This window comes from Impatiens glandulifera, unplaced genomic scaffold, assembly GCF_907164915.1.
Source record: "Impatiens glandulifera unplaced genomic scaffold, dImpGla2.1, whole genome shotgun sequence".
Lineage (NCBI taxonomy): Eukaryota > Viridiplantae > Streptophyta > Magnoliopsida > Ericales > Balsaminaceae > Impatiens > Impatiens glandulifera.
The window spans coordinates 1-53046 of record NW_025919055.1 but is presented as its reverse complement, the minus strand read 5'-3'; the positions used below and the strand labels follow the sequence as shown (position 1 = coordinate 53046).

Below are 53046 nucleotides of genomic sequence, written 5' to 3'. Positions count from 1 at the left end.
TTTTTTAGGTATTTTAGAAAAATAAATAAATAAATAAATATCACCATAGTTTGTCAGAAATCTATTGGCCGACAAGTCGCCAACAAAACCACTAGTAGAGCCCATTGGTAGAGCTCTAACAGGTGGTCAATGGACCAATACTGTACTCAAAGTACGCAAGACGAGCCCAAGCGCAGAACTCAGGCTCGGGCCATGTGGAAGGGAGAGTAGGCTCGGGTGCGGTCCAACCAAGTATGATCCATGATCAAGAGGAACTGGACCTAGGTGTAGAACCTAGACTCAAGTAAGGTCGGTCAACGAACCACATGCATAAGAAAAATCGCGTATGACCTAGGCCCATGCAAGGAGCCTAGACCTATGGCCCATGCAAGGAGCCTAGACCTATGGCCCATGCAAGGAGCATAGACATATGCCTACATGTGATCAGTCAATACACGGACGCCTAGAAGAGGTCAGACCCATGCAAGATGCGACCTATCATGCGACCTAGATAGATGCGTCTTCAACGGTTCTTCCATCTTCTTCGCGGACAACAATAACCATGCTTCTTCATTTCCTTTGATTTTGGAATCGACAATGTCTCCCTCAATACTTCATTTGATTTAGCTCTTATATTAATGGATTTTAAGATTAAGTCACATGAGTATTTTATTGAACAAGTATAATGCAAGAATGAAAAAATAGAAGAAAAAAATTAAGCATTTCATGGTATAGTTGAAGTTTAAGGATGAAAATAACTAAGTAATACAAATATATAAATTCACGAAACTATAAATTCAATTAAATATACATAAAATCAATTATATACCTAATTAAGTTGACAATTAAATTGACTATTATATCAAAGAATTATAAATGAAAATTAAGAATGAGGGGATCTTTAATACTTTAATTGTTTAGGAATTAGAAAAAAATTATAATATAAATTTAAATAAAAATAATTAGATAAAAAAGAATTAATTAATTAGAATAAAAATTATAGTAAGGTAGTGGTGATGGAAGATTTAGACCCACCAAAGTAGCCTAATGGTATGAATCGACTTAAGAGACCAGAATGGTCACATATTCAATTCCAATTGTAAGCGTTTTGAATAGAAGGAAGATGTCATTACTGTGGGTGTTATGCTAGTTCTTCTTAATTAAAAAAAGATTTTGAGTCAGTAGACGGATTTAACTTTTTTTTCGATGAGAAATCTTTTCAGCTGTTGTGAAAAAATATTAAAATCGTTTCAGCTGTTGTGAAAAAAATATTAAAATGACAATCCACGAGATTAAAAGAGTTGTGCCATTTTTTCTGCTGGAAACAATGACTAAATGAAATTAGAGATAAGTCCTCCTGGGCAGTGTATAGGTTTCTACCTTGGGAAGTGTATAAGTTTCTCTTTGGGTAGTGTATTGGTCCTTTATATTCTTGTATAAATAGTCCCACTTGTAAAACCAACAGACATATCAATACATCTCACTTTCTCAACATTGTATCAGAGCAGTTAATCTCGGCCTAATTTTTTCTTTTATGCCAACACTACTTACTTGTTGTGAACATTTTAAGCTTAGAAGATCTCTATTTTTCTAAAGCCGGCGATGTCTACTCTCGGGAGCAACTTTGCTGATAGCTACTCAACTAGGAAGATCACCTCGATTCTTTTGAACGAAAAGAACTACATCTATTGGGAACGATAAACAACTATATTCCTCAAAGGGAGGCTCAAATTTGGTCACATTTCTGGAATATCAACCAAACCAACTATCATAGAGAAATCCATTAAGGATAATCTAAAAAAAGACAAGGAATGGGAAGCTCATGATTATCAAATCATGAGTTGGCTTCTAAACTTTATGGAGCCGAGAATTTCCGATTTTTTCTTGGAAAAGAATTCAACATGGGAAATATGGATTCAGTCAAGAAAAGATATGGAAATACTCAAAATTATGCGTACATATATCAATTGAAGTTTAAAATTCAGTCCCTAAAAAAGGGTCAAAGTTAGTTACCGAAGTCGTTGGTGAGCTCACTAGAAAAAGAGAAGACATTATCTTGTACTTACCTCCGACCAACGATGAGAATATCTTGCAAGAACGACAAGAACAAGAAATGATATATTAGTTGTTTTCTTCCTTAGATCTGAGTTGGGATGTCATCCACGCTCAGATCCTTATGTCGCCTAATCTTCCATCTTTCAATGATGTGGTCTCAAGGTTTAAACAAGAGGAGACACAAAGGAGCACTATGGGAGGCGAGGAGCAAGTAACATGTGAAATTCAAGCTATTTTTGGTAACAAATCGCAGAACTTTCAACGATATAGCAATCTCTTTTGTAATCACTATAAGAAACAAAGTCATGTGAAGGAATTTTGCTTCATACTCTATCTTCATCTTCGTACGACGAAAAGAAATGGTGAAGAACGAGGAAGAGTTTCCAAAGGAAGAAACCCGAAGGATTTTTTCGCTCAAACCAACGAAGAAGAGGGAAAATCTCAAATAGACTGGAGTAATGGACCAACAAATGGATAGTCCAACTTTAATATGTTAATTGAGTCAAATGATCAACCCAATTTCAATAGTCGTTTTGATTAGTTCACCAAATTTATGCAAACTCAAGAGGCTTGGTACACTTCAAAGGTGGACCCATGTATTTTTATAAGTATTTTACATTTTTTTACAATAACCCTAATTATTTGGTAGTTGATTTAGGAGCTTATGATCATATGAGTGGAAACAAAAATATTTTTTCGGATATTTCTATTAAAAATTAACAACAAAATGTTAAAACTGTTAATCATTCAAATAGGAAAAAAACTCACTTAGATGTATGTAATTATACAACTAGCTCATTTAGACGTATATACTAATACAAAATTATTTAAATATACGTATTATCAAAAATAGACTCATTCTCAATTAGTAAACATAGTTAATTTTTATTTTTTAATTTAAATATTTTTTAATTAAATATTAATATATTTTCTCTCTCCTTCTTTTTTATTAATTAACCATTTAAATTTATCTCATTCTTAAATTTTTTATTATTTTTATATTAGTTTCTCTTTATTTCATTTTCTCTTCTTTTTTTTTTTATCTATTTTTATTTCTCTTAATTCTCAAATTCTCATTTTTGAAGAGATTTTAACAATTTATTTATGAATTTTATTCTACTGTAATATGTGAATGATTTCTTTTTTATTTAATTTATTATGAACAAAAATAAAATTAATAACTTTTATTCATAATTTATAATAGTAGCTTTTGAGAGACTCTAAACATAACTAGTTAGAACCTTAGGACCATGTTTGATAAGATCATCTCTATAACAATCATCCTCCAAAAATAACCTCTCAAAAGCTTTCTCATACATCAACCCCACACTCAACATCAAATAAGTAGAATTCCATCTTGTTGGGACATCCAAACACAATGATTTGTTACAATCACATTTTTTAAATCTACAAATCTCATAAAATTTTTTAATCTAGATAGTGATTGCCTCACATATTTAATTGCTTCCCTAACTCTTTCAACATAGTCATTAGCTTCTTTAAAGCCATCTTGTAAAATTAAATTTATGATATGGGCAATACATCTAACATGCAACCATTTGACTTGTAAAACACAAAGTACCCCCCCCCAACTAGAACATTTTGTTTTTAAATATTCAATTGCAACATCATTAGAGCTTGCATTATCAACTGTAACAGTAAACAAATTGCGTAAACCCCAATCAACCAAGCATAATTCGATAATTATTCCAATATCTTGACCCTTATGACTTGACATATGATGAAAATTTAACACCTTTTTATGCAATTTCCAATCATTATCAATAAAATGTGCAGTGAGATACATGTAATTAATATTTTGCAAAGATGTCCAAGTATCCGTCGTCAAACTAACTCTAAGAGTTGTCTGTTTAAGTTGAGCCTTAAGTTTAGCCTTTTCATCCATAAATAGTTGATAACAATCCCTAGTCACAGTACTTCTAGATGGCACAACAAGTGAAGGCTAGTCACAATACTTTTAGATGGCACAACAAGTGAAGGCTGACAAGTTTTCATACATCGTCTACAACCAGTATTTTCAACAAACTTAAATGGAAGTTCATCAATAATAATCATCTCAACTATAGACTTCCTAGCAGTTTGTTGATCAAACTTCCAAGACAATAAATTAACATTTTCTTCCCCAGTCTCTCCATTTATTGAAGTATTTAATGTTAAATGTCTTTGGGTTGAAGTTTTATTCATAGGATTTAGTGGACAAGATTTCATATGGGTTAACAAAGTAGAAGTCCCACATGATTTAGATGCACAATTGTACTCTTTGTTATAATAATTGCACTTGCACTTTTTTTTACCTTCACTATCAACAAATTCTAAAAAATGTTGTCAAACCACTGACCTTTTGTTATATTCTTTACGCGGTAGAGAAACTTTCTCTAATAGATTCTTGACCTTCTCCTAAACCTTCACTTTCGTTTTGTTCAGACATTTGATTTACCTAAACAATGAAAATATACAAATAGAAATATAAAATATACAACAACATAAGAATATCATTAAAATAACAATATAACAGATTTAGATTTAGTAGATGCACAAAACAAAAACATATGTTAATTAGTATATTTGTAAAGTTGAAGGAATAATTTGTAGAATTACCTTAGAAAGATTATTTTGATTTGGTAACTTCAACTTGTAGTGTTTGAAAGAGTAGATCAAGCAAGTTGCATGAAAAGGGAAAGAATGAAATAGATGAGAGATGGAGGTGTCAGCTGATGTGTAGGGTTTATTTGATTAGTGAGGGAGGTGGGCCAGAAAAAATAAAAGATTATTTGATTGGGTTAAAAGATTAAAAAGAGGATTAGGTTTAGAGAACTTGCGAGTGGCTGGTTGAAAAGAATAAAAAAGTTGATTAGGATAAAAGAATAAAAAGAGGATTTAGGTTTAGAATTACGTTTAGAGAACTGACGGCTTAAAAAAATAAAAAGTGGTTGATTTGAAAGAATAAAAAGAGGTTGATTTGATTAGATGATTAGGTTAACAAAGTAGAAGTCCCACATGATTTAGATGCACAATTGTACTCTTTGTTATAATAATTGCACTTGCACTTTTTTTTACCTTCACTATCAACAAATTCTAAAAAATGTTGTCAAACCACTGACCTTTTGTTATATTCTTTACGCGGTAGAGAAACTTTCTCTAGTAGATTTTTGACCTTCTCCTAAACCTTCACTTTCGTTTTGTTCAGACATTTGATTTACCTAAACAATGAAAATATAAAAATAGAAATATAAAATATAAAATATACAACAACATAAGAATATCATTAAAATAACAATATAACAGATTTAGATTTAGTAGATGCACAAAACAAAAACATATGTTAATTAGTATATTTGTAAAGTTGAAGCAATAATTTATAGAATTACCTTAGAAAGATTATTTTGATTTGGTAACTTCAACTTGTAGTGTTTGAAAGAGTAGATCAAGCAAGTTGCATGAAAAGGGAAAGAATGAAATAGATGAGAGATGGAGGTGGCAGCTGATGTGTAGGGTTTATTTGATTAGCGAGGGAGGTGGGCCGGAAAAAATAAAAGATTATTTGATTGGGTTAAAAGATTAAAAAGAGGATTAGGTTTAGAGAACTTGCGAGTGGTTGGTTGAAAAGAATAAAAAAGTTGATTAGGATAAAAGAATAAAAAGAGGATTTAGGTTTAGAATTAGGTTTAGAGAACTGATGGCTTAAAAGAATAAAAAGAGGTTGATTTGAAAGAATAAAAAGAGGTTGATTTGATTAGATGATTAGGTTAACAAAGTAGAAGTCCCACATGATTTAGATGCACAATTGTACTCTTTTGTTATAATAATTGCTCTTGCACTTTTTTTTACCTTCACTATCAACAAATTCTAAAAAATGTTGTCAAACCATTGACCTTTTGTTATATTCTTTACGCGGTAGAGAAACTTTCTCTAGTAGATTCTTGACCTTCTCCTAAACCTTCACTTTCGTTTTGTTCAGACATTTGATTTACCTAAACAATGAAAATATACAAATAGAAATATAAAATATACAACAACATAAGAATATCATTAAAATAACAATATAACAGATTTAGATTTAGTAGATGCACAAAACAAAAACATATGTTAATTAGTATATTTGTAAAGTTGAAGGAATAATTTGTAGAATTACCTTAGAAAGATTATTTTGATTTGGTAACTTCAACTTGTAGTGTTTGAAAGAGTAGATTAGGCAAGTTGCATGAAAAGGGAAAGAATGAAATAGATGAGAGATGGAGGTGGCAGCTGATGTGTAGGGTTTATTTGATTAGTGAGGGAGGTGGGCCGGAAAAAATAAAAGATTATTTGATTGGGTTAAAAGATTAAAAAGAGGATTAGGTTTAGAGAACTTGCAAGTGGCTGAAAAGAATAAAAAAGTTGATTAGGATAAAAGAATAAAAAGAGGATTTAGGTTTAGAATTAGGTTTAGAGAACTTACGGCTTAAAAGAATAAAAAGAGGTTGATTTGAAAGAATAAAAAGAGGTTGATTTGATTAGGTGATTAGGTTAAAAGAATAAAAAGAGTGATTAGATTTAGAGAAATGAGCTGAGAAAAATTAGGTTTAGAGAATAAAAATAGGAGATGATATTTATATATTATATAAATATATTATTTATTATAAATTATATAATATATAATAAAATAAAAAATAAATTCGGTTTTCGGTTTGGTTTTCGAATTGAAACCTGAACTCGAAAACCAATTTGAAAACCATATTTGAATTCAAATTGGTTTGAAATTCGATTTGAAAACCGAAAATAAAATTTGAATTCGGTTTATTCAAATTCGGTCGGATATTGAATATCCCTAAAATTTGATTATTACTCTTTTGTTGTTTGATGAATAAGTTATTATTATTTTTATTATTATTTATTTATTTATTTATTTATTAATTTTTGTGTTGGAGGATTTTTGTTGTTGAATGAATAAGAGCATCTCCAGCGCATGACATGTGCCCGCATGTACAGCGTGGAAAAGGGCGTCATTGATTTTTTTCATTTTTTGCATTGGAGATAAAAGCAAAAAAAGGGCAGTGCCCTCTATGCCGGTCATGTCATCTTCTAACTTTTTCATAATTATATAATATAATATATTATATAATATAGGAATATTAGTTATATATTTAATTATAATATTTTTTCCTACTATTTCTATTTTTAAGTAACATTATTATAATAACGATTAAATAAATATATATTATAAAGTTTTACTAAGATAGGAATATTAATTATATATTAAATTATAATAATATTAATTATATATTTAATTATTAAAATATTATAATATATTTTAAATTATAAAAATATTTTATATTTTATTATAATATAGAAATATTAATTATATATTCTCAAATTTTCCTATAATATAGGAATATATGTTATATATTCTCAAATTTATTCTTGTAATTGTAAATTAATATATTTTTTTATTAATTATATTAATATGTTTTATATCGTTATAAATTATATCCGTTATAAAATATTTTTTATTAATTATATTAATATGTTTTAAGGGTGAAATTTTCAAATTCTCCTATAATATATATAATACAGTAATATTACTTATATATTTAATTAATAAATATATATTTTAAATAAATTAATATATTTTTTATTAATTATATTAATACGTGAGTTTAAAATCTCAAATTTTCCTATAATATAGGAATATTAGTATAATATTCCTATATTATAAATTAGTTATTTATTTAAAATAGTATAAATAAAATTTATTATTTAGATAAGAGGGCGAGCGGTGGCCAAGTACAATGTGTGTGGTTTCTGCTGATGTGGAATATTGATTTTACAAAATAAGAGGGCAAAGGTATTCTGCTGATGCTCTAAGTCATTGTTATATCACTAAACAATTTTAAAATAATTAATAATCATTGTTAATATTAGAAAAAAAATATAAAAAAAGAAGAATAAATATAAAGTTAAAATAATTAATGATAAATGCTTTTCATATATATATATATATATATATATAAAAGATAAAATTAAAATAATTAATAAGAAATATACGAATAATAAGAAATTTATGAAAAAAATAAAAATAGAGAGTCAAATAATTAATGAGAAAGGAGGGAGGAAACATATTAATATTTAATTAATAAATATATAAATTAAAAAGTAAAAATTAACTATGAGGCAAAATGAGCCTATTTTTGATTGTATGTATGTTTAAATGATCTTTTATTAGTATATACGTCTAAATGAACTAGTTGTACAAGTACATACGTCTAAATGAGCTTTTTCCATTCAAATATGTCCATCTTAGGAATAGGGTCTATCAAAGTATTTTTAAAAAAGATTGACAATGTTCTTTATGTTATGCAATTATCCCAAAATTTATTATTTGTTAGTATGTTTACTAAAGATCTTAAATGTCGTGTTTCAGGACAAGTTGACAGGAATGAAGATTAGTGAAGGACAACTTGTTAACGATATTTAAAATTTTATTTTTTCTAAATGTGTTTTAAATGCATATCTTTGTTCTTAGTACGATTTATGGCATCAAAGGTTAGGGCATCCGTCTAATAAAGTATTGAAACAAAAATTTCAAATAGATAATTATTGCTCAAATTGTGATATTTTTCCATTTTCAAAACAAACAAAACTTTATTTTCCCATCTCTACTAATAAAACTAAAGGTCCTCTCGAATTGATACATTTAGATGTCTAGGGTCCTATCGATTCATATAATAATTTTCAATATTATGTTAGCTTCATTGATGATTTCTCACGTACAACTTTGATTTATCTTCTAACCTCATAGGTAGAGGTTTATGAGAAATTTCTTGAATTTAATTCATTTACTGAAAATCATTTTAATGAAATAATTAAAAACTTTCAACCTGATAATGGAACTGAATACATTAACTCAAAATTCTTAATTTTTTCAAATCAAAGAGCATAGTTCATAGAAAAACATGTCCTCTTACACCGACCCAGAATGGTGTTGTCGAACGAAAAATAGACATCTTCTCGAGGTCACTCAATCTTTACATTTCCAATCTAATGTTCTTAAGAGATTTTGCTCTTCTCACAACCGTTCAACTTATAAACAGACTTCCTACATCTGTATTGAATTGAAAAGCTTTACTCAATATTTTAAATAACAAAGAAATCTCTTATGAATATTTGCGTGTCTTCGGTTACACATGTTTTGTCCACATTAATCACACTGATAAACTTAGTGCATCTTCTGTCAAAGCCTTGTTTCTTGGAAATTCCAAAACTCAAAAGGGTACAAGTGTTATGATCCTGATACTAACAAAATTTACTTTTCTAAAAATGTTACATTTAAAGAACACAAGCCATTTTTCAAAGAAAAAACGATGATTATGAATTTTTAATGATTTTTTCCTACTTCTGAATCTAGTACCATCTCATGAGGAGAATTCTCAAGAGGAAATCACGAGCCGCATGGATCGGAAAATCCATCGAAACAAGAACGCTAGCCTATTTCAAAAGGAGATCATAAAACAAATGAGTTAGAAAATTTATTAAAACAAGAAGGTGTAAGAAGATTCTTGCCTTCTAGCCGACCACCTACAAAACTTGATGACTATGTTACTTATAAGGTATCCTACCATATTTAACAATTTTTTTCTTTAGGAAAACAACTTAGTGCCATTTCATTACAAAAACCCAAAAGAGGAAAAAAAATACAAAGCTTAAGATCATATCTAGACAATTTCTAGATTTGACAATGAAACAATAATTGAATTACAGACAACAACAAAAATCAATTATCGCCTATAACATTTTTACTTTGATTCTACTTGTGACTTTCTCAAACGAAATATCCCATATCAGGCAAAGCTTTATATTCTCTTCATTCCTTTAGATTCCTCTCCAAGATTGAATGAGTGCATTTCCATCTGAAGTTATATCTCCACAAATATCTTCAACAGTTCTACTTCTTCCACTGTGAGTTCTTCAAAAATTTTCTTTCTAAATATTGTAGATTACTTCTCCATAGTAGCATTTCAGCATACTTACATAAAATGATCTTCCTTTTGCTTTATTCTTCATCCACTCTTGGATTTCTTCTCATGTTCCTGGAAATTTGATGTTGTTCATGTTTACAACATACCTCCTCCAGATTTGTATTACAAAAGAGCATTCCCCAAATAAATAGTTTATGCTTTCCTCAACTCCTGAACATAGGACACAGTTGATATTAGAGATATTTATGTATTTTCGAATTTTGTCTTTTATTTCCAAACTTTTCCTGTATACCAGCCAAAGAATAAATTGGTGACGAGGAATAATCTTTGGAGACCATACCACATTATGTCAATTTACCTCATGTCCTCTTATTCTAACCATTTTTCATGTCTTTCTTGTAATGAACTTCTCATTGCTTTCTGTTTTCCAGTATATTTCATCATTTCTTTCATTGCGTTACTTCTGCCTCATTAGATTTAGGATTCTATTACCTTCTGGAATACACCTCAGAAGTGAATCACATTTACCTTCATAGACGTCTCTTAATGATTTCTTGATGTATTCTCTTCTAACTTTGCTTCCTTGCATTTCTTCTTTGAATATAATGAGAATATTATTCAGCCAATGATCATGCCAGAATAGTACCCCTCTTCCATTTCCAATTGTGGTTTGCACCATTTGAAAGAAATCTTTTTTGTTTTTATGATCTTCTTCAATGACCATGCCATTATTTCATTGATGCTTCGTGTCCAAATACCTTGTTCTTCTTTCATAAATCTTGTATGCACCCATTTGACCCATAGGGAGTCTTCTTTCTGCTCCAACTCCCATAAGCTCCTGATGGTGAGGGCTTTGTTCCATTCAACACAACTTTTTATTCCTAGTCCGTCTTCTTCTATGGGAGTGCAAACATCTTCTCATGATTCTATCGAGTTCAACCATTACTTTCTTTGGGATGACTATCTGTTGTGCCTAGTAGACAATAATTTCAAAGATGACTCTTTTAACGAGCTCGATTCTACCTACATAAGACAGTTTTTTCGTAACCCAACCAAAGACAGAATTTCTAATATTTTTTACTAGTTGTCTGAAGCGATTATATCAGAGTTGTTTTGATGATAGGGGTACTCCAAGGTATTTCACTGGTAGTTCACCTTCATTAATTACCATAATATTGAATATGTTTTCCTTCATTTCTTCATCAACCTTTCCATAGAAAGCCTGACTTTTGTCCTCATTGATGTATAAACCTATAATACTCGAAAATATTGTTAGAGCTTCTTTGATTATACTAACAGATTCAACATCCGCATAAGCCACAAAAAATAGATCATCTGCAAAACATATATGGGTTATTACTTCTTCTTTGGAGTACGGGTAAAATTTGAAATGATGACTTTTCAGAAGCATTTTAAAAATGCAGTCAAGAATTTCTATTATTAAGACGAATAGGTAAGGAGATATAGGGTCTCCTTTCCTTACTCCCCTTTCATCCTTGAAAAAACCTCTATGAATACCATTCATGCTCACAACAAAGTGAGGAGTGGAAACACATTGCACAATCCAATCAATGAAAATGATTGGAAAACCTGCAGCAAGAAGGAATTCGTGGATTCATCACATCTGATCGAGTCAAAAGCTTTTCTAATGTCAATTTTGAAAGTCAAACGTGGCGATATGTTTTTCTTGCCATATTCATTCAATAAGCTCTACATGAGTAGGATGTTATGGGAAATAGAGCGTTTAAGAATAAATGTCGACTGCCATAATTCTACAAGCTTATCATAACTGTTTTTAAAAGTTGCGAAAGAATTTTTGAAATAATTTTGTAAATAACATTGCAGCATGAAATAGGAAGAAAGTCCTGAATTTTTTCTAGAATTGAATTCTTAAGAATCAAATTCAACATTGTGACGTTCCATTGCTTTAACATTTTCCTATTTTGGAAGAATTCCAAAACCCCTTCTCTTACATCTTTACCCACTATTTCCCAGTTTTCTTTGAAGAAGATCGTGTTAAAACCATCTAGCCATGGGCTTTTATCCCCTTTCATCGAAAACACTACTTTTCTGACTTCTTCCATGTTGACTCTTGTAATTAATTGGTTACCACTTTCTTCATTGATTTTCCTTTGCACATTCTATTGAAGCAATCTTCGGTTGTCCTCTATTATTGTTCTCGTTTCTGTTCCAATCATCTCTTTGTAGAAATTTATTGTTTCCTCATGAACTGCCCTTTGTCCCTGTAAAACATCTCTATTTGAGTTTGTGAGCCTTAGGATCTAATTTGTGAAATTCCTTGATGAACATTTTTTATAGAAGAAATAAGTATTATTGTCAACAAATGAAAGTCAATTTTCTCTAGATTTTTTCTTAGCAAAGCTTTCCTCTTTAAAACAGAGGTCTCTAAATCGCGTAAGAGCCTCTTTTCATCTTCACTGTTATAAGGTAGATTTGGGGCTCTTAGTGCCTTACTTTATATTTCCTTTAGATTCATTTTAGCTTACTCTACTCTTTTAGAAATCCCACTATATTTTTTCCGGTCTAAGTTATTTAGCTTCCCTTCTAGTAATCTTAGTTTCTCACAAACTCTGAACATCTTTGTTCCATTAATTCTGATGTTCCAAGTTTCATTAAGGATTTCATTAAATTCTTCATCTTTCATCTATAAGTTGAAGAACTTAAATGGTATTTTCTATTTTTTCTCCCTCTCCTAAAAGAATTTCATAGGGCGGTGGTCAGAGATACCTAATTACAAAACCTGGATTTAGCTTCTTGGGTAAAACTCCACTCTATTTTCATTCACTAGGCCTCTATAAATTCTGCTCTTTCTCATGTTATTCGCCTCTCTTGAAATTGACCATGAAAATAAATTACTTAAGGAAGACGATTCAATGCAACTTATGTCTTGAATGCATTCATTGAAATCATGCATGTCTTGTGTTATGTCTGTCTCAGACTCTCTTTTATTCATGAATCTTGTAACGTTAAACTCTCCCATAATAACCAACGATTCGTCGTTCGTAATGCTTCTTCTCAAATCATTCCAAAGTGTCTTCCTCTCTGTCCCAAAGTTGCTTGCATAGACTACTGCAAAAAAGATTTTTACCCTTGTCACCAAATTATAACCTCTGTCAAAATAACTTGCTTGTTTTCAAAAAAAAATCTTGACTTCAACCCTTCTTTTATCCCATCCTACCCAAATTTTGCTTTTAACCCCATCAGAGTTATGAATAAATTCTCATTCTTCTTTGAAGCAACCTTGGGCAACGTTCTCTATTTTACTTTGTTTGACTTTTGTTTCAATAATTCCAAATACTAATATTCCATGTCATTAAGTTCATTAATGAGAAGAAAATGTTCCAACTTTACTTCCCCTTCCTTTACCTTTTCTTCCTTTATGTTTTTTCATATAGTAGGGCTATAAGGAATTGTATTTTCCTTAATTTGTTTACCTTGCTATTTTGGGATTTTTGCGTTTCTCTGGTCAACCTTCTTCTGAATTGGAGATTGCACAATTTCACCTAATTCAGATGCCTCTACTTTATCTTTCCCATTTCCTTCACCCCACTTCCCCTTTCTTTCTTTCTCCCACGTTTTCCCTTTCCACAGCCTCTTTGGTATTGATTCTTGCTTCCGGGTCAAGTTTCTTTGTTACCTATTCATTCTCAGCCTTTGATTCTGAATCTCTTATCACTCTATCTTCCTTTCCCTATTCTTCAAAATCCTATTCTAAATTTCCTTCCTTATCTTGATCCTTCTGCTTACTCAATACTAATTCTTTAGTAACCTTTTTATGCCTTTCATTCTCAACCTTTTCTTTTTCCAACCTTTCATATTCTTCTTTCTATTTCTTTTCTGTCTCTTGCTCGATCTTATTCTTCCTTTCTTCTTCAATCATTTTCGGGCACTTGTAATAGACATGTTCGAATGTGTTACAATTAAAGCATCTTCTCGACCTCCACTCATATAAGATTCTCATAATTGTGGGTTCTCTTTTTCTGTCTGTTAACGTCAATTGGTATGGAAGATTTAATCTCGGGTGTATCTCAATGCACATCCTAGCATAAATTATATGCTCACCTTTTTCTGTAGTTGGGTCCATGTAGAGTGAACTCCCCAATAGACTCACAAAGTGACTTAATGCTTCAGAGTTATACATGTGGGGAGGGATGTTGTGCAATTGGAACCAGATTTGCGAAGTTTCTTTGAGCTTGCTGAAGAGGTTCATACCTTCTGCCCCTTTTTCGAGTTTCATGTAGTTTTTCCCAACAAATGTGTGTTCGTTGATCAAAATACTTTCAAGATCTAATCCTTCTTTGAATTTGAGAAAGTACAAGTTTGATGTTACCTTTTCTATACCATTTTCCATCCATTGTTCTATTAGGGTTTTTTTGGTTACTAGAAATGACATCTTGTTTCTTCCGATAAAGTTTCCCACTATGAAATTCTTCCATGACTTTACACAGTTTCCTCAACTTCTTAGGGTAGTTTGAATTCAAACGGGAAACTGGTAATTTCAACATTTGGCTTAAATGTTCCAAGGAAAATCTTTCCCCTTTCTTGAACTGAGTTGTAAAATTTTGTTTCCCCTTTGTACTTTTGTCATGCATTCTGTTTCTGTTGTTCATTTTGCTCGTTACTCTAGTTTTGTCTTGTTTTTTTTATCTTTACTCTGCTTTTGCTCTATTTTCTGATCCATCCCTTTAGTTTTGCTCTGTTCTTCAGCTTTCTTCTAGACCTAGTCTACATTCCAATTAGAATTGTTCTATATGAAGTAGACTCTGGTTTGGGGGCATTTACAGAGCTCTCTCAAAGTTTCAACAGACCAGCTCACAATAGTATCGTACTCCTCTTTTTTTAGGAGATTCCAGTCTTGCAGGTATTACAGGTTGAGTTGCTCTGTGTACTGTTGACTTTTTCTCTTTGCTTAAAATGATTTGGTCTTTCTTTTCCAGTATCAATAATTTTGTTATCTAATTTCTAAGTCCTTTCAGGTTGGCCCTTTCATTAAAACCGACCCTCCATTTCCTCGGGTATGTTTCTTTACCCAATGCTTTCGCTGTCGTTCTCTACGTTTTTCCTGTTTCATCCAGATTTTCTACATTAATTTTTTCTCTTTTCAATACTTTCTAGATTACTTTCTCTGCTTCTTCGTCTAAGTCAGGCATCTCAATAGTCTCAAGTTGAATTTGATTCTCATTGGAATCCGAGTTAATAACATGTGCATTTTTATTTCCTAGACTATTTTCCAGAACTACTCCATCTTTTCCTAGAGCATGTCTAGGCTATCACAATCTAGGCTATCAGCATGTATTCCACTAACAGTTCTATTATCATTTACAATAATCTCATGAGTGTTATTGGGAATGGTAGAAAACATACATGGTGTGTTGACTGCAAAATCTTTATTTCTACTCTTGCTCACGTCAATTTGATCTCCACCCTTTCCTCATGACTTTGGAGATCCATGATTTTCAAAGAGGATATTCGTGAGATTCTCTCTTGAGCCTTTTTGGAGGTTAGTTGCAATCGAATTTTCTGTCTTAGGATTAGGGGAGCAGGTGTTGGATTCACCCATTGCCCGATTAAGAGAGTTGGTTGGGCTTGTACCAACTGTTGACAAAGAGGGAATTGCCCGTACTGCTGAAACTACGATATTTGCAAAAGTCATATTTAAAATGGCCGACACAGACAGATTCGTGTCAGTGAAGCTTTTAAAAAATTTATAGTACACATAGGTTTGAAATTTGTAGAATTTCAAGGAAATTGATTTCCTAATGTACTCTAGTCTTGACCGAGAATGGTATCAATTGTCAATCGAGAGAGATCGACGAGGAGATTTAGTAAATTTCTGTGAAAAGACGACCCTTCCGACCGAGAGATGATATTGCGACGCACACGACACACGAATTGCACATATGGAATAATTCGCACGACAACGAACGATGTGTGATTTCTTTGCGACTGCAACCGAGGGTCTCTTCCACGACGATTACGACCGCAACAATATTATCGACATATCGCGGCGCACACAGCACACTAATCGCACAGTTCGCACTTCACTTAGATATTCAACCATTCTTATCTTATGAACAAATATATCCATCACATTATAACTTCTTAACTGATATAAATAATATCGAGCCTAACAATTTTCAAGAAGCTCTTTTTAACCCTCTATGGCAATAAGTTATGTGTGAGGAGCTAGAAGCACTTGAAAAATAAATCATACTTGGGACATTGTTGTAACCACTATAGAAGAAAAAAACGTGTTGGTTGCAAATGGTATATAAAATAAAACATGATTATAATGAAAAATAGTTAGATACAAAGCTCGTCTTGTAGCAAAAGGATATACTCAAACATATGGTATAAATTACGAGGAAACATTTGCTCCTGTAACTAAAATGGACACGGTTCGAATTCTCTTATCAATTGCTGCTAATAAAAATTGGAACCTTTTTCAAATGGATATAAAAATGTTTTTCTATAGGGTGATTTAGAGGAGGAAGTGTATATAGCTCTTCCTCCATGTTACAAAGAGAACTTGAGTTCTAATTGTGTTTGTAAACTTAATAAAGCTATATATGGACTAAAACAATCTTCCCGAGCTTGGTACTTTAAATTAAGTAATGCTCTTCAAAATGATTTCATAAAAAATACGACAGATTCCTCCTAGTTTATTAAAAACTCGTCTCTTTTTATTCTTATATATGTAGATGATATTATAATTACTAGAAATGATTATGAAGAAATAAAAAAAAAGTTAAAATATACTTACAAAGAAATTTTGATATCAAAGACTTATGTATTCTTAAGTATTTTCTTGGGTGGAGATAGCCCATTCACAAAAAAAGGTTGTTCTTGTCTCATAGAAAATATACCCTGGATTTATTAAATGAAACAGGGAAGTTAGGATTAAAACCAACTTATACTCCTATGGACACCTCTACTAAACTTAACTTACCAGATATTGACATGTATCAAAGATTAGTTGCTAAACTATAATCTTTAACTATCACTCGACCATATATCACTTTTTCTGTTAGCGCAGTAGGTCATTACATGCATGCTCCAGGAACAATCCACCTCAAAGTAGTTGAAAGAATACTTTAGTATCTCAAGGCTACTCCGGGACAAGGAATATGGATTAAAAGAAATCATTCCTCAAATATTATTGGATACTCAGATGCAAACTCGGTAGGAAGTAATGATCAAAAATCAATCACCGGATTCCGTACATTTATTGTTGGGAATTTAGTCATTTGGCGTAGCAAGAAGAAAAATGTGGTTGCAAGATCCAGCGCTAAAGTGGAATACTGGGCTATGGCTACTACAACTAGCGAACTTATCTGGATTAAGCATCTACTCCAAGATATGGGAATATCTCACAATGAACCTATTAAAATGTATTGCGACAATCAAGTAGCACGTCATATTGCATCTAATCCCGTTTTTCATGAACGAACCAAACATATTGAAGTTGATTGTCTCTTTATACGAGAGAAAGTACAGTCTGGCCAAATTGAATCACCTTACATGATGAGCAAGAACCAATTGACCAACATCTTCACGAAGTCACTAGATAGAACTTCCTTCAACCGCATTCTTCGCAAGTTAAGAGTTTTTAATCTATTCACTTCTAATGTGAGAGGGAGTGTTGAAAACAATGATTAAATTAAATTAGAGATAAGTCCTCCTTGGGCAGTGTATAGGTTTCTACCTAGGGAAGTGTATAAGTTTCTCCTTGGGTTGTGTATTGCTCTTTTATATCCTTGTATAAATAGGCCCACTTGTAAAACCAACAAACATATCAATACATTTCACTTTCTCAACACTTTCGCACATAATCAAGTCAATACTTTACCAAACGTGAAAATTGATTGGATTCATGCAACATATAACCAATATTCGACTCTACGTGAGAACATTTCTTATTTAGGTCATTTATAACTAATTATAGGATTCACTTTTCTTATTCCCTTTCTCTCTTTAGAAAATAAACTCCAAAGAAGTTGATATATCACATTTTTTTTGGCCTCTCTAGTGACTTTTTTAGCATCGGGGAGTGCCTTGTTTTTATTTTCATCACTCAGTTTTTAGTTTATGTTGCGTTTTATTCGGTGCGGCATCCTATTTAGTTGGATCGGTTTTTTTTTGTCTCAGATTTATATAGTCCGAATAATACTCTCAATCGTCGGGGGTTGTTTGCTGCTTATACCCTCCGATTGTGTTGAATAATACTCTCAATCGTCGGGGGTTATTTGCTGCTTATACCCTCCGATTGTGTTGATGACCATTTTTCGAGTCCGTCCCCATCTTAGCATCAAAGAAGACGAAATAATTAGATCTTGAGTTATTTTTCATTTTTTAAATAAAAAGTTATTTGATTTAATCTTTTATATAAATGACCTCTTATATGTATCCTCCCATGATTTGCATGAATTTCTCACTATTTCGGCCAAATATATAGATGGTCCATTTTCATTTGGCAGGTCTTTTTTCGGCGCTGTTTACTAACCATCGGCTAAGAATAATATTAACTGTCGCTCAGAGTCTTTGATAGAGATTCTTCCGACACTGCTTTATTAGTTCGTTCAACTTGTTTTACTATAACGATCATCGTTCAAAAACTCAAATGAATTCGTCTTTAAAGAAATCCTAAACAAATCGCATAATAATTAGATCATTTATAATTAGAGTTTTATTTTTGTTTATGCAATTTAATATCTAAATCATTCATTATTGATTGATTTTGTAAACGTTATCTTGTATTATTTACTAATTAATTACTCATACGTAAATCTAATTTGAATTTAATAAGAATTAACTCTTTATAAAAAAAATAAAAAATCCTTTATAACTTTCTAAATTAAACATTCTAGCCTAGTTTGAACTAAAATTAATTAATTTTAAGTAAAAACTTCTCATCTCAAATTAAACAAAAATGTCATTTTTCAGGTTAAGTGATAAATTTGTGTTATCTGAAAACAAATTTTTAAATCCCCTTTACAAAGAAATTAGTACACTTTCACGCAAAATTATGAATCCCCTTATAAAGAAATTAGGACACTTGCACATTATAAAGGAAAAATCTAACCTAATAAGAAGGTCAACCCTATTGATCCTTCTTTAGTTTTGATGCAGAAGAAGCAGAACATGTAATATTTTCATTTGTTCTTATGATGAAAAGAAGAGTTTCCACAAGCATGCCACCAACCAATCCAAGGATTCCCCCTGCTGTGTTCTGAAAAAGAAAAATTTAAAGTAAACCATCGATGATTATTTCAATTTAAACTATTTTCAAAAAGGGTAATTGTTTGTATGGGGAGAAGAAACTGTTTCAAATGGAAATCTAGAGATGTTTTACCATAACAGGATTATGGCTAAACAATGCTCGGAATGCTGCATAACCAACCAAATAGCCTGTGAACATTACTACCACAACATGAAGTCCTGCAGGGAAAGAATGTACTCAGTTAAGACTCGAAGTGAACAAATTTCTTTCTTTTTTTTCTTTTTAAACGTCGATTTTTATATCAAGGAAATGCATGAACACCAATCGCATTTCACAGGTTACAACCTAAATTCACCTTTATAATTGACACCTCTTTTTATACGTTGAAGAGGTGAAACCTTTAATTTCCGTAAGTTTCTGAAGGCTAATCTACATGAATTTTGTTTTTGGATCAAGAAACATAAAAGTTTGGAAACTAAACTTAATCAAGAGACATTCAAAATTTTATTACAGAAACAACTTTAAAATTTGTTTCTAAAGGAGGCTAGAATCTCTTACCACAGGATTCATGTTTTGCGTAGAAAACAGAGAATCCACAATATATTGAGCCTTTTAAAATTCTAGTTAATTGGAGAATTTCAACACCAACTTGTATTTCCGCTACAATAGTCAAACCCTCTGTAGTGTTTTGCATGTCATATTTTATGTACAATGAAGTTAACATTAATCATCATCTGTAAAGGATAGATATTGAGAAGTTGGGGAATTTTCTTCATATGAAAAGCCCATTGATATAATCATATTCATCAAGAATAGACTTTGAGATATCATGAACATGTTCTCTTTACATGATGATTGGAAGTTGGAACATATACATACATCATGATCAAGATTATATATAAATTTGTATTTATTTTCTTGATCCAGATTATTGTTTGGACCATGTTAAGTATTATTTTTATATATAATTGTGATTTTTGATAAACATTAACAAATGTAAACTTTTTCCGAATCCTTGCCAGATAAAAAAGAAAAGCTTATCCCCTCTTATAGCCAAGTGGCAACAAGAGGTGGATATCCCGAGGCCTCCATGAGGTCTTGGGTTCGAGCCCGTCAGGCGGCAAGTTCTGCGCCTGGTTAATTGGTTAAGTATGTTTGCGGGCTATTTACTTAACCCGCGGGGATTAGTCGCACTCCATAAGAGTAGCGGAATCCAGCGTTCTCAAAAAAAAAAAAGTTTTACATTTCTCATTAACCAAGCACAATGTTGTATTGCACATCAGAATCAGATGCTTAAATATGTGGATAAAAGACTAACCAAATCCCAGTTGATCTTTATAGGAAGAAAATGGCTCATTAGTGCTTTTCTTGGGGGCAATATCCTTCACAAGCTCTTCATACTCTTTTCTCTCAGCCACTTCAGTTAGCTTCTTTAGTCTTGCCTTGAGTTCCTCACTCTATAGACCAACACAGAATCAAATAGCAGTAATGTTAAAATTAGGTTCTGGATACATAACAATATGGGTATTGCACATCAAAGTAAATAATGCAATTTCAACAGAGTTGGACTCAAATACTGAGAGGAAGATAAGTGCTATTTGGTCTAACCTTCTCCCTTGGCTTGGGGCTGTTGAGAAGGAAGCCGGAACCAGACAGAAGCAGAGTAAGGCCGGGTCGAGTAGAGGGGTTGGACGAAAGCCAGATTGACCGAAGAGATCTGTAAGGTACGGAAACATGAAGAGAGGAAGTTGAGGCCGTTTGCCGGATGTCCTGAGGAAGGGTTGGATCAACGGCGGCAGATATGAGAAACGCGTGGATCGCATATGTTTTAGATATGACGAGCCCTACTGTTGGCTGGAGGACGGAAGAAGTAGCTTCGTCTCCGGGCATTGTCATGGCTGTTGTTGGAGGATGTGCAATCAGCAATTTATTAAAGTTAATTATATCTCATTTATTCATTTCTTTATTTAACAATATTTATTTTAACTTACTAATTATATTCTTAGATGTATATAAATGGACATTTAACCTAAAAAGAGACCAATATTAATAATATAAAACTAACCTATTCAAAATTAATTTAAATAATGAGAATTTATAAATATTATATGATTTTCATATAGAAATATAATATATTATAACTAATATAAACAATTATATAATATTTGTTTAGTTGAATAAATGTGAATAAAATTTTCATACCATCACCTGTATAAATATGAAAATTTATTTCTAAATTAAGTAATAAAACACAATATTAATGTTAAATTTAGAAGTATAGGAGATTGAAATCGAAAGTTGAAGGGGGCGCTAGTCAAGTATCAAGACACCGATCAAAAATTACAAGTTCGATGGGCTATTCCGGAGTTTACCATATAATGAATGTTTTATATCATTGAGACTGTGGTTGAGGCGAAGAAATAAAAAATTATGTGCTCAACACTACTGGTGGAATGATATAATTGTAAAATTTTGTCACTTTGTTGTGTTTAATTGGCACCATTTTAATACTAATATAATTTTTTTTTGTGTGCTAAATCTTTAGCTTTCAAATTTCGAAAAGTTCACAAGATTGAATGGTCAATTCTCTCCAATAAGTCTTTAGACATCAATCTTCGGCTAGTAATGTAGCACAAGGAAATTTCCTTAATCCTCACTTTGTGCAAATGTAGCACAAGAAAATTTCCTTAATCCTCACTTTGCGCAAATAGATGAGATACACTATAGGAGAATATTGGGAGTACTATTGATAGATTCACGAAAGATTTGGTACATGAATGTGAAAATAGTGAAGAAATTGAGAAAGAAAAAACTTCTTGACACTGATTGTAAGAAGATACTAAGTAACATTGTGAAAGATAACAACAATAATAAACAAGGAAAACATCGGAGTTTAGTGGAGAGGGAGTTAACGGGGATCTCATGCATAGTAGTAAGCGTGACCAAATTGTTGGGTTTTGTCCTTCTAATTGGAGAGACTCAACTTGTATTTTTTATTTAGGCCCACATTATATAATGTGAAGTGACATTATTTTTTCATCTAGGTTATTTGGGTTTTGTGGACAACAAGAAAAATAGAGAGAACGCATAACATATTTAGGGTTTGGGTAACAACTGGAGAAGATTTTAGTTTGTAAGAGTTTTCACCGTTTGATCGACTTCAAATGTTAACAACTTGTTGGTTATTTTTTAAGCTACGTTCTGAACAATGAAGATCTGTATTCCGAGGCTTCTAGGTCAGTCCAACAAAAAAGTTGAATTGTAGAATTGGTATGTTTGGTTGATCTTGCTCTTTCTTGTTCTTAGTTGTTATTGTTAAGATTTGTTGGGTTTTGAGCTCATATTTAATTAGAGTTTATATATTGTAATTGGGCTTTAAGCCTATATTGGGCTTAGGAGTAATAGTTTAGTCTTTTGGCTTTTGATATACTTCTATAAATAGAGACATTGTAACCTAGGGTTACTTGGACCATTATTCCATGAAAAATCAATAGAATAGACGACTCCCCAAGGATGTAGTCATTGTTGTCTGAACCTCGTTATATCTTGTGTTCTTTATTATTCCTTACCACTTTATTTATATATCTTCTTTTATCGTGTGTTTAGATTAGATCTTTTCTCAACAAGTGGTATAAGAGCATGTTCTGAAAATATTTATCATAATCTATTTTTGAAGATATTACGGAAACTCTAACCACCATTGAAGAAGTTGTTGGATATTTTTGCTTTTGTTGAAGATGGCTATTTGAGAAAACGACATTGATGCAGAAGAATTAGCCGTTGTGAAGATTTGAGTCGAAACCTTCAATTGCTGAGGAGATGTCAACGGTCGTTAAAATATTTCTTAATTTCGGGTGACGCTCTATTGAGAAGATGAGAGAAGAAGACAATGGGTCTTTTGTTCTTCTCGAAGGCCAATGAGTGCAGGTGACGAAATGTCGTTGTGTAGGCAACGACACCAGAATGAAGAAGATGAGGTATATAATTTTGACTTATTTTAATTTGGGACATATGGTCTATTAAAATATAAAAAGAAATATATATATATATATATTCCATATATCTCTATATATAAATATATATAAATATTATATTATGATATAATATAATATATAGAGAGGAGCCAAAAATCTTTGAAGTGGTCAACAACTAAGATTTTTTATTTAAGTCTTGTTTGATTTCATAAAATAGATTTAAGACCTATTTGATTCCAATTTTCAAAAGTAAAGCTTTGTTTGATTTTAATTAAATTCTCAAAGCTTTGTATGCTTTGATCTTGGATTTGTATTGAGGCTTGTTTGACTTGAATTTCTCAAAGATAGAGATTTTTGATTTATCTGCTAAGAGATTTGATATTCGTCAATATGGAGATTGAAAATTCGAGTTGAAAAGGAAGGTGGAGTGCTTATTCGATGTTGCAGATTATGGAAGACAATGGATGCAACATGTAAAGGGTTTTCTAATTAAAGCGGGGTGCTTTAATGTTTATTTGCAAGAGTGTGGTTTTGATATTTGTGTATAAGGGCCGGATTTGGATTTGCATCAAACCTTGTTAGTAGGTTTTGATTGGCAATCCCGGTAAGTGCTGGTACGAAGTTGTCAAGTGGGTGTTGATGCCTCAAGGTTTTTTTACCAAGAATGACAATTTCTAAGGTATGAATTGAGTGTGCACTAATTATATACATGGTTTGTTAGATTCTTTCTATGTAGGATTTAGCTAGAAGAATGTGGAGAACAAACGATACATCTTCATGCTTGTTGAAAATTAGTTTGAGGTTTTATTATAACCGATTATTGTTTTGGCATACATGAGTGACATTATTTCACTATGTTGAGGGCTTTGACTTGAAGAAATTTTCCGCTAAAAAAAGTTTGGAGAGATTTTTTTTTGGAAAATGGTTATTGAAGAAGTCAAAATTAAAAGAGAGGTAAGAGAGAAAATCTATAGCAGATTTTCGCCTACAGCCGTGCAAGGTTCATCAAACTAACGACCGGAGATTCAAACGAAGTTCGATTGCACTAGATTTTGTCGAGAGGGTTGGTAACTCATTCTTTTACATTTTCAACGGTCGGATCAAGGTTTGGACGTCTCGAAGTTTGTTTTTCTAGGGCTTAAAGTGTCTACCTAATTTTAGTTTTATTTAACTTATTTGGGATTAAAAAAATGTGTATCTTTTTGGGTATGACCTTTTTTATCTTATTGAAAGAGCTAATCAAGATGAAGATGGTGGTGAGTTTATGTGCTTTACACTTGACAAAAACATGATCGAGTATGGAAAGTTGTTATCAAAATGGTGTTTACCGATGATAACATTGTCGACATGTTGATAGGGAAATCCTTCGGTCCAAATTGCAAGATTGCATTGAGTTGGCATGTGATTAAGGATTGACACAATTACAGTTAACACACAATATGAATGAAAAACCAGGAAGATGAAGACTAATGAAAGACACTTATAAGTTGAGGTGGAGACATCTTGAGATCAACTCTCAAACGAACTAAGAAAAAATTATTGCATTATCTTCTAATTTGAGAAGATAAATAAAAATCTTGAGTGGGATTCCTAATCATAGAAAAAAGGCTAGATGGGAGACTCGGTTAATTCGAAAGGTGATAATTTTGTTACTTCTTTTGTTATATCTTAATTGTTTATACATTGTGGATCATAGTTTAGATGAATGAGATGATTTATTTATCATCTTATTAAGGAGATGATTGAGACCTTGAATAAAATTCCTAGTCATGAAAAAGAGGCTAGATGAGAGGTTCGATCAATTCAAATGTAAGGATATTCGATTTCTTTCAGAGAAACTATAGATGATCATTTAAAACATTGGTGAAGACAACTGAAGAGAGATAGTGAATCTTGAAATAATATTCTTGGATTTCTAGGCATTTTTGGATTCAAGAAACTAGCATATTGCTAGCTAATTTGTTCAAGGAGAAGTATGAGGTTCAAGTTGGTTGAGTATGCAACGTTCAAGGCAAGATGGGTGACAAATACTTTGTTAGATCTTGAGATAGAGAAAAGAGATGTCGTGATAGCCTAATTTATTTGTTATGAAGTAGACGATAAAAGTTCGTATTGGGTCTTCTCTTTTTTCAATCGATATCTTATTTTGAGAAAGTAGACGATGGAAGTTTGTTTTGGGTGTCCTCAATTTTCGATAGATATTTGATTTTGAAAATATAGACGATGAAAGTTCGTCTTTGGGTCTATTCGGTATTTTGGTTTTAGTCGATTGTTGGACTTGAAAAATAAGAAACTCGGTTTGTGGCAAACAAAGTTAAAGATTATTTTGACATAATAAAGAATTATTAATTCTAGTTTCCGCATATATCAACGGGTATGAACAAAGATTGGGAAGAGTTGTTGAATGTCTCTCGTCGTTGAAATATCGTGGTTACCCAATTTTATTTGGTTTATAAACTCTATGATTTTATCTTCTAAGGGCTTTTGAGCGGAAGTAGACGTATAATGATTTATCTTGTGAATGGCTCGAGCAGTAAAAATTGATGTGTGACTCATAACTTTTTTTATGGCGCGATATACGTGATGATGGAGATTGTTATTCTTCTAAGGGCTCTTGAGTGGAAGTGGAGGTGGAGATTAATGGGTACGACTCGTGTATTTCCTAAGTGATATAAAATTCGTCAAGGTGGAGATTGTTGAATTTGTAATTTATTTATCACATCTCAATATGTGCGGTATTCACCCAAGGTGGAGATTGTTGAATTTTGGGCTCATATTTAATTAGAGTTTATATATTGTAATTAGGCTTTAAGCCTATATTGGGCTTAAGAGTAGTAGTTTAGTCTTTTGGATTTTGATGTACTTCTATAAATAGAGACATTGTAACCTAGGGTTATTTGGACCATTATTTCATGGAAAATCAATAGAATGGACAACTCCTTGAGGATGTAGGCATTATTGGTTGAACCTCGTTATATTATGTGTTCTTTATTATTCTTTACCACTTTATTTTTATATCTTCTTTTATCGTGTGTTTAAATTAGATCTTTTATCAACAAGATTGTTGTGTAATCTTCATGCAATTGATTAGACTATAGGTTGGTTATATCTAGAGTGAACTCTTACTTGTAACTATGTTGATGATAGTGTATTATTAAGTGACATGTTCAGGTCCCGTAGTTTTGTACTCTCAATTTGAAGAAAGTTTTTTCCATGCTAAAACTTGTCTTGCATTGTCGATTCAATTTCATTATGTTTTGCTCATCTCCTATACTCAATTAATTGAGAAAGTGTTATGTTTTAAAAATAAATTTTTCATCACGAATCACTTGTGATATAAATATAAATAACCTCACATCTGTTGATATGATATCTATCTCACATGGTTCTTCATGGCGTCGTGAAAGATTTGATATTGTCCAAGTGGTGAAAACTATCACCCTAAGAATGGATGCGAATAAATAGCAACCGTAGTGGAATACAAAATAATAGCGTCAATGTAAGAAAGAATGAAATAACGACATAAGAATCTTACCCATGTTCAGACCAACAATTTCCTATGTCCTACTTTCGAAGAATCGATTCAATAGAGTTATAATTGGTATTACAATCTCTAACTCTCATTGTTTGTTCTATATTTTAATCTTACACCCTCTTCTCATTTACAATGTATATATATAGGCTTTTAAAATTCATAATTAAGGTAAAGATCATGTGATATCTTTGACATGTCCACCATGATATGACCTCGTGACGATTTAGTTGACATTTACATAATAATACAATTTGATTGACATCTTCACCATTATGTGATTTCATGCCTTTTTGAAACCAACAAATAATCGCACATACCTTCTTTATTTTGTACCTAACATTGAGGCACACCAAATATGTCTCAAAACCTTAGGCCCAATTCTACAAATTCTCCACCTTGTCTCCATGTCTATTGTTAAACGAATGAGCATCATCACCAAGAACACCCTAGAACCGATCCTCCTACTTCTCTGATTACGTTCCAAAATTTGTGACGTGAATCAAGTTGCAACATTTCCGAAACTTGATTTCCGTCACCACCTTTGTGGCCATATCTACGGGATTTTCATATGTGTGAACCTTCTCCATAACTACTGCTCCACTCGCTATGACATCTCGAATGTAGTGAAGTCAAATATCGATGTTCTTTGTACGCTCGTGAAACATCGAGTTCTTGGAAAAGTGTATGGTTCTTTGGTTATCGCAAAACAACTCTACTTTATCGTGCTTCACCCCAAATTCACCCACGAGACCCTTCAACTAAAGTGCCTCATTGATGCCCACCGTCAAAACGATATACTCGGCCTCCGTTGTTGATAGGGAAACTACGAATTTTAATTGTGCCTTCCAACTTATCGAGCATCCAAATATAAACACATATCCCGTTATGGACCTTCTCTTGTCCAAGTCACCTGCAAAATTAACATCAACATATCCTCTCAACTAATCATCACCTACACCCACCCGTTTAAAACAAAAACCGACATTTAAGGATTCCCAACGTAACATAGAGAACCCACTTCGTCGCCTCTTCATGTTCTTTCCCTAGGTTTTCCATAAATTGACTAAAAAGACTGACCGTGTGAGCAAGATCAGATTGCGTACATACCATGGAATACATGAAGCTCCCGACGACACTCACATATGAGTTGTTTGTCATTCGCACTTTTTCCTCCTGGGTGCTCGGTAATATCTTTGAGGAGAACTTGAAATGAATAGCTAATGACGTTTGAACCGTCTTAGTGTTAGACATCCTAAACTTTGTGACCACTTTTCGAAGGTATTTACTTTGAGACACGAACAAAGAGCTTTTCTCTTGATCACGCTCAATCACCATCCCCAAAATTTTCTTTGATGGTCTCATATCCTTCATCTCGAACTCACTCCATAGCAAACTCTTGACCTTGTGAATCTCTTCGTTGTTTACAAATGAACATATCATCCACGTATAACAATAGGAAGACGCTGCAACCATCAACCCACTTGACATAGACATAACTATCGAAATTGCTCCTCACAAAATTGTTATGAACCATGAACTCATCAAAGCGCAAATACCATTGTCTTGGGAGTTGATTAAAACCATAAAATGAGTGTTTAAGGAGACATACCTTGCCTTCATCACCGGGTTTGATGAACCCCTCGGGTTGTGTCATGAAGATCTTCTCCTCCAAGTTCTAATTAATAAATGTTGTCTTCGCGTCCATTTTCTCAAGCTCCAAGTCAAAGTGATTCACTCGAGTGTGCAACACACGAATGGACGCGTGCTTCACTATTGGGGAGTAGATCTTATTAAAGTTGAGCCCTTCGCGTTGTGTGAAGACTTTAGCTACCAATTTTGCCTTAAACTTGGCTTTTTACTACCCTATACACCTTCTTTGCACTTGAACACCCACTTTGAACTAACTACCCGTTGATTCTTGAGTTTGTCCACCAATTATCATGTCTCATTTTTGTCAAGTGATGTCATCTCCTCCTCCTCCATGGCACGCTTCTATTCGGTTCTCTCCTTGCTCTCCATCGCTTCTTTAAACAATCTCAACTCTGAATCTTGTACCTCATCTGCCACAAGGAATACAATGGCTGCCAAATCAAAGTAGCCAAATCTCTACAGAGCTCGGGTTGTCCCACGGTCTCTATCTTGCGCTAACTGGTAGGAGTTAAGGTTCTCTTTCAAATTTGTACCTTTCTCCTCTACCTGACCGTCTAATTCATCATCTTCATTAGCTTCCCCCATGTCTACTAATTCTTTAGTAAACCCTCCTAGGAACTCCACCTCAAATTCGGTCATCTCTCTAGCGAAGTTTTCATATGACTTTGTTGCTCCATAATAGGACTTAGTTTCCTTAAAGACCACGTCATGGCTAATGATGCACTTGGTCGTCTCCCCATCCTTGTAAAACAATTTCCATCCCCTTACTTCCTCGGGGTATTTAACGAACATAAACTTCTTCGCTCTTAGATTAAGCTTTCGATCTCGTTGGTGCATGTAAGACACACACCCAAATACCTTCAGGTGGAGTGCCATTCCAAACTTCTTTTGATGTCTTGCATTCCAATGTCGTCGATGGACAACAATTGATAAGATAAGTCGTAGTGTTAACCGCCTCACCCCAAAACCAATTTGGTAGACAGGCCTCAAACAATATACATCGGACACGCTCACGTAGCGTTTTGTTCATTCGTTCAACCAAGCCATTCTATTGCAGTGTCTGTCAAATGGTTTTGTGACGAACCATCCCTTCTTCCTTGATAAAATAATTGAACTCCTCGCTTAGGTAATCCAAACCGTTATGTTAGGATCGGGGACGCCCTTGGAGGACCGGGGTGTTTCCAGTTTCTGGAAGGGTGGCCGCTTACAACACACAACACTTTTTGGTGATAGTCCGGTTAGAGACTATAACTGTTCTCAGCACTACACAAACTGTCACAGACTCTTGAACCGGGTTCAAGGGCGGAAATGTCTGTTTCAGTCTGAAGCAACGTATGCGACTTAGATGATGTTTAGAAGGAGTCGGTTTTAGAGATATGAGTGGACCGGTTTACGGAGTACGATTAATTTGGTTTGAGGTTAGGTTAATTGAGTAAGTAATGAAACGAAAGAAATGACACGAGACAAGATTTTTTATGGATGTTCGGAGCAAACCCTCCTATGTCACCCCTTCTTCTCAGGTTATGAGAAGGATCTCCACTAACTTTTAAAGTTACAACAACACTGCCGGTCGAGCCCAACTCGCTACTCGCCGGTTACACCAACTCACACTTGATGTAATACAATAACACAACACAACAAGATACAGAAAGCTTCCAGTTTATGACACACCGGTTTTGGATCGTGAAAGTTTATCTCTCTAAGATTTTTTTTGTAACTTATCGCTTTTCTCAGAAGGATGTGATTTGTTTTAAATGAGGACGCTTCATCTTCCTTTTATAGTAGATGAGATCCCAACGGTCATTTTCTTATCTCTCCGTGGGATTGGTTGATCATCATCACGCCGGTGCAGGAAGGTTACTCGCACGTTTCACCTTCCTCAACACTTGGCAAACATGCAAGGATTCCTCAGGAAAATGTGACGTTGCCGGTTTGCAGATTCGAACACGTGTCAGGCATGCACTTCCGGTTGTCCTTTCCTCGCATGCTTCCGATCGGATCTGATCTTCTTTTATTCCTTCGAGACACGTCTATCTCGTCATACTACGTCACTTCTGTAAGTTATAGTTTCCGGTTTTGCCTCTTTCATAATATGATCCGGCTGGTATGTGAACTTTTGTCTTTGCTGACCGGTCACTTGAGACAGTAGAAACCGGTTCCTCTGATCTTTGACTTGATCACTTGAAACTGATTTCTTTGAAGTGTTTCAGCAACCGGTTTATGAGGCTCTAGCCGGTTCATACGATTTGATCTGCACCTGCACATGAAAGTTAACAACTGTTTAGTTTTTCTAGCCAGTTCCAAAAATTAACTCTACTTAATTTTTCTTATCAATTTCTCCCTTTTTGATTATTTAGAATAAATATTCAAAACTTGTAATGTATGGCCGGTTTAAAAATTAACTTTACTTAATTTTTCTTATCAATTTCTCGCTTTTTTTATTATTTAGAATAAATATTCAAAACTTGTAATGTATGGCCGGTTTGAAAAATTTTGCTTTAGTGATATCTCCCTTTATGAATATTTTCTGTTTTTGTAAAAGAATTTCAAGAACATGTTGTTTTGAGGTTTTTCAAAAGGTGTGTAAACACTGATAAATCCAAAATATAAAGTAACTGAGTTCTGAAACCAAATAACATAAATTGTTCTTAAGGAAAGAAAAGAAGACTAAGGCTTGGATGGTCCCCCTTTTTCAAGTTCTTTTTCCAGTCGCCTTCTTTCTTCTTCTTCCCTTGCCTTCCACTCCCTGTCGCGTCTTTCAGCGTCAATTTGTAATCCGGCCCACACACTTGAGATGCCGGGAGTCCTTTTTCCGAATCCAAAACCGGTACAAACTGGTTTTGGTTGACAAGGCGGTTGAGCAACAGTTGGTCTGGAGCTTGGAGTTGCGGTTGACCTTTCAAGTGTCCTCTTCTTGTGCCGGTTGAGTTCTTCGATATACTCTTCTTCTTCTTCCTCTTCATCATCAACAGGTTGCACGTTCAGCCCGACCGGTACTATTACTCTTTGGCTGCTTTGTTCTGCCCGCTTTATTACCTCTGCAACCGCCTTCCTTTTCTTCTTGTTTCTTGTCTTCATAGCGTGTGACGGTTGAGCCGGTATGGGTTCCTGGATAGCTGCCTGTTCTTCCTCGTTGCATTTCTGGGCAAACTCAAGATCTTTCTCCTCAAGTTCCTTCTGCAACTGTTCCCTTTCCCTTTCTTCGTCTTGTAGCCTCTTAGCGGTTTCGGCGTCAGACTCGATTTTCTCTTGAGTCTTGCTTACTTGGAGATTGGACAACTCCCCAATTTGAATAGCCATGGTCTGCAACATATCTACCAGAGGAGCGGTTGCGGTTTGAATTGATTCTGCGATCAAGGATTTGACGGAGGTTTGCACAGCCTCATCTATCATTACTTTGATAGATGTTTGAACGGTGTTGGCTATTTCGGTTTGAACAGATACCCGGATGGTGTTCGACAGATTAGCTTCAGCTGCTGCAATCCTCTCATCGGTTGCAGTGTTGTAGTTTCCAAGACACGACTCAAGGGTGTCGATTACCGCCTGCTTTATCTGATCAAGTTCTGGAGCCTTAACATTTTGAGGAGGATCTCGTTCCCGGTTTTCTACTGTCCTGGATGTCTCCCCGGCAGCAAAAAAGGGTTTACTCTGATATAGGTCGGCATTGCTTAGTTGGTGTCGGCATCCGTTTCTCTATTATGCATCAAGATGGTCAAGACTTTTCAGGAGCTTTTCCCGCACCGGATGAAACCGTTCAGTCATTCTCATTTCAATCGGAGTTAGCGTTGCTTCTTCCACTTCCTTTAATGCATCCTCTACTGCTTGTAATCGAGCGTATTCGCGAATTACCGCGATTTTGCTGAAGGCTGGTTGGATAAGGTTGGTGTGTGCCAACTTGAGGGTCATTTCTTCTAGTTTAATGAGTTTCTCCCAGTGTTTGTTGTCGCTCATCCCTGGAATCATATCTGACAGCTTTGTTTCACAACGAAGCTGTACCCATAGGAGGTATGGTGATATCACATCACTGGCACTTCTGTTCATGTCCCTAATGAGCCCCTCGAACATTTCCTCCTCTTGTTCTGCTGAAAGAGTGACCTTGTCCCCGATTAAGATCTCTGGTTGGGAGCCGGTTTGTAGAGTGTCTTTTCCCGTCACCGTCGAATCTTCAACTAGAACTTCATTTCCTTTGTTAACTTGAACTGACCCTTCAGGTATGAAAGTTGAATCGGTTGGCCCAACTTGAGCCGATTGGTTTATTGTGACATCTGGAACTGACTTGTTCCCTGCGGAACCGGATGGTTCCTGTTCTTTAGAGTTACTCTCCTGAGCCGGAGGAGTAATGTTTGCGGTTTTGGCCGTTTCTTCGACCGGATGAATTTCACTTTGATCGGGTATCTCAACCTGATCAACTAACTTAAGACGACTTGACACATCGTCTTCGGTTTCCCTGGCAATGTTTTGGACTACGTCCACAATAATTTCTAAGGTATTTAAGCCTACGTCGGCCATTACCTCGTCGATCTTTTTGCTTGGAGACTTGGAGTTTTCAGAGTTGATACTAACCTCTGCTTCTTCCTTGGATGCTGACTCGGTTTTGTGGCTCCCCGACGGTTCGGTTTGCCTTGGAGATTGAGAGTCAACAGGAGTGGGATGAACGGTGTTGATGGGGATGAGTTGGAAGACGTCTCCGGTTCTCTTCGGTGGATTATCCGAGGAAAGGGTTTTCTCGGAGTCAGTCGGCTTGCTGGACATCTTCTTTGCAGAAGACTTCTTCCTCCCCTTCTTTTCTTGTGCGGCTTCGGTTTCAACCGCCTTTCTCTTTGGTTTCTTTTGTTTTGAACATTCTTCAGCCGGAGCGGAAGAACTAGTCCCCTTGGAAGACTTCGTTCTGGAAGACTTCGGCTTGACCGCTTTGTCGGGCTTCTCAATCATTAACTCGGAGTTGAGAATGTTGTTAGGTGGGAGCGGTTCACCTTCACCAAGATCTAACTTGAGAAACTTGAGAATCTTGACAATCTGCATTGCGAAGGCCTGAACCCGGCCATCCTTCTGAATTACCATTTCACAGAATTCTTCGAAGATGACAGCTCCCCAATCTACCTTGTCACCGCGGACAATGGCCATCATCATTTTGAGCTTAAGTTTCGTCAGGTTATCGAAGTTACCTCCTCTTCCCTGAATAGATCGAGCGATGATGTTCAGCAGCCACCTGAACTCCGGTTTCAGCTTGTTCTTCCAGCTTGAGTGAATCACCAGTTCCTGATCTTTAGCCGATATCACCAACCGGACCGCATTGGACTCTGCATCGGTTAGGTTGGTTTTGAGATCCAAACCGGTGTTGGGCAAACCGAGGGCTTCAGAGAATAACTCCTCAGTGATCAGAATTTCCTTGCCGTTGACGGTGGCGGAGACCTTCCTCTTTGTTAGCGTCGCCGTCGCCAGAAACTCCATAACTGTCGTCGGATATACGATGAATGGATCAGATAAGAACTCCTCCAACCTCGAATCTCTTAGAGATTGAAGAACAGCCTTGTTTTTATCTTCAGCGTGTTCATCAATGTCTGCGAAATCGACCTGCAACATCCATTGGAAGGGTGCTTTTCCTAGAGCCATGATAGATTTGAGAAGAAAAGATGAAGAACAATGATGATCGGAAGTTAGAATGCCTTTGAAGATCTGAAAGTTTTAGAGAGAGAAAGCGTATGTGACGAATGGGCTGATTTGAACTTATATAGAAGGCGGTTCCGAACGGTTAGAAGACGAACCGTCACTTGATAGTGTTTTGGGCGCCAATTTTCCCTCCAAAAGTTACTGCAGTAACTTTCGGCGGTAAATGTAGAAAACCAATGGGCGGTAAGTTTTTGTGAGGTAAAACCGTGGGCGGTTGGCTTTCAAATTTTTCGTTTTGCTTGAGATTCCGGTTTTACTTGAAGCGTTGTTAACCGGAAGTTTCGTTTAACATTAAGTCTTATGTCTATTAAACTTTAAAGGCCGGAAAGATAGATATGAAAAGAAAACCGGAGACTTTAAAATTAGAAACTTTTATAAATGATAAAGTTAACATCAAGCGGTTTTGGTCGTACAACAAAATGACCAAAAACCGGAAAGAAGGACAAACAACTTAGACTAGTTCGATCCAATCCCCTTCCACCATTCTGTCGTACCAATTGTCCATGGTGTTGTCGGGAGCCCGTTCCTCAATCCTCGATACCCATCTATCTAGCATAGATAAAGTGATGGTGTTGGACGGTCCGACTAGAACACCTAGTTCAAGGTAGCGGCGCTGAGCCATCAGAAATCGGGTGATTTGAGGGGCGAAACCGGTCCTTCCCCTTGAAGCGGTTATGAGCAGCTTCAAGTTGTTGAAGAGGTAGGTTGCCCAGTTGATTGAAGAGTTGCGGATGATGGCTATCATGATGTCGAATGCCTCCCGGTTGTAGTTCTGGTTTGTCATTCGGCCCATGATAGACCGTTGAACCAAATCGTGCAAGACTTGGTAGTGAGGGGCAAGTTTTTCTTTCTTCCCATGTTCTTTGACCGGTACGATGGAAGAAGAGAAGATCTGGAGGAAGTCTTCTTTAGCCGGAAGGAATGACATTGGAAAGTCATGGAAACCTTCGGTTAGAAGGTGAAAGAAAGTGGCAAATTGATCTTCGGTAATCCGAAGAAATTGACCGTCAATGATGGTGCGAATGCTACCATCATCTAGAATGTGGCCATTATTGAAAAACTCGCACACCTCCTCTACGAGGATAGTGTTTGAGCCTTTCAGGAATCCCTGAAGCCCCGATTCTATGAGCGGTTTGAAAACGAAGTCATGATACCGACTGTCTTTTACGTCTTCGAAGTCGACGATGAGAGTGTTTCTAAGTTCAGCAGACATTGTGAGGAAGAATGAGAAAGGTCAAAGGGGTTTTCTGATCTTTCAAGCTTTAGAGAGAAGGGTGAAGAAAACGTGTTTTGAAGATGGAAGATTGAGTCCCCTTTTATAGCTTGAACGGAAGGATGCATTTAATGAGGATATTTGAAAAATCTGACCGTTTATGTCTGGTCATTAATGGCTTGTAAGTTTTCAAGAGAATAAAGGCATGTCTAGTCAAGTCGGATCAGGCATGCTTCTTGAAAATGAAGATTTTTGTTTCCAAGAGTGATTCAATTTGATTTGATACGACGCATTAAATGTTTGATCATTTATGATTTTTAGATTTAAATGGAAGGAAATGATCTTCATTAATTCGGGGTACCAAACCGGTAGTACAACAAAATTACCGGTTTTGGAAAAGAAAAGAAATGAGACAGAAGGATAGACAGTCTAAACATTAGATGATTCGGCCGCTTGATTCCTTTTTGCCTTAGCTGCTTCCCACCGGTCGACCAACTCTTGTACTCTCTCTTTAGTGAGCACGTGCTTTGGATGGAGGGTTACAAAGGGTCCGAAGTGAATGTCCAGACTGGCACAAAAACCGCTCAGCTGAGGAGTGTAGCCGGTTTTGTTTGAAAGGAGCATCTTCTTTAGGTTGCTGAAGATGATCCATGACCAATTGACCGGTGTCCCAACCGTTACAACGATCATCATCTCGAAAAGCCTTTGGGTGTAATAATAGCTTTTCTCTCTGCCCAAGATGGACTTTCCCAAAATCTCACAAAGGAGCTGGTACTTGTGAGAGAGTTGGCTTTTAGCACCCCAGGGTCTAACCAGGATGTCAGAGTTGGAGAACCGACGACACATTTCTTCCATGGTCACCGGAGAGTAGGTTAAGTCGGTTACCACTTCAGTGGGCAAACCGCAGTATTCAGCGAAATCCGTCTCGCTGAATAGAAATTTCTGACCGTAAACTTGTGCAACGATTATGTCTCGATGCACTTCCTTTGCGGTCTGGAAGAATTCTTCGACTACTAGGTAGTCGAGAATGAATCTGTTTTCGAGGAATCTTTTTAGCCCGCTTCTTTCAACGGCTAAGAACATTTCTTTAACCTCATGATCTTCATATTGATAGATTGAGTTGAAATCAGCCAATAGGATCTTCTTTGCTAGAGAGTTGGAATTCATGTTCTTGAGAGAGTTTTAAGCTCAAGACTGTTTTTGTGAATAGTGATTTTGTGAAGATTTGTGAAGGTTTAAGGGTTGTTTATATAGCCAGGGGTTCGGCTAGATTAGTAGGTTAAGCATGCTTGATGATGTCATCAGTTATTTAATAGACTTTAACTTGTTGAAGTGTATAATGTTATTTCCAAGGCAAAAACTAATTATTACCAAGATATTCATGATGACAAAAATCTGTTGACAAGATGTGAGTCTCCCTCTCTTGATGATGGACACATGTCGTCATCTCGATTGCGGTAGACTGTTTTATTTATTACAGGCTTCATTTTTCAAAATATGCATGAAAACTCAGTTAGTTATCCCAAGTTAACCGGAGAAGTTCATCCCATCAGAACCAGAATGCATTTGTACTAAGCGGTTTTCCATGACCGGTTTTAGTTGGATATTTTGTTCCGATTGTGAAGAAATGTTGAATCATGTCAACATTTGTTCATCTTTGGATTGAGTATATCCACTTCAACCTGGTTATTTCAACCGTATAGTAAGTATACATGTGATTTGACGTTATGAAGTAATCGGGCATAACCGAAGACTTCCTCCCGGTTAGCATTCTTGAATTGTCAATGGCCTATTTGAATATGGTTTGAGAAGCGAGAGCTTCTCCCTGAACACATATCCCGGTTTCTCATTGTTACTTAGGTAAGCAATATTCATGCATAATCATGATATGAGTTGCTTAACATCAGTAATTCCCAAAATATTTCGAAAGTGAGAAAACTTAGCTTCCTGTAGCGGTTTTGTGAAGATGTCCGCTACTTGTTGCTCGGTCGAGACGTATTCCAGCCGGATGTGTTTCTCCTGAACATGCTCCCGAATGAAATGATGTCTTATATCAATATGCTTTGTTCTTGAGTGCAACACCGGATTGTATGTAATCGCTATAGCACTGGTGTTGTCGCAGAAAATTGGAGATTCCTTGGCTTCTATCCCGAAATCCCTTAGTTGTTGTTGGATCCAGAGAAGTTGTGCACAGCAGCTTCCGGCTGCTATGTACTCTGCCTCTGCGGTTGATGTTGCAACAGATGTTTGTTTCTTGCTGCTCCAGGTGACTAACCGGTCACCTAAGAACTGGCAGGTTCCACTTGTGCTTTTTCTATCGATTTTACATCCTGCGTAATCAGCATCTGAGTAGCTTATAAGGTTGAAGCTTGAGTCTTTTGGATACCAAAGTCCCACTTCTTGAGTTCCCTTCAGATATTTTAAGATTTTTTTGGCCGCAGTATAATGTGATTGCTTTGGATTGGCTTGGAATCTTCCGCATACCCCAACCGCAAACAGAATGTCAGGTCGGCTGGCTGTTAGATATAGCAATGATCCGATCATTCCTCGATATGCTGTGATGTCAACGGCTTGACCATCCTCATCTTTGTCCAGTTTTACGGAAGGACTCATTGGCGTAGCCGCTTCAGCGCATGTATCCATTCCGAATTTCTTCAACAGTTCGGCTGTATACTTCGGTTGGCTTATGAAGGTTCCGGCTTCAATCTGCTTAACCTGAAGTCCTAGGAAGAAGCTCAATTCTCCCATCATACTCATTTGAAATTTGGCAGTCATCATCTTTGAAAACTTATCACATAACTTTGGATCGGTTGATCCGAATATAATATCATCGACATAAATCTGAACAAGTAATATTTGTTCCTTTCTTTCAAATTTGAAGAGTGTTTTGTCTACCGAACCTATTGTGAATTTGTGATCAAATAAGAATTGTGTCAATGTATCGTACCAAGCTCTTGGAGCTTGTTTCAAACCATAAAGGGCTTTGTTCAGCCGGTAAACATGATTTTCGTGTTCTGGATATTTGAAACCTGGAGGTTGATTAACATATACCTCTTCATTTACTTTACCGTTTAGAAAAACACTTTTAACATCCATTTGAAAAACTTTGAAATTTTTAAAAGCTGCATATGCTAAAAATATTCTAATGGCCTCAAGTCTAGCTACATGGGCAAATGAATTTCAAAATCAACGCATTCTTCCTGTTTATAGCCTTGAGCCACTAACCGGGCTTTGTTCCTCGTAACTAAACCGTCTTCATTGAGTTTATTTCTGAATACCCATCGTGTTCCTATAACCGGTTTGTTTTTCGGTCTAGGGACTAGGTACCAGACTTTATTCCTCTCAAACTCGTTTAATTCCTCTTGCATTCCTAGGATCCAATCGGGATCTGACAATGCTTCATCCACCTTTTTCGGCTCAATTTGTGATATAAAAGCTGAGTTTTCATAGTGATCCAAATTATGTTGCCTAGTTCGGACGGGTGAGGATATGTTACCTATTACTAGTTCAAGAGGATGATTTTTGTTCCTTCTGAGGTTTATCTGAGACGTGTCTATCAAGCTTTCGGTTGGCTGATCAAGGTTAGACTGATCGGTAGGTTGAACAGAGTCAGACCGACCGATTTCTTCAGTAGAAACTGAAGAGTCAACTTTCTGCGGTAAAGCAGCTTGATCAGGCTGAGTTTCAGCATCAACCGCTTGGTCCTTGACAAATCGTCTAAAAACCGGAACCTCGTCTTCATCATCAGAATAGATATTGAAATTTTCCATTCTGTTGTGAAGATCGAAGGGTAATGCAGTGTTTCGTTCAACCGATTCATCGAAAACAACGTGTGCGGTTTCTTCAACTGTTAAAGTCCTAGTATTGTATATTCTGTAGGCTCTACTCACAGCTGAATATCCCAACATTATTCCCTCATCGGATTTAGCATCAAAAGCGGTCAAGTAATTCTTGTCGTTATTGTGAACAAAACATTTGCTACCAAAAATTCGAAAATACCGTACGCTTGGAATTTGATCATAATAAATTTCAAAAGGAGTTTTAGAGAAGCGTTTAGTTACTAAAGATCGGTTTTGTGTGTAGCATGCGGTGTTGATAGCTTCAGCCCAAAACTTTTGAGCAATACCCGAATCAGCTATCATTGACCTTGCGGCTTCCTTGAGAGTTCGGTTTCTTCTCTCAGTCAGGCCGTTTTGTTGAGGAGTTCTGACACTAGACAACTCGTGCCTAATACCGGAATCATCAAGAAAAGTTGTTAAATTGCTGTTTATAAATTCAGTTCCTCTATCACTTCTGATTTTGTTTACTCGAATAGATTTTTCATTTTGTATTCTCAAGATCAATTTGATCAGGTTTGGAGTTGCTTGGTTTTTAGAAGCTAGAAAAGTTACCCAAGTAAATTTAGAATAATCATCAATAACTACCATAGTGTAATGCATGTCTCCTAAACTGGTTACTTTAACCCGACCAAACAAATCCATATGCAAAAGTTCTAAGCATCGTTCAGATTGATAGTTTCATTTACTTTTGAAAAATGACTTTACTTGTTTGCCCATTTGACATGCAGCACATACTTTATCTTTTGAAAACTTAACATTTGGAAAACCGTGAACTAGTTCCTTGGAACATATGAAGTTAATTGTTTTGAAATTCAAATGATTTAGCCGTTTTTGCCAAAGCCAGTTTGGATCATTTCCGGCTATCATACACACAGGTTTTTCAAAATCAGTTTTCCAATTAACTTTGTAAATATTTCCCATTCGGTTACCGGTTAAAAGAATATCATTATCCTGATTCTTAACTAAACATGCGTTTTTATGAAATTCAACTTTGTAACCCACATCACACATTTGACTTATACTTAACAAGTTAAAACGCAGTTCTTCTACCAGCAATACATTACTTATGGATAGATTACCATGGAAAATCTTACCCTTGCCCACGGTTTTACCTTTCGAGTTGTCACCAAAGGTTATGATTGCTCCGGTTTCATACTTGATGTCGGTTAGTAGCTCTTCGTTTCCAGTCATATGTCTTGAGCATCCACTGTCCAGATACCATTCTGAATTCTTTACCCGGTTGCTCCTCCTGACCTGCAACATAAAATTATTTAAACCCTTTTGGTACCCACATTCAGTTGGGTCCATGGTTGATTAGTCCATTTGGGATCCAGACTTGAATAAGTCGGGTCACTTTCCCGGTATCTGTTCTTATAATATTTGGCTTAACTTATTGACCGTTGCTCAAGAATGCCTTATGTTGTGATGAGTTTCTTTGAGATCGAGTTTTGTTTGGTTTGTTTGGTTTCCGGTTGGCTTTCCTTCTCTCAGGATGAAGCCAGTTTTCCGATTTAGTAGGGCTTACATACATAAGTTCTTCTTCCGGTTTTAAGTCATTTTCGGTTGTTGAACTCCTGACAAATCTTATAAATGGAAGGTTGTCTTTTGTGAGTTTCATCCCGTTAGATTGTTTTGATTTATTTTGTTTATTTGGTTTGTAACCGATACCAAACCTACATTTAGGGTGTCTTTTATAATTACACATTTGTTTTACAGCTTGACGAGATCTCTCCTACGCAGCCGTGACATATAGTGCCCGTTCATCGGTTTCAGTTACCGGTTGAACTGTCTTCTCATTATCGGAGAATAGTTCATCCGGTTCATAGATTTCGGTTTCACATGTTTTAACAGAGACATTATTTGGCTTTACGGTTTTAGATTCTACCAGAGTTGGTATGTACGCAAATATGTTTCTGAACTCAGCGACCATTTCGTTGAGTGCAGAAATCAAATCTTCTTTGGTAAACTCGTCAGAAGAGAAATCAAATACCTCTTCGCCGTTTGCCATGAAACAGGTCACTCTTTCTTCACTGTCTTCATTATCGGAGTACGCCCACTCGCTTCCACCGTCGGATGCAATGAGTGCTTTCTGAATCTCCTTTCCTTCGTCTGTATGCTGATCATCGTTTCTCCGGTAGTCGTTTCGTTGGTTATCATTTCTCCGGTAGTTATTTCCTTGGTAGTTGTTTCCCTGGTACCGATTGCCTTGATAGTTGTTCCCTTGATAGTTTCCTTCCGGTTTTCTATCGTCTCTCCTTGGTTTTCTGCATTCTGACATGAAATGTCCAAAACCGTCACAGTTATAGCATCTTTTATTTGATTTGTCTACATAATTATAATTAAAATCGTTGTTAGATTGTGGCTGGCTCTTCTTCATGAATCTCCCAAATTTTTGAGCTAGCATCGCCATCACATCTTCACTGATTTGATCAGCGCTTTTGACTAGATCCGGAACGGTTGATACTTGGACCGCCGGTTCCACCGATGTAAACAAAGCTCTGGTTGCGGTTGATGTGGATGCTTCATCTTCGATCCGAGACTTAATCTCGAACTCGTAGGCTTTTAGATCCTCGAACACATCATGCAACTTCATCTGCCCGAGGGTGCTTGATTCCCTCATCACCATGGTCTTGATATCCCAAGTGCTCGGCAGTGATCTTAAGGCTTTGATGATTACTTCTCGGTTGTCATACTTCTTTCCGAGTGTTTGAAGCTCGTTGACCACACTTGTGAACCGGTTGCTGAATTCCTTCATGTTTTCCCCCGGTTTCATCCTGATGTTTTTATATTTCTGTGTAGCCACCAAGATCTTATTCTCCTTTGTTCTTTCGTTTCCCTCATGGATCTGAATGATCGTTTCCCAGGCTTCCTTTGCACTATCACAGTCTGATATTTTGTTCAAGGTGTTATCATCTATAGCCTTGTAGATGTGCCTCATGCAATGGTTGTCCAGGTTACTCCGTCTTCGATCTTCATTTGACCATTGGTCTGCCTCCTTGTTGATCTTGATCGGTCCCTCCTTCAGTACTCGGCTCATCTTATCATCTAATGTAATCAGATGTAAATACATCTGTTTCTTCCAACTGCTAAACGCTTCGCTGTTTAGCATTGGTGGCTTGTCGCTGTGGGTCATGCTTCCCATCTTCTTCGGTTGCTTGAGTGCTAAGAACCTCGCTCTGATACCACTTGTTAGGATCGGGGACGCCCTTGGAGGACCGGGGTGTTTCCGGTTTCTAGAAGGGTGGCCGCTTACAACACACAACACTTTTTGGTGATAGTCCGGTTAGAGACTATAACCGTTCTCAGCACTACACAAACTGTCACAGACTCTTGAACCGGGTTCAAGGGAGGAAATGTCTGTTTCAGTTTGAAGCAACGTATGCGACTTAGATGATGTTTAGAAGGAGTCGGTTTTAGAGATATGAGTGGACCGGTTTACGGACTACGATTAATTTGGTTTGAGGTTAGGTTAATTGAGTAAGTAATGAAACGAAAGAAATGACACGAGACAAGATTTTTTATGGATGTTCGGAGCAAACCCTCCTACGTCACCCTTTCTTCTCAGGTTATGAGAAGGATCTCCACTAACTTTTAAAGTTACAACAACACTGCCGGTCGAGCCCAACTCGCTACTCGTCGGTTACACCAACTCACTCTTGATGTAATACAATAACACAACACAACAAGACACAGAAAGCTTCCGGTTTATGACACACCGGTTTTGGATCGTGAAAGTTTATCTCTCTAAGATTTTTTTTTATAACTTATCGCTTTTCTCAGAAGGATGTGATTTGTTTTAAATGAGGACTCTTCATCTTCCTTTTATAGTAGATGAGATCCCAACGGTCATTTTCTTCTCTCTCTGTGGGATTGGTTGATCATCATCACGCCGGTGCAGGAAGGTTACTTGCACGTTTCACCTTCCTCAACACTTGGCAAACATGCAAGGATTCCTCAGGAAAATGTGACGTTGCCGGTTTGCAGATTCAAACACGTGTCAGGCATGCACTTCCGGTTGTCAACATTGGATAAGTAAATCATCATTGCTTTCCTCGCATGCTTCCGATCGGATCTGATCTTCTTTTATTCCTTCGAGACACGTCTATCTCGTCATACTACGTCACTTTTGTAAGTTGTAGTTTCCGGTTTTGCCTCTTTCATAATATGATCCGGATGGTATGTGAACTTTTGTCTTTGCTAGCCGGTCACTTGAGAGAGTAGAAACCGGTTCCTCTGATCTTTGACTTGATCACTTGGAACTGATTTCTTTGAAGTGTTTCAGCAACCGGTTTATGAGGCTCCAGACGGTTCATACGATTTGATCTGCACCTGCACATGAAAGTTAACAATTGTTTAGTTTTTCTAGCCGGTTCCAAAAATTAACTCTACTTAATTTTTCTTATCACGTTATCTGTTTGAAGATTTTTAACCTTCTTCATGGTTTGAGTCTTTATCATTTTTTTTACTCCTTGAACTTAGAAAATGCATCATCCTTGTACCTCAAGATGTATACACAAACCTTGCATGAACAATCACCAATGAAGGTGATAAAGTACCGACCTCCACCTAGAGTTGTAGTCCTCATTGACCCCCACTAGTCTAAGTGAACATAATTGAGCGTCTCCCGAGTCACCTCAACCGACCACCCAAACTTCACCCTCGTATTTTTACCATATATACAGTTCTCGCAAAACTACAAATCATCAAGTTTCTCCTTTCCAAAATAGCCCCTCTTACTCAACTCCTACAAACCCCTTCGCCACTACCGTCATATCACCAACCAAGGTGCTGCCTTAAAAGACGTAAAGACTCTTATCTTGCATGCCTCTCATTACCACTAGCAACTCCTTTATGACCATCAATACGTTCTTCTCACCCTTCCATGAAAAACCAAGTTGACCTAGTGAGTCAAAGGTCTAGGACGTGTAGTCCGTCAATACCCTCTCAATTCCATCATGCATCTTCAAATGCACTATTCTGATCCCCATTACCCAATAAGACTTGTTACCTAAAATAACCTCGCCCACCAAAGTTTTCTCATAGGTCTTGAACCAACTCTTGTTAGGTGTCATATGGAACGAACACTCGGAATCTATAATTCAATGCTTGTCGGAATGATTAGTGGAGATAACAAGAACGTCCGCACTTTGTACCCATTCTCAACCTCTTGAACCGCCGCTTCTCCGCTCTTCTTCCTATCGTTACTCAAATTTGGAAAATCTCGCTTAAAGTGCCCCTCTTTGTCACAATTGTAGGACTTAGTAGATTTATTTCTGAGAGACTTCGAACACATCTTCTTCTTACTTTTATTGTTTATCCTCTCAATTCTCCCTCGAACTAAAAGTCCATCTCCACTTACATTGCTTTTTTCATTCTTCTTCTTTTGGTCTTTCGATCTCAATGCATTCATCACATCATGGAGGGTAAACTCCTCCCTCCCATGCTTGAGTATGTCTACGAACGTTTCATACGACTTTGGTAAAGAATTCAAGAGCATCAACACCTTATTCTCATCCTTGTATTTCTATCCTTGTATTTCTCTTCGATGTTTTCTAAATCAAGAAGTACCCTTTTTACTATGTACATCTTTTTGATAAAGTACTAGCAAAATTCACATGTGCTCAAACAAAGGTAAATAAAAGATAATCTTGACATAATCGTCGAGATGCGTCTGCAAGTCCTTACCCTAGGCCATTCTAAACTTGAAGAATCTCTACTTCATGTAGATCTAAGACTATAGTGTCATTCATATACAAAGACTCTAACTGAAGTCACACCTCTGTTGTTGTCGTGACATTAGCAACATCTCGCATCACCTTATCACTTAGACTAAGAATCAAGTTTTTATAGACCCTTTCTAACACCTCCGTCCTTTTTTCCGCGTCCATCGAGGTCGGTAATTGCGATTCCCCCTCGAGTTCTTTAGCAACTCCCATGTTGTCTGAGTGTACCCTCATCTTTATCTTCCACAACCCAAGGTCCTTCGTCCAATCAAAATTCTCGATATCAACCCTAGAAGTCGATCTCATCTCAAATCTTCAAAATAATTGACAGAATCAAGAAAAAAAACTCACAAAAAAATTAAACTACGACCACCTTAGCCCAACATGGATCTGATACCAGTTTGTGGTGAAAACTATCACGCTCAGAATGGAAGAAAAATAATAGCAACCTTAGTGGAATGCTTAACAATAGCATAAAAGTAAGAAAGAACGAAATAACGACACAAAAATCTTACCTAGGTTCGGACCAACAATGTCTTACGTCCTGCTTTCGGAGAATTGATTCAATAAAGTTATAATAGGAATTACAAACTCTAACTTTCTCTGTTTGTTCTAGGTTTAGTCTCAAATCCTCTTCTCGTTTACAATATATATATATATAGGCTTATAGAATTCATAATTAAGGTAAAGATCATGTAATATCTTTGACATCTTCGCCATGATATAATCTCGTGACGATTTAGTTGACATTTCTATAATATTACGATTTGATTGACATCTTCACCATGATGTGATTTCATGTCTTTTTAATCCAATAAATAACCGCAAATACCTTCATTCTCCTTTTTGTACCTAACATTGAGGCACACCAAATTGGACCTCAAAACCCTATGCCCAATCACACTGTCCATTTTGATGAGATAATTGTGTCGCCATATAGTGGACATTTAAGAAACTTGAATGGTTGACTATGATATATATGTTCACAAAGGAGTTTGTCACCGTCAAGGATTACCTAACCTTGAAAGATAATAGGTATTAACAAATCTTCGTTAATCGTCAAACAAGGCAATATTTGACTAAAAACACGAAGTGAGACGTTAGCCTTCAGTCCCACATAGACATTATGTATTGAGTTACTCGTTGCATCAAGATAGTGCTTGTAGCCAATACCAATATATCATTGGTCCTTCAAATAGTCGTGAGCATAATACATTGCATATGCTTTTTGCATCCAATTCATCACAAAGGAGTTTATCAATTTAGAAACGTCGATCGACAAACTCACTTGAACAAGTAGACACACGTCTAAGCTAATAGACTTGAATGTTAATGTTATCCATTCCCCTCTTAGACAACAAAACAACATCACTAATCCATATTCTTATACATATTGATCTTAACCCAATAGGCGTATAAGTTAATTTTATTATAATATAAATACCATGATTTAACTTTTGGAAAATTTTGAAAAAAATAAAACATGGTGATCGTATCAAAATTGTTTTGAGAAACTATGAAACCCGTATATGGTGGCTTAGATCGAGAAAGAGAATCAACTTACTAAATTCGTCCACAATGAAGGGGTGAGTATATCTTGGGTTCACCTAAACCTCAACCCTAACCCAAACCCAAAATATTAATTTGGATAAGTTAATTTGGTTTGGGTTAGATTGAGTTTGAGTTGGGTTTAATTTGGGTTGAGTTAGAGTTATCCAAATTACCCAAATTAAATAAATTTAATTATTTTATATTTAATTAGTCTACAAAATTCACGATTTTCTTACTCACTTTATTGTTATTTGACCTCCTCATTACTTAGCAAAGGGAAACAATCGGTGAAACCTACACTCAAGTAGAAATAAAAAAATTATTTTTTTAAATATTATTAATAATATATTTATTGTATCCAGTTCAGTAATAGAAAAAACAATATCATAATTGTTAAAGCATATAGACAATCAACAACACATCTCTTTAATATATAGTTTGGTTTTAAAATTAAATAAAGTTTACCATAATCAAAGCCTTGTTTATTCATTTCACCTATTATTTCATTCATTAATTTATTAATTAAAATATTAAACGGATAAAAACGTATTAACATATTTCATAAACGTGTTAAACGAACCAAAACGTGATAAACGAGCTAAAAACGTATTAAATTGGCCAAAAACGTATTAAACGGGTCAATTGTGTATTAAACGAATCAAAACAAATTCAATAATTGTTAATCGGGTCAAAACGAGACAAATATTGGTTAAACGGGTTTAAAAAATGTTATTAAGTAAAAAACGTATTAAACGGTGATAAATAAATCAAATAATTGTTAAATGATGCAAAATATATTAAATGGGCCAAAAATATTTTAAACGAGTCAAAAACATAATAAATGTGTTAAAAAATAAAATTTAGTTTAGGTTACCTAAACCATACTCAACCTTACACATACCTAACTCATATTAATAAATAACTAGTATGAAACCCTACGTTGTACGGGAAAAATATAAACGAAATTTTTATAAAATATTTAATTTAATAAAAGAGAATATATTTATATGAAGAGAAAATATATAATATATATATATATATATATAATTAGAGAAAAAAATAGAAAAAAATATTATTATTAATTAATTCATAATATAAGTAAATTGTATAAAAATAAATAATAAACAAATAATATATAAATAATTGTGGAAAAATTATGTAAGGAAAAATATATTTATATAAAATTAATTATGAAATATATACATGATGTGAGAAAAAAAAATGATTAATTAAAACTGAAAATAATAATAATACAATACAAACCAAAAGGCTTGATTTAATTTAAACTATTGAAAGCAAAATAAAAAATTAAGTTAACACAATATTAAACAAACATTCATAAAAATAAATAAATGTATAACTCTAGTATAATTTAAGATATCCTATATTATAATAATAGTTAATAATGTATACTAATAAAAAAAACAACTTCCATAAAATGAAATTAAAAAATTGTAAAATAAAAAATAAAAATTAAATTTTTTGTCTTTTTTGTCCTATCTCTTCAACAACTTTGTCTGCTGATCCTCCCTAATAAAATTTAATTAACATATAAAACACATTTTAAAAACTTAAATAAGACATTAAAATATATAATAAAAAAACAATTTATTTGATCACAAAAAATTGAAAAATACCTCTTTAACAACTTTGTTTGAAATTGATGATCCTCCCTAATAAAATTTAATCAAATATATATAAACGTTTCAAATATCTAAATAAGACATTAAAATAGATTAAAAAACAATTTATTTGATAAAAAAAAATTGAAAAAGTACCTCTTCAACAATTTTGTCTGAAATTGATGCTCCTCCCTTAACAAAATTTAATTTAATATATAAAATACGTTTCAAAGTTGAGCATAAAGATATCCAAAATATGTTTACCTGTTGAGTAATGAGTGATTGACTTGGATCAAACACTTTTATAATTGTAAAATTGTGTGATTTTTTCTTGAGGTTGTAATCAGTAATTTTAACTTGGAACACAAGTTTTCGCGATGACATTGATGATAACGGCAATGGTAAATCTTTGTCACAACTCGGATGTAATTGTAACAAATCTGAAACAGTTAGATTAACTAACTTATTTACAACTCTATCAAAAAGCACAAATAATGCAGCTTCTGACTCGTCACCAACCTCAATCTCTAATTTATATCTAAAATAGATACAAAATATTTAATAAAAAAACAAAATAGATATAATTAAATATATGAATATAGTTTGTTAATGATCAAAGAGACAAAAATAAACACCTTGGAGTAGGATTTTTTTTGTAACTTTAACACATGAGTTGCAAAAAAAAAACATCGCCCTCGAGCGTTACTTTTCTGCGACAATCATCACAAGAGTAGTAAAACCAACCATTGAAGTTGCATACATTATTGATTGTCGCTTCAACGGTACGTATACATTCCTGTTAACCAATAAACCAGTAAGATAACTATAAAAATATTGAAATACCAATTTTACCAACCTTGCTTTCCTCATTTGACAATAGGTTGTATAATTCCTCAATTGTGTGTCGATCTTTCATCATCTCATCTTGTAAAGACATCGAACTTTCAACAGTATCATCCAACAAACATACTTGAGATGGATGGACAACAAATCTACAATTAGTTGAGTAAAGGTGGCACAAAAATAATAGTCATTAAAACAACAAATATTTAAACAAAGAGTATTGTTTAAAGAAAGACAATATCAACCTTTCTCGCATAGTCACCACCTCTGGAATCATTAGATTTTGAAAAACTTGTGTGGCCGTTGTGGAAGAAAGGACATGATGACCTATTGAAAGCACATAAAAATGGTTAACACAAACATATTAAGACATAAACATATTTTTTTTACAATTCATACATTGGTATAACTTGACAAGTAAGCCGGTCACAACTATTACGATAGGATCTTGGTTGTTAGATCCTTCAACAAATTCAAATTTTTCGGCTATGTTTCCCCATAAAGTTAGATTAATATCTTCTCTACTATAAAATAACACATAGAAAAGGTAAAAATTAAAATATTTAATAGAGTAAAAAAATAAAAGAACTCATTTAACTTATAGATTTATAAATAACCAACCTATCAAATTGAAGGTTTAAACCACGTTTTGCAAACTGTGTTATATCCAGTTTTGCTAAAAGTCTTAGAGCCCAAACTGATAAGACGAGCTATAATAACTATAACATAAAAAAGGAAAATGTAAGTTAAAAATTAAATGAAAGACAATAGTTAATCAAAACACTACCTGTTAGTTGTGAGCAATTGTCACTTCTAGAAATAACCTCCTTGTAATCAGAAAAATTAAATTTATATATCGGAATATTTAGAATCTCAGAAACAGACTTCATGGTTGTCCCGTAGCTAAACAAAATTTTCAAAGAGTTTGGAACTGGTTTGTACTGAGCGTTTGACTTGACAACTCAAAATTTTTGAAATATGTACATGTTACCCTCCTTTAATAAGTTTCGATGTCTTGGAACAAATTGACGATCGATGCTGACGTGAATAACCGCACCCTATAGATTACATGTTAGTTTGCACTAACATACATTAATATATAACAAAATATTAAACATACTTACCTCCTTGTCTATTAATAAGAAATCAACACTTAGTAATTCATTATTTTTTTAGTATTTATTGCATCCCACATGTACATAACTCTTGCAACTAAATATTTGTAGTTGCCATCCGTAATCAAATCTAGAATTCCAATCCAATGGAGGCTTGTGTGTCCATTTTCTGATATTTTGATATGAATTTACATTATAATTATAATAGTTAGTATAAAATATAAACATAAAAATAAAATTTAAAATAAAAAAAGTAAAAATAAAAAAACTTTAAAAATATTTATATGTAAATATAGATTGAATAATAATAAAAAATTAAATAATATAATATATTAAATATGAGAATAAAGACAAATATTATAAAATAATGAGAAATAATAAATATAATATATTTAAAAAAAAATCTTTTATTATTAAAAATAAATATCGTGTATTAGCTTTTAATAGATTCACCATCTTCTTTGGGCGCCCTGCTTCAATCTCATAGAGAGATAATTGTAACCAATCGAGCGACCCAGCTACTTCATAATCAGAGCCTGCTTCTGTAAAAATAGTTATTTATTTTTATGAAAATTTAATATATTATGCAAAACATTTTTTTATATAAAAACATTAAGAATATTTAAGTGAATAATTGGATTGTTATAATTAACGAAAGTATATGTGAAAAAATGATCAAATATTTAAAAATTAGATGTTATAGACATAACAAACACATTTATTATAAAAAAAAATTATTTATATATCATATGTTAATAATAATAATAAATTACTAATATAATATGAATATATTAAAAATGAGAATAAAGATAAATATTGAAAAATAATGGGAAATAATAAATAATTAATTGAATGTTATAATAATATTTCAAAAAAAATTATTTATTTCTTTTGTGATTAAAAATAAATATTATTAAATACATTAAACTTTATCATGTGAAATTGTTTGGAATAGGAAAAAAAATTTATACTCAAAAGATAGAGATCATCTTTTTTTCAACTAATAAAACTATATGTATTTTAAAAAATTAAATTTATTTAACCTAAAATATTATTTTTATTTTATTAAATCATAAAATATAGTCATTACTCCTACTTTGACTCAAAAGAAGGATGAATATTATATTGGATAACTTCAACTAAAGTAATTTTAAAAATATTTAGATTGAATAATAATAAAAAGATTATTAATATAATATAAATATATTAAATATGACAAATATTATAAAATAATATGAATAATAAATTAATTAATTAAACGTTATAATAAGTATTAATAATATTTAAAAAAAAATTGGAGAATAGAAAAAAAAAATATTATGCTAAGAATAAAGAGATTATATGCATTTAAATTTTTTATTTTATTAATTAGTTATAAAATTTAATTATTACTTGTACTTTAGTCATGTTGCAGCGGCCTGAAATGATTAAATTCGTGGAAAAAAAACAATGAACAATAGATTGGTGAAACATAACATATTACCAATTTAATTAATGAAATAATGATGTTGATAGAGAAATTAATGTTAATATAATTTAATTATTACTCACTTTAACCAAGATGGAATTCAAAAGATATAATGTTGTTGTAGTTGTCTAAAATGATAAAATTCCTGAGAAAAAAAAAAAGCAAAACAGTGAAAGCCGCAAAAGGAGACCGAATAGGTAGAATATCACTCTTCTCTCTTAAATTGAACCTTGTTGATGTAAAATTATTTATAGGAAAACAAATATTTAGATGGAAAAGAAGATGAAAAGTTGAATTAATTTATTATATTGATTTAATTGCAGTTACACGGTTTATGTTTTTCATAATTATTGTTTTTGTGTTAAATTTTATAATTATTATAATATGATAACTGAATGTTAAGTTTTATATTATAATTAATATAATATAATAACTGAAAGATAAATTTTATAATTAATATAATATATAATTGAAATTCTTAATTTTATTGTAGGTTTTAATGTTTTATAATTAGTATTTAATGCTAAACATGATAACTACATCTTTTTTCTTATTTTATAATTAATATAAAAGGATAACGGAAAATTATATTTTATAATTAATATAATATATATTTGAAATTCTTGATTTTATTGCAGGTTAAGTTTTATATTATAATTAATATAATATGATAAGTTAAATTTTATAATTAATATAATATATAATTGAAATTATTAATTTTATTGTAGGTTTTAATATTTTGTAGTTAGTATTTAATGCTAAACATGATAATTTTTTTTTCTATTTTATAATTAATATAATGAAATAACTGAAGGTTACATTTTATAATTAATATAATATATATTTGAAATTCTTGATTTTATTGCAGATTTTAATGTTTTATAATTAGTATTTAATGCTAAACTCAATTAATATAGATAAATATTTGGTTTAATGTGTATATATAAAATATTAAATTTTAATATATTTTAATAATAATTATAACATTAATATATATATACAAATTAAAATTAATTAATATATTTACATTGAGGGAAAGAAAAACAATTCATAAATGAAGAGAGAGAAATATAAAAAAATACGAATTATTTTGGAGAGAGCGTGAAGTACACCCTCAACATTTCAAATTAAGCGTTATTAGATATATATAGATATGAGTTGGATAATAAATTGAATAATGAATTGACTAAATTTAATTTAGGTTGAATATGAGTTGGGTAATACGGGCTGAGTTTACCCGTATCCACATAAATAAATATTATAATTTCTATGTAATAGTTGTAAACTCGATTAATGACATATATGGACAAGTATGATTAAATTTTTTTTTTACAGTTCTTACTTCTTAAAATGTTTCAAAATCTTTAGTAATTCCTCTATGTTGGTGGTAAGATTGTCTAAAATGGAAAGAAAGTCTTACGGTCCTATCAGAGTTATACATAAAAATCAATAATCCAAATTTCACTTAATTTTAGAATTTCAGTTTAAAATTTGTGTCCTCTATATTGTGACAAATTCTTAGGCTAATCACCTAGTGACTAGTGTATTGGTAAAACAATGAAAAAAGTGATTCTCAATTGGTTGTAAGCCGA

General features: G+C 33.9%; 1 protein-coding gene across 1 annotated transcript; it reads right to left on the bottom strand.

Annotated features, from left to right (window-relative positions):
• Positions 1-18943: 18943 nt before the first annotated feature.
• LOC124917383 lies at positions 18944-21186 on the bottom strand. The gene is made up of 4 exons (XM_047457829.1): positions 20860-21186; positions 20570-20708; positions 19384-19469; positions 18944-19260 (listed from the first exon to the last, which is right to left on the bottom strand). The coding sequence occupies exons 1-4, from the start codon at positions 21145-21147 to the stop codon at positions 19132-19134; spliced, it is 642 nt and encodes a 213-aa protein (XP_047313785.1). The 5' UTR covers positions 21148-21186; the 3' UTR covers positions 18944-19131.
• Positions 21187-53046: the final 31860 nt, after the last annotated feature.

Excerpts from the sequence above, each read along its gene's own strand:
- LOC124917383 (XM_047457829.1), bottom strand. The coding sequence starts at position 21,147 with ATGACAATGCCCGGAGACGAAGCTACTTCTTCCGTCCTCCAGCCAACA. Across the intron at positions 19,470-20,569 it reads TAAAGATCAACTGGGATTTG|GACTTCATGTTGTGGTAGTA; the intron begins GTTAGTCTTTTA and ends CTTTCCCTGCAG. Across the intron at positions 19,261-19,383 it reads TTAGCCATAATCCTGTTATG|AACACAGCAGGGGGAATCCT; the intron begins GTAAAACATCTC and ends TTTCTTTTTCAG.